This window comes from Sebastes umbrosus, chromosome 2, assembly GCF_015220745.1.
Source record: "Sebastes umbrosus isolate fSebUmb1 chromosome 2, fSebUmb1.pri, whole genome shotgun sequence".
NCBI lineage: Eukaryota > Metazoa > Chordata > Actinopteri > Perciformes > Sebastidae > Sebastes > Sebastes umbrosus.
Window position 1 is genome coordinate 11,018,783 of NC_051270.1, and position 72,089 is coordinate 11,090,871.

The 72,089-nt window shown below is 40.9% G+C and overlaps 1 protein-coding gene across 1 annotated transcript; it reads right to left on the reverse strand.

The window, feature by feature from the left end:
• Nucleotides 1–11,271: 11,271 nt before the first annotated feature.
• On the reverse strand, nt 11,272–58,140 carry tox3 (TOX high mobility group box family member 3). The gene is made up of 7 exons (XM_037757457.1): nt 57,243–58,140; nt 31,749–31,814; nt 22,380–22,631; nt 15,035–15,298; nt 14,216–14,446; nt 13,977–14,057; nt 11,272–13,728 (listed from the first exon to the last, which is right to left on the reverse strand). Exons 1-7 carry the CDS (start codon nt 57,342–57,344, stop codon nt 12,853–12,855), a joined length of 1,872 nt encoding a protein of 623 aa, XP_037613385.1. The 5' UTR covers nt 57,345–58,140; the 3' UTR covers nt 11,272–12,852.
• Nucleotides 58,141–72,089: the final 13,949 nt, after the last annotated feature.

Consider the following 72,089-nt stretch of genomic DNA (forward strand, 5'->3'; position numbering starts at 1 on the left):
TTATTCAGGCTGGTGATAGTGGCAACATTTTGCTGCAAAATAATTTTATTTCATTGGAATCGCCACAATTAGTGATTTGAGGGGGCACAGTAAATTTTTAAAGTTCAACTCATCTTGACACCGCTGACAAGTGGAGGAAGCTAGTTTATTAGCTGTGATGAACCGTCCACTTTTATTTAAAGAGGACCCGTTATGTTCATTTTCAGGTGCAAACTCGTATTTTGGGTTTCTACTAAAACATGTTTACATGCTATAATGTTCAAAAAACGCTTTACTTTTCTCATACCGCGGTTGTGCTGCAGTACCTCTTTTCACGCTCTGTTTGAACCCCCACCCTCCAGCTCTTGAAAAGCCCAGTCTGCTCTGATTGATCAGCTGGCCCACTGTTATGATTGGTCAACCGAACCAAACTCTTCGGACTCTACTCCAGCTCCGCTCTAACTTGTTTGTTTGAGGCCAAACTGGCCACTAGGCAGGTATTATGTAAATGTGTTACTTGGTGACATCACCATGTCACGAAAGAAAAGGCGGAACTTCAAGCAAGACGTTTCAGGCGGTTCAGGAGCAGTGTTTCTGTGGGGGAGAGTAACTCCCTTTGGCGTGGACTTTGTGGTTTATAACATTGCAGACCTTTTACATGCACACAAAAACTATATAACACACTAAAGGAAAAGCTAAAAGCACAAAAGCATAATAGGTCCTCTTTAACCCTCATCTATCGGAATATAAACTTCTCACAAAAGAGGAATGGTTTACAGACAGTTATGTGACAGAAGGCTTTTGAATAAACTGTGTGAACTTATTGTTCCATTAGCAGCCAAACTAACGTAGTCAAATGCTACGACAAAGTAGGGAGACCGGAGGAGTTTCAGAGTAATAAATAAGGTTATTTCTTACAACAAATAATGAAACAAACATGGAAATCAGTAATTAGTCATCTAAGTGTGTATCTGCAACAAAAACACAGCAGCTGCTTCAGCAAGGGAAGAGAGAAACTCTGTGGGAAGGCGGTCAACTTTATATCCTGAACCAAACCAGCCCAGGTGTGACTCATGAAGCTGACGACCCAGATCCTGCAAGACAAACCAAGAGCCAGCAGGCAGAGAACACAGAGACCCCTAGTGGAGCGGAGGGGTCGTCATAGCAGCAGTTTTCTAGGACTTTTTGTCTGGACCGCAGAGGGCCAGCCCTACAAACGCAAAAGTCTGTCACTAAGTGACTGAGTGACTGAGTGATGAAGTTACACGATTGATTGGCCGAGTGTTGGAGTTTCCTCTTTGGCCGTTGCTATTTGAAAATTAAAAGGCGTGGAATAGTTCTTTATGCAAATGAGCCCATCCAGCGGGACACGTCTGACTCATGAAACTTAGACCAAGCTGTCAAACTAGATGATCTAGTTCTAAAATGAAAAAAGATTCAGTAGTGGCATAGTCTATTTCTCGCTTAAATGTTTTCAGAAACAGCAAGCCGTTTGTGTCACAATTTAGTCACAAATTAACAGGCTGTGCATACACGGTCCAGCCATACAGTATACTTGGTTTTGACCGAGTCTTGTTTATGCAGTTTTCTCTCTTGTAAAACTCTTTATTGAATGAAATGATGTACAATCCAGGCAGCAATCTGGCAGGGGGAGTAATCAGTCAAGAGTAAATTAGATATAATAGAGTGGGAAATTTTACTGTTACAGCATTTAAGAGCAGATCAAAAATATACAATACTTATAAAATAATGAGCAAAAAGAGAGAGATCTACTGTGACCATTAACATTTCCCAGCTGGCTAGCGTGTTCGTTGTTAGCTCTGCAGCTACAGTGTTGTGAAGGCCTTTAGGTGATTGACCTGTGGTTCTGTTGTTGTTGTGAGTGAAATGAGCTACTTATCTTAATTCAGCTCGTCCCTGCACAGCTTTGGCCCGACCAGGCTAACAGGTGTTTTCCCTTATTTGCCTGATTCTCCTGACTGTGTGGGTGTGTACTGAACTGGTTTGATTGACGTCTCCCTCGCTGGTTTGTTAGTTTTGTTGCACCTGTTAGGGCGGGACAGCTTGCACCTTTATCTTTCTTATTTTTGCATGGCGTTTGGTGACCTGAAGTAATTCTCTGCATTACTCCACCCAACTGCAACCTGAGCCGAGCAGCACGGGTCTAATCAGCCAGAAGAATTGAAAACACCTGTGTGAGTGTATAACCAGCCTTTAAGGTCTAATTTAAAAAGTATTAGTCAGAGATTCTTTTTACAGATACAGTTTAGCCTGTGGGGGTGTTTTCCACTCATCAACATTTATTTTGTGCCGTTCTAAAGCTACATAGTGATGTGACTGTGTGTACCACTGCGTGTAGCAGCAGCTATTAACCTCCTCGAGTTAATGAGCCACAACTACTGAAGTTTGTCTTGACATGATGAACCTCAGTACTCAGTCTGATCTATTGTCGTCAGTGTTGCAGCAATAAACTTGGCCGAGACACACAGTGCCTCAAAGCAGAAACTGAAAGGTTTTATGAGAGCAGCTGATACTACTTCAGTGTGCAAAAAGAGGATAATTGGCACCCACATCACACACTAACACAGGCTCAGATAAGACTGGAAATAGGGAACTTTTAAATAGCTGACTGACTCGAGCCATTTGTGGCTTGTTTCTTTAATTAGCGATAAACTGTAGATGTGAATTGATTTGGAGATTCATAACTCTCATTACTGCTACTATTAATAATTGTATTTTTTCCTATGGTGGTGTATAAATGAAACCTTAATAGTGGGTTGGATCATGTGAGTGTGCTGATGGTTTTTGTACACCAACTTTGCCACTTCAGCCAAGCGTAAAAACTTTGCGATATTCCAAGAGAGTTTCCACTCAGGTGTTTTTACTCAGGTGTTTTTATGCACAAATTGAAAATGTGCATAAAAACAGGTGGATGGAAATGCACGTACTTTCAGGTTCATGGATTATGTATGTGGGAGGAAACGTGGGACCTCCACTGAGAAATGTGGAACTGTGAAAACGGTTTCTCCACTGAGCCGCCATGCCATCTCTCGGTGCTTCACAGCATATAGCATATGCATCAAACGGCCAATACCCGATGAGGTGAAAACTCCCAAAAGCTTGTAAACATCCCATCATCGCCGTTTCAATCAAAGCATTTCAGGCAGTTCAGGAGCAGTGTTCCTGTGGGAAAGAGTAACTCCTTTTGGCCTGGAATTTGCAGACCTTTTACATGCACAAAAAACTATATAACACACGAAAGGAAAGGGAAAAAGCACAAAAGCATAATAGGCCCTCTTTAACCCTCATCTGTTTGAGTATGAACTTCTCACAAAAGAGGAATGGTTTACAGACAGCTATGTGAGAATAAATACATCTTTTGAATAAACTTAACTTATTGTTCTGTTAGCAACCGAGCTAAGGAGTCACAGCCCGACTCAAATGCTGCGACAAAGTAGGGAGGCCGGACGAGTTTCAGAGTAATAAATAAGCATGAACAAACAAAACAAAACAGCCACATCAGCAGTGGAAAAGAAATGGTGCCTTCAAATGAAACTCGTGAGCTCGTGTTTACAGCATGGGAAGTCGTGTACACTGCTGCTAAGCAACGGCAATATTAACGTTACTGTCGGTGTCTAGAAGCCACAGAGGCTAACAATTTAGCAAGCTAGCAAGTTGGTAACATAATGCAGTAAAGGCAAAGGAATAATGATGGAGGAAAAGTTGGGAATATCAACATTTTCCTCAGACTTATAATAAAATTATGAAGAAAAACAATATACGACTAAAATTACAATATAATCACTTATTATGTACCAAAAAATGACAACACCAACAAACACGTCATAACTCCTGAACTCTGAGCCTTTCAATTTACGAGGTCGTGAATACAAGATGAGGGGGGCGTTCATATGGACTCATCTCGTAAACACGGTAAGCACGACCCCATTTGAAGGCACCAATGAAGCTGACAATCCTGCAAGATAAACCAAGACCCAGCAGGCAGAGAACACAGGAAAAAAACAATTTGTAAACATCCCATCATTTTTTATATGTAAAAATGCTGAGAAGTTATTTTATGCATCTCTGCAGATTAACCTTTTTTAATCTACTGTTTGGTTTTACAGTGCCGTTTATTAAAAGCTGCAAGGAGGCAAATTCCACACTTACAAACATGGCCGTAAAATATTGAATCTGTCTGATGCAGCAGGTACTAATATTCTTCACTCTGTGTTATTTTCCAGCTTTTTATATGAAACTTTTACATCAGCGAACCCAGTCTGCTTCTCAAAAACTTTTATATTCTTTGCCCTCACAATAAGAAAAACCTGCTCTTTTCTACCGGGCCTGCCTGGATTCACCGTATTTTAAATATTTCAGCTGCATATAGCAAACCCTGACCTGTAGTGTAAGTCTGAAGTGTTGTGTCTTCAGTATGTGTGAGTGTGCCAAAACACTGGTACACATAAATAAGAATTAGGTTGTGTGGCCTTTTAGGACTAAAAGGACTGTAGGTGAGAATGTGTTGAGGGTAAGTGCAGACCCCTGGCACCCAGCGAGACCCCGGCTCTGCTCCTTCCCTCCCCTTTAGCTGGCCCCCTTCTCCCTCTGCAGGCACCGAACAAAGAGAGGACCCAAACAATGGATCACTCTGAGAGCTGAATGGCTTTGCGGGTCAAGCACTAACCCCCCCCTCCCTCTTTGACAGAAACACAACCCACACTTGTTCTGCTGAAGAGAGGCTGACCCTCCCGGCAAAGAAATAATGAACGCTGCCTGGGCATTAAACTGATAAAAACTACCGGGACTGGGATCAGTTTGGCAGACAAATCACCTCTAATGGCGTGAGGCTGGAGCCTGTCTTCTGTCCTGTCTCCCCACTCTTCATTACTAGTCTACTGTACACTGTCCAGGCATCCACACAGCAGCCATGTTGAGCCGCTCGGCAGAGTTCATGGCTCAGGACGTGACCTCAAACAGCAGCTGTCCGCTCTCTCTCTCCGAGCATTTTGTTTTTATCATTTATTATATTCTTGTTTTGGTTTTCAAGTTTGCTGTAAATGGTGTCGCAAACAAAGAGGCCATCGTGTGCAGCCAACTGAAAGTTATTTGTTAGGCAAATTAACTGATCAACTGCCACAGGAGCTTCTGTTTATAAAAAAAAAAGCCCCGCCTATGAAATCTCTCAAGGTCCAACCCAGAGATTTGCATGTTTCATAGTCAAATTGTTTAAAAATACATTTACAAATCATCTTCAGCTCTTTATTATACCGCTCCTTCCTGGAGTCGCTCAGGTTATCAATCACATCCCAGAAACATGAAGAATGTATATTTCCTCTGCGACTGTCTGAAGCTTCTCCTGCAAATTCACTTGTTTTATGGCTCCAAAAACACGCCCAACCATCTGGTACTGTGAGGTTAAGGAATTATTTTAATGTTATGAATTATGCCAAAATGCAATTAGATCCAGGTCTGTTCATAGTCAGCATAAGGTACGATAAGATAAAACTTAATTATCCCCATGGGGACAATGGGTAAGATCATCATCACTCACTGGTCCCTCCCTCCTCTTCTTCTTCTTCCTCCACTTTAACTTTGTTCCTCCTCAAACCTTATTCCTTCCTTCCTGTCGGCTCTGGATGCCGTGACACTTCTATATGGGGCTCAAACGGTGGTTTTACGGTTCGCCGTCTGTATGGGCAGCTGAGGTCTAGAGGCATGCAAGCTGTTCGGTCTTTCACCTTCGCTCGCGGCCCCTCCCCCAGGTCAGCGGCCATACATTAGATCAAGCTAGGCCTCACGGGGTCGGGGAACCGGTGCCAATCACACCACAATGCAGCATAAAGCAGGGCTGGGCCTCACTGAAGCAATGTCACATATATTTCTATCCTTTATTTCAATCCATGTTTATTTCTAGTGGCTGTTGTCATTAAAATGTCCTGTTTTTGAATGATTATATCAGATTATCTGTACAATCTGCTTTATACACACTGAAAACCTGCTATTACTTTGTATTTTTGCTAGCATGTCATTGTGGACGTTATAAACTGTCAGCATACTGGAGCATTAAAAACAGTCTAGATGAATAATTAGTCAATAAAAAGATCATCTACTTGCATGTTGAAGTGTCCTTGAGCTGGATACTGAACCCCAAGTTGCTCTTTGGGCGCTTTACAGCAGCCCACTGCTTCTAATGCTCAACATGGGTTGAATGCAGATGTCCAATTATGATGTATGTAATGTATATGATGATAAAAATAAAAGTTTTTTAATATTTGCTGTCTTTCTTAGTTGACTAAAAGAGAAAACCAGAGGTGGAAAGTACAACTTTGAGCTACTTTTACTTGACATAAATGTTCTATATACGATATCCAGAGCATTAATATAGCAGCAAACAACTATTATCTATTAAAGATATAGAGGAGTAATGTCTACCTGAGCAGAGAATGAAGTCTCTCTCCCTCTGCTGTAATCAGAGCTTCTCTGTGCTTTGTTGACATCGCCGGGCCGGCTGCACATGCTTTTAGTGCATGTGAGCGTGCCCCACTGGCTAGCTCACTGCTCTCATAGAGCGGTTTCAGCTGATAACGCCTTCCTGACTGACGGTGCCGTTGCGGAAGTGTAGTGCCCACCCTCCGGTTCCCCCCCCAGGTAAAAACTGTAAACTTTGTCAGCAGTGTTGCCATAGTTTTCAATGTTAGCACCATTAGCTGCTCCCAATCTTGCAGTTAGCACCTTTAGATTTTATGTTTTTGTTTAAACTATTTCACAGCTACTCGTGACTTTACTGAACTGCATGTTGCTGTCTGTATTTTTTTCAGGAGTATTTTTTATTTATGGTATTACTACATAAAATATACAGTATATAAGCAAACGTACTGAATACTTCTTCTACCACCGTAGGAAGCAACTTAAGTCAAATTGGGCTTTAAGAAATTGTGATGGGCATCATATCACTATTTTCTGACATTTCAAAGATCAAACAATTAATCAAGATAATTAATCAGCAGATTAGATGATAATAAAATAATCGTTAGTTGCAGCCATAAAAGATATAGTAACCCTCTAATGCCAACAGGTGTGTACAGTATGAAGAACAGTACATATGGCCTGTACCTGCTTGTGCATGCCCTTCAGCCAGCAGCCGTACTCTGTGAGGAGACTCTATGGCTCATTTACCTCTGCTCCTGCACCCTGAGGACTGACTGTGTAAAAGAATCATCCTCAGCTTGAATATATTATCACCTGATCTTGTACTGTTTCAAGTCTGCCAGGCCCACAGATTGAACGCCTCACGTTTAACCATCTCCCCGCCGCTCTGCTGGATGGCGTCCCATTTCCCCGACTATTACCAAGAGTAAATGTTTTCCTTCGCCCTCTCCAATGAGTAATTTTTGGTGTCGAACTTGTCTCTAACCTTTTCCTACCCCCTTTTGTTTGGCTTTTGTTTGGCAACAGCTGTTATCATGGATTTCTTTTTTTTCCTTTTTTTCTTTTTTTTTTTTTTGGTCAGCTGTGATTGCTCCGGGCAAAACAGGAGCAGATGGTGTTTTGCTATGCATGAATGGAGCGTTAGAGGAGTTGGACTGAATAGGCCAAGTTTTGAATGGTGTCTACACAGCACCTGCCTCTTGTAGCAGCAGGGACATCCTAGTGGCATGATCTGTCTTGGCTTCGCTGCCGTCGTAAAAGGATGAAAGAAAAGAAACAGAGGGGGGAACCTTGTTGGGTACCGTCCATATTTATTGATTTTCCTGCAAGTCGTGGCATAATGTGGTGTACAGTCAGTTTGAGTTAATTGGATGTGACACAGCGTGCACGTGTAATCTATCACTCTGGTCTCCTGGTACACTTTATCAGTTTTGTTGCCATAGAAACATGTTGGCTCTGTAATAGCCTATATTAACAGGCTAAGTAAGTTGCAATAAAAGGCAATTTCAGAGCTGGGATCCTCTGCTGAACACAAAGCCTATAAAATACTGATGAAATAAATGGGTGGCAGTGGGGGGGTTAAAGGGGGGAGCGAGCTGGATTGTACATAAACCAAGCAAGTCCAAATAAAAAGAGACTGCTATATCGTTTCCATACAATGCAGGGACATCTGTCAACCTCTGGGGCATGATGATCTGTCACAATAAAGAAAGCTCTCTCAAATCACTGACAGCTTGCTGTGCATTTCTTTAGAGCGGACTGTATAAATGCTCCAGATGCATTTGGTCCGCAAAATACTGACAACGCACAATAACATTGTGAGTGAACCATAATACTATGAAACAAACCAGATCCTCATATGCTCACTGCTGTTATTGTTATGGTGACAACTGCTTCAAATAAACAGTTTTTCTTTGGGCTTTAGATGTTTATTCCACGACCTTTATGACGTTGACAGCGGGGGGATGGTGACGGTTAGCTTATCTGAACTCATTCATACACTCAAATATGTATGAAAGGCAATGTCATTAGCTTGAAAAATCCCATTATTTGAGTTTGTGTTTGCAATATCTAATGAGTCTTGAGGCATTTCAAAACAATCATAAGGCAGGTAGATTCATCTCAAGGACTTTCTTTGCTCACATCAAATCTATGCAAAATTCAGATGTGGCGCTTTAACAGCAGATCCATGTCAATCCTCTGATTACGATTACATATTGTTAATCATTTACAGGAAATAGGCTTATTTACATCCGAGCCACTGCCCCTGGCAATGTTAAACGTATGACTGCAGCATCAATATTCGCAGTATATATAGTTTTCTGCATATTAGAACGGTTGTATCAGAGAGTTGTGGTAGTATAGCGGCGCGCAGGGCTGACACAGGTCAAAAGACGGGCAGATCAGACTCACCATAACAGAACACTACAAAAGAGGGGGCTAAGCCTTAATGGCTGAATCACTGCGTCACCAAGGCAACGTCGCTGAGCAGAATTTCAAGGGTGGAAAACGTGTGCATGTGTGAGTTTGCATGTTGCATGTGCACACGTGGCTGTGAGAGATGAAAAAGATGGAGAGGGAACAAAAGAGCACATTTTATTTGTGCAATAGAACATTTGTATTTATTGTTGGTATTTTTTTCCACATAATTCATTAAAATGAGCACTTTTTTATTTAATTAGAATTAATGTGCTAGAGCAACTCACCAAATGAATGATGAATAGAATTAAATTCAAAGATTTTTTTCAGAAAGGTTGTGCGAGGGTATCATAATATTTATACTAGCCCCCCTCCCCCCACCACCCTGAATTTACCATTAACTTTGCTGGGAGGCATCGTCTACGGCGCTCCTTTAGTCTGGCAGGTCAAAAGTTCTCTAAACAAACGTTACCATTGGTCAAAGATGTCAACAGTCCAGCCAGCCAGCAGAGCAGCCGACAGCCCCCCAAACAAAGTTCACTATTCATCTCAGAGGTCAATAGTTCTCCTCACAAAGCTCATCATCGCAAGGTCAAGAATTCCTTAAACGGAGTCATCCATTTGACTGGAGGCCTCCCCGTAAACGTGGACTGGCATTGGACTTGTAAGGGTCATCTGCACTTCCCCGGACCAGGTCTCATCAGAAAAAAAAGGCCTGTTTAAGGAGACAAAGTTTAGCATCAGAGCAGAGTGGCAGGTCCTACATCTGCGACCAGACTGCGAGATTGGCTGCAGCGTGGGTCTGACGGTCAGATGGTCAGTGTCAGCAGGGCTTTTGTTGCGCTCACATTGTATCTGTGCGCTGAACGGGAAAACAACAAAAGGGCCAAATAAATCATTAAAATACAGAATCCCTCAGCTTCCACATCTGACTCCTTAGTCATCGTCGGCACAGTGCCGAGCGGCTGACCTCGGTGGGGAGGAGGAGGACAATTAGGTCACCTTGTGATTACGTTAACTCAAATGACAAATTAATGTCATAGTGCCCTTCATCAGTGTTAGTTAATGATGAGGACAGAAAGACAGAGGAGCATTCATGCTTCTATGATCATATCATATTGCACTCTGAAAAAAATGTACTTATCTTGCAGATACAACAGACAGCATTTATTTATTCACCTATTCAAATTACACCAATCCCCATTACAGGAGGAGCAGTGTATTATCCTTGTAAATTACGTGTGTGTGTGTATAGCAGTGTTTTGAAAATATCTGTAACCTTTTTATTGCCGAGTCCCATAACTCCAACCCTGGCTGTGAGATATTTGTACACACAGTGACCGCAGTACTGAGGGGTTATGGAATAACAAGGAGCTCCATGCATTATTAATGGGCTCGGCTGTGAATCTGTTCAGAATAATAACGGCGATTTCCCAGAGCCTCATTACTGTGTGTTTTTAAAGCATGTGTTTGGTATCCATGGACACCCCGCTCTCACATTCTCCTCTTCTTCCCCCCGCGTTGAGATTCAGGTCATGCGCGGCACTTGCTGTTTTTAATTTTCATTTCATCATAAGCACTTTAAGACTGTTGCCAGCGCTTATTTGCAGTTTTCCTGCAGACCTCTTCACTCGCGCTCCTGACAGGACAGATGCTGTAATTAATCACAGCAGAGAAATGGGCATCGTTTCCATACCGAGATGAAGAGCCAATCACCGCAGCAGCAGCAGCGGCGACGGCAGAGCCCAAATTACAAATGCTTTTCCTAAAACCAACTAATTGAAAACAAACCAAAAATTTGGAAAATTCTATCAAGCCGCTATCACAGAAGCACAGGAGCAGATTCTCTCTCTCTCTCCTAATTTGTAACTAACGTTAACCCACGTCTAAAATGTCTCAGCTGCCTTTTGGAATAAAAAGGCCCTTCTCTGGGCCAGTGGATTCACAGCCCATTGTGAAGATATGATAATTATTGTTTGCCTGCCTTCCCTCCCCCCCGCTCGCCATTTTATTCAAGGGAGCTCAGCAAACCCCCGGGGACGTCTTGGAAATGAAGCGATTTTGAAGGGAGTAAGAAAGAGGCAGAATCCAATGCACTGGTGTGTGAGAAGGGGACTGTTATTGAGACAAGTACCAGTTACATGCTGACCTTGTCCAGTATCAACACTGTTTTTTTACACACAGTTACAATGGACTTCCATTCAAATCACTGAGAAACAGCACACACTAAAATAACGCCAACATGAATGCTCGTATACCCTTTTGTCTCGTATAGAATTACTCCATAGAAAACATACAAATTTATTTATTTTTCTAATATCTCATAAAGAACCGAGTGCTGTGGATATTTATTTTCAATAGCTAACAAGGAGACGGGAAGAGATATCTCATAGAAATTATGGCTAATAAAGCTTTCGAAATAAACCGATTCCTCCAAATAAATATTTGTGATTGATAGTTTAATTTTGAACAGAGACACAAAGAAATATATAATACTTCATACAAAATTATGGCTACTATCATATTAGTGATGGAATGTCTCTGGTTTCGTCTTCATGGCCGAGCAAAAACTCAAAACATTAAATTACTTTTCCTATCGTGAGCTGGAAACAACCTTTCAAGAGCTCCATACCGATATGCATTTATTCTATGGACAGTTTTCAAAAGCAATTGGTTTGTAAGCAAAAATACAAACAAAATGAATCGCTGCTATTGGAACTCATAAAAAAGTATAAAAGAGCAGAAATGCACTATGTGATATAGCAATCCACAGGTCGTTTAACAATGTTTTAATTAAAGCCTCACATATTAAAACTTTACAACAGGTGATATGAAAAATGTACAACATTTTCAGTTTTTTTTTCCCCAGGGACTTCTGTACAGCTGGCAAAAATACCTCCGATGCCTTTTTCAGTTGGCTTTGGCAGTGCAAGAAACTGGCTCTGCTAGTTTTCTTTTTTTAAAAACGATGACGTATCAAGGAGCAGAGTAAAAATACATCAATCCCCAAAACATCTGCCTTGATGCGGACATTTGTATTTCCCATAAAATATCCCCTTTGTTACAGAAAATAAAAGCATAATTTAATTGTTAAACATCTGGAGTAAAAACAAATAGATTAAAGATGTTTTTTTTGTGGGGGGGGGGTGCCAGTTACACGCTTTTGGGCAAATCATGTGGAGGGTAGATTACTGGATACGGGAGGTCTCTCCCCACGCTACAAAACATGTACAGCAGATTACAGCTACAGTTGGGTGATGTGATGAAATAAATGATTTATGGCAGTTTCTGTCTCAGTCTGTTCAGGCGTTCATCCAGAGATCTGCATCCCTGAACTGTTTATTTTCAGCTCCCCTTATTCCTCAAGACATTGTCTGCATTTGTGACATGATTTAAATGTGTTCAAATATCACCCAGGCGTGTGATGATTTGATCAAGCCATTTTCCTCCACGCCATTGTTGAACAGTCACATCTGCAAGAGCGATGGGTGAAAGGTTGGAGTAAAGAAAGTCTCGCTATATACTGGCCAGTGTGGGAACAAAGACTGATGTGTGGGTTTACTGGTTTCCAGCAAGGATCCTGTGAGTCACTCAGTCCAGGTGAGATCTGATAGAAATCCTTTTTGCATTCAAAATGTCCTTCTGCTGCGCCGAAACTGACGACTCTGGCCTCATAAATAAAGCTTTATTGTTAAATAAAACAGCGAAAGACACACGTCTTTCAACGTATTGTGTGCCCAGTCAGTTTAAATTGACAACTGAAAAGACCTCACAAACAAACAAATAAACAATCGCTGGGCGCTCGCCCTAACAGGCTTCTGTCACAGCTCGGGCCTATTTTATAGACAAAAAACCCAATGTTTACCCCCCTGTACACGCGTGTGCATATCCGTCTATAACAATGGACAAGTTCTTTGTATAACATTCTAAATCTTACACACTTCTTAAGTGCAACTTAGAAAAGCAACGTGGAATGATGCTTTTATTCTATTCCTGTTCTTTGAGATAGGATTTCCATTTGGCTCAGTAAATGCTGACTTGGGACAGGACCTGGGCATGGGCCTGGATTTGGGAGGGGTGTGGTTGCTGCTGTGGGGCCGGCTGGGGGCTGCCGAGCGATGCAGAGCCTCCCACTGAATGGGGCGTACCAGGAGAGTGCTGGGGTGGGGAACACTGGGACTGGTGCTGCTGCTGCTGCTGTTGCTGGAGATGTTGAATCTGCTGCTGATGCAGCTGATGTTGCATCTGCATGTGTTGCAGCTGCATCTGCTGCTGTTGCTGCTGCTGCTGCTGTTGCTGCTGCTGCTGCTGTTGTTGGTGTTGCTGCTGTTGGTGTTGCTGCTGTTGGTGCTGCTGCTGTTGGTGTTGCTGCTGCTGCTGCTGCTGCATGTGGTGCTGCTGCAGCTGTTGCTGGAGGTGGTGCTGGAAATGCTGATGCTGCATCTGCTGCTGGATCTGCTGGTGATGCATCTGCTGCTGCTGCATCTGATGGTGCTGGAGGTGCTGCTGCATCTGCTGCTGCTGCATCTGCTGCTGCATCGCATGCTGCTGCGGCTGCATCGGCGGGCTCATCTGAGACACCGCTGTGGACTGGGCGCCCGCCACCATGCCCCCTCCGGCACCCATCTGGCCGAGCAGCTGCGGCGGCATCCCGGAGGACATGTTCTGGTGGGAGACTGTGACCGAGGTCACAATCTGATTGCCCCCTAGTCTCATCTGCAGGGGTTTTGGGGCAATGGCCCGTGGTATGCCTTGTTGTTGGAGGGCCATGGAAGCTGTTGACATAGAGGGGTGCTGGTTGAGGGGTGAAGGCATCACCAGGCCAGGGGACAGGCTGGTGGAGGCCAGGGTCTGCTGTACTGAGCGGATAGTCTGGGCCTCCGCTGATTCTGCTGCAGCCTGGATGGGGGAAAAATATCCAAACTTATCTACAAAGCCACAGTTTTCCCTTCTGAAGAACACCATTTCCTCTATCTATAGGTATACTAGGTATTGTTTCATCAAATTGCTTCAGTTGCTTTTCTCATTACCAAAGAGTTTTCTACTACTTCACAGTGCACAATGTAATACAAGGAATTTTGAGAGATTTAATTAACTTTTCTGTTAAAGTCACACATTGTTCAGGTGAAAGGAAGGAAGTTTCTCACCTTGGAAACCAGGCTGGCACGGTATGCTGCAAGGGCTTTTAAATATTCTTTCTTGGCAGCTTCTGTTTTGCTTTTGTAAACCTGCAATGACACAAAGGTACGTGTTAATCGACAAATAAAGTGTCTTATTATTAGAGATGATTACTATTACAATGTACTCTAGAGTACATTACACAGATCACATACTGTATATACATCGGTTTCTGTGATGATGTCTGAATAATTAAACTTTGTAGTACCTGCTTCTGCTCCTCTCCCAGACCGTCCCACATGGAGGCCACAATCTTGGACACCTCTCCAAAGGTGGCGTTGGGATTCTGACCCTTAATAGCGGCCTGGGTGTCTCTGAAGAACAGGGCATAAGCCGACACCGGCTTCTGAGGCTCATTGGGATCCTTCTTCTTCTTCTTCTTAGGAGTCTTGGGCTTCTTTGCGGGATCTATGGGGGCTGGTCGCTTCTCTCCAATGACCTGCAATGATTGAGATAAAGACAATTTAAAAAAAAAAACTCTTTTACATCAGCTGTTAATTCCCTACAATTGAGTTCTGCAGGAATGAGTCCTAAAACCCAGAAATGAGTTAGCATTTAGCACTTCTGGTTCCCTCATCTCGAAGTCAATTGATTTTTTGAATGGGTTTTTAGTTATATGCCTGAAATAAGATCTGTGGTTAACACAAGCTTACAAGATTTTAACGCTAATATTGTACAACACAAAATACATCAGTAGATATCCCACTTGTGAAAAAAACGGTTGCTGACAAGTGGCTAAAAGAGACCACTAAACATCATCATATCTAACACAAGTCTGCCTTTAGAAAGTGGTGCTCATCTGTGGAGATTATCTTGCTGAACAAAACGTGTAAGTATCATAAATGTGTGTTTGCCACGGAGCTTATTTTCTGCAATAATCCAAAACCCAATGGAAAGATCCCATTGGCTTTTTGTCGAGGGAATCAGTGCGATGCTACTTCCTGGTTGGCCTACAAAAAATCGTCATCCCTGGAGCACTCTATTACCATTTAATAGAGTAATCCAAATGATTTCTAGCTTTGCTCACCCTGTTGCTTTCGTCCTGGTCGTCTTCGTTGATGGAGCTGGAGGGAGACGGCGTGGCGGACTTGCTGGCGGGCGGTGACGGGGAAGTGTGGGCGATGTTGGGTCCCGCCATGTTTAGGCTCAGCTGCGCGTTGAGCTGGGATTGGTTGATGGTGGTCAGCTGATTCCGTGACAACATCCCATTGGGGCTGTTCATGCTGATGATGGACTTCATCACCATGGCCGGGTTGGGCTGGTACTGGCGAAGATGGCCTGGTCCAACGTTCTGTAAAGGAATTGATACAAAAGCAAAGGGGTTAAGACAATAATAACCAAATGTAATATTTGATTGATCCCTTTCCCTCTGCTTTCATACTGCTCTTGGTTGTTTTGGCTGCAAAGACTCATGTCTCCAGCCCAAAGATATCTCTGTATGACACTCTGCTGCCCAGTGCACAAAGCTCATGAAGCGGTATCTCCGTCCCAGAGAGGAAATCGGGTCACTGGATTCTGCGGATTGTTATGTGGCAGATCACATGTCACCATGTCCCGCGTCTTAAATGTCTCTATTACAGGCCATGATAAATTATCTCGACACCCGAGGAGCCAACTTTATAAGCCAGTAATAGATGGCTGCACAGCTCAGTTGATTCATTTAAAAACTCTATTGTATGGAAATCTGTGACACAGCTTTTGACTGCCCGGTCCCTGGAGGGGAACAGTGGACTCAGTTCCCCGGCTCTGTGGTACATAACTTCAAATGCCACAATAAAATCGAGTAGCAGTTTGTATGCATGCACCTACATGTCTTCAAAGTTTGGTTAGAGGCTGCCACGAGCCTATACGCTTAAGTGCAACGTTACTTTAAGGTTATAACTCTGTGAAAGAGGCACCTTTCATAGATCATTTTTGACTGCCAGAGTGGAAAAAAATACTTCTATATAATCAACTCCATAAATGAACTGGCTGAAGGTATGAAGCTTAAGGGTTTTGGACGGCTCCCCCTCCCTCCTACCATCCAGGGCACAATGTAATAACATTTTCAAAATCTCTTTCACATTTTTTTTTTTTAAATGTTCAGTTGTTGAAAAGAGTCTACGAGAAGGTGCATGCAACATGTTTGCATTGATTGTGGCGAAGATGAAATTACAAGGACTGCCAGCTTCCCCAGAGGGAAGACTGATCAGAGAGCCAGCGGAGCTGACATGGAACAGAGGAGGGGACGTGGAACACAACAGAAAAGGTGATTTGTTCTCCCTGGGTACATCCATCTGGTATTCAGCAGCGCAAACTCAATCTCTCCCAACATCAACACATCATAAACCCACACACCTGGCTTTATTGAAAGAACCTTATGAATGCCCCGTCTTCAAAAACAATATTGTAACACCATTTCAGACAGAAACATATTGGATCTACAATCCATTTCTTTCTCGTATACGCCGTGTCTACTGCTTATCATAAATACAATCTATGAAGTGAGAGCGGATTTATATTTACATGTGCGAGGACGATTTTGCAAAAGGTGAGGCGGAGAAATTGAAGACATATTGTTGTGATGCTTCAAATATGGAAGCTTTCAGTCTTCTCGCAAATAAAAGCTGCAATAAACAAGCCTGTGACCAAACGGCTGTGATTTACATATCTGCAACCCGCCATGTTCCGCGTGCTATTGTCATCTTCATTACTGAGAACACGATGGCTCGCAGTTTGCTCTCTGCTCGCTGCGAACATCAAAGACGCACACACTGAGCTCATTAGTCGTGGCCATCTGTATAATAACACTTTTGCCCCAATCCCAATGATGCAGTTTTGACTCTTCTGCCATTTATTTAGAATATGGTTTCTTCTCCTGAACGGCCTTTGGATGTTGTGCATTTTTTTTTTTTAAATATGCACTGATGACCATAGTTAAACACTAAATCATATCACATTCAGCCTGCTAAATGGCTTATTTTATCGCAGAGAATATTGTAGCAATAACTGGAGTAGCAGCAAATGGGCTTTTCACTCTATCCAGTCTGTTTTCATACAGCGTTCGTAGCTATACCTACGAAAAGTAATGCACTGTAATTCAATACAAACATACAAAATCAATTTGTATGTAATACACGTAATTGTGAACAAGGAAGTATAAAAGTGACAAACGCTGCATAGGGAAGTGGTCAGGGTGGATGGGTGGGTCAAAAAACACCGGACTTTCGCCCAGGAGACCGGTGTTTGTACCCCGTGTGAAACCAGAAGTCAACGTTGATTTATTAGTCACGTAACTTCTGTATTTAAATTACGCCACTTTCAGAGTTATTTTAACCCAAATCACGATCTTTTCCTAAACCTAACTAAGTAGTTTTGTTGCCTAAAGCTAACCAAGTAGTTTTATTTCATCCTTACTGATAATCCAGGATTCATAGAACCGTAGTTACATACGTAACTTTCGTTTTGTTGCCTAAACCTAACTAAGTAGTTTTGTTGCCTAAAGCTAACCAAGTAGTTTTGTTGCCTAAAGCTAACCAAGTAGTTTTGTTGCCTAAACCTATCCGAGTTGATCTTTTCTTAAACCTAACTTAGTTTTATTTTGAAAAGACTGGTACGGAGATTGACACATGCATCATATGTTGCTGGACATTCGTAGGAAAACGCATGAAAAATTAGGTACAACTTTTCGTAAGAAATCCTACTTGTATAAGAATAATTTGCACTTTTTTAAAAAAACAAAAAAAAATTTGATTAAAGACAATATCATATACAATAATGGCCATAAAAGAACATGAGAAAAAAACAAAATACAAGGTGTCCAATAAATTTGAATCCAATCATTGAGAAAACACAAAGGATACGTTGCTCTATGTAACAAAAGAACGATGACGGTTACGTCAGAGAAGCGCCAGCATCAGCAAGAAAAGATAACAGCTAATAACAGTGAAAGAAATCACTTTAAGTAACAGTTGCCTTGATTGTGAATATGAATCTGGTACTAGGATGGTTATTTATGTCCCTCTACTTCCTCATTTGCATTTTGATTGCAGTATTGTCAGCAGTCGCAGCAGACATCTAACTGGATATTTTGATAGTCATCGTAAATCTGCAAATAAGTCCTTATCTTGAGTACACAGTGGCCAGATGTGCCCTCCTTAGTCAGGTCTGTGTGTGTGTTTGTGTGTGTGTGTGTGTGTGTGTGTGTGTGTAGGTGTGTGTTTGCACGGTCAAACACTAACAAGCTGAAATCTACTCCCAAATCAATAAATGTAAATTCATTTTGTAATATTCCCCATTGTGTTAGCCGACAACAACATAATGCTGTCAACAATATGCTGCAAAAAAAGAAGAAAAATAGCTACATTATTGTTGGCCTCAGCCACACTTAACACAGCAAACACTCCACACAGAGCCACATGAAGCGTTCGGAAGACTAGCAGATGAGAAAAAACCCCACTATTGACAATGTGTGAAACCCTTTCCACAATAAACGCAGGCCAATAAACACACAGCAGCTGGACACAAAATGAAACATTAGGCATTCACCGAGTGATAAAAATCTCAACACTGATGTCAACGAAAGCAGGCTCCGCTCCAGTCTGCTCTGTAAGATATTAGAAATCAGAATTTGGGGCGAATTTATGAACAGTGGCACCATGTACTGAGCTGTAACAGGCTGAAAAGAATGTTAACAAGTTCAATTTCCATTCAATCAATGCCAGAGCTCTTGGAAATGTTCCATGGCAGGAGAGGGGTAAAATCATCTATATGGTAATTATAAGGATGAATCCCCCAGTAACTTTCGCCAGCATGAAAGGTCAGTCCTATTAAAGATAGTTTATCAGTGCTCTGCACATATTCCTTTACTCGCCTTCTAAACGGGTACACCATTTTATTTTTTTCCTTCCATTTTCAGCAACCTGCTGAAAGTCTGTGCTTAAGCCAAATGAGAAAAATGGAATTTTGAATGCCGGTAAAGGCTATAATAGCATGAAGATAAATTGTTTTTCTTTCCCCTGCCCTGTCTCAGTCAAACACACTTCTCTCTCTTTCTCTCTCTCTCTCTGTGGTGTGCAAACTCAGTCCATCTATCTCCCCAACCTCTAACCCCCACTTAAAAACAAATCTCTCTCCGTCTCCCCCCGCCCCGTCAGACTGCGAGGCCACTAGGCTCCCTCCCCTCGGTCCGGAACAGCCACTGACCCGTACCCCCTTTCCGCCATTCCTCCTGATGCATTATGGGTATTTAAAACTTGTCCAACACTGACATCATTTCACTTTGAGAGCTGCCTGAGAAAAGTAAATTACAGAATCAATCATGCAGAAGGTCAAGCTGAGACTTCATTACAAGTATTGCATGCCTGCATGAATATCTTTCATTTCTGACTGACCCAATATGTCACAATAGCTGTCTGTCGAGGGAGAAAAGAAAAAAGAAACGGAGCAAGAGAGAGAGAGAGAGAGAGAGGAAAAAAAAAATCCACTCTCTTAAATTGATGTACAACTCATGTCAGTGCTTCTTGGCTTGGAAGGGAGATAAGAGGGAAGTGTAGAAAAACATGCTTTCTGCAACAGTGCTCACATGTTCCATTTGATTCAGGATATAGTGGTTTTTGACCAGTCTAAACCCAGGGTATTATACTCGTTGGCAATCTACACAACATCAAGGCATATCAAATCATGTGAACAACAAATCTCTTTTTTTCAGCCTCGCTTTCATGCGGTCCAAACAGACATTAGCATATATTTGCTGCTGTAAAGCTAATGACGTGTGAACGAGCTAGTTGGTAATGAAACATACAGTCTATAATGCATCACCACATAGTGGGTAAATGTAATAAGACAGCAGGGCTCATATCTCCTAAATATTGATTTTCAACAACTAGTTACTGTAGGTTTTCGAATCCAATCGCAGAGGATATTTCAGTACATGCCTACATGTGTCGAAAAAAGTGTGGTGGAGGCACCAGGTGTTTTTTGAAATGGAACCCAGAGACCCTTGCTGTGCAGCGGGGAGAAAAATCGAGAAGAAATTGTGAATAAAGCAACACTGGCAGCTCTAACTCCAGTACTATTTGGCACTATTGAGATTCAATCACAAATCAGGAGGACACATGCTGGGAGACAAAAATGAGAGTCAGAAGCTTGTTAGGAGAGCAGATTAAATAAATAATGACTTCAGATTCATGGCTTGCCAGGCACATTGCAGCTGAGAAAATGTATTTCTCTTTGTAGAAGCCCCGGCATCTGTGGCCAATTTGGAAAGACATACGCCAAACATTATGGGGATGGAATTAGCAGCAACACTTGGCAATGCAATGACATGGAAGAAGCCTTTTTGAAAATAGCCCAGGTATATTCACTGGTTGGGTTTCTCATTAAGTTCTGATAAGAGACAGGCGTCCGCACACGCTAAATATTCTCCACCGGTATAGAGGAAGAAAACCAAAGACAAGTGTTTAGGAAATATGAGCGGTGGTGGCTTGATGAAAAATGTAATTGCAATAGTGCACGGTTTATTTGTTTGCCCCCGCAGCCATAACAAATACCACAGAATGTAATCATGTATATAAGGTTGTCATTCCTTTATCAGTGCGCTGACAAAATGACAAAACACCCCTCTTAGGGCCTTCGTAAATCATTGTCTCTGTATATAGAAAGCACTGCGAACAGTGTTGTTACTTATCTCATTTAAAAAGTTGCGTTCTCTTTTCGAGGCGAAGATAACGCCACAGATGAATAGAATTTCTAAAGGCATTGTCACGAGACTTTTGGGGATCAATCCCATTTACGGGGAAAAATGAAGGGCCACCACGAGCCTTCCCGCGGTACAATGTGCGATGACTGATAACAAAGTGAGTAGTGTTGCCGACGACAAAGCCACGAGGCAAAGGAGCAGAAACCCACATTCTCCTCCCTGGTTTTTTAATAGAGTCTCGGCACAATCAGAGACATGAGCCATGCAAATGGTGTTAAAGAGGAATAATGTTTGAGAATCAAATCTAATCCTCCAGCAAGTCGTGAGAACAGTCAGGAATGTAATTGTGTCAAGGTTCCGTTTCTTCCAGATGTAGAAAGCTTAACTGACCATGAAATGAAAATTCTTTAGGCAAAAGCCTTCTGGGGCTCACTTACTGTATGCGGCGGAGATATTTTAAAAGCCGCAATTATTTTACATGCCAGAAGCATGGAAGCAGGGAAAAGAGCTGTAAAAATGTTATAGCCTCTTCCCATATGGAATGTAAATAAATATCTCTAATATCAGCGTGATTCAACAAATGTGTTGGAGAGAAAGGAGGTGGGGTTGGCAGGAGGGGGGGTCTAAAACACATTTCATTTATTCACACAGTTATAATGATCATGGCACCTCTTCTCAATGTGTTTTGTGCTTCACAAAGCAAATTCAGCATCAACATCATCATCTCTCCGCTCATGCCTTTGTCCTTTTCATTTCTGTTTCTCCTATAAATGAATCTTCCATTTTTATAATAGGTCCGTAAGACAACTAGTCAGCCAGTGACATTTCCATTTTTCCTCCTCAATGCTTCTATGATTGTGGCATTTTGAAAATGCCTTTCCACCCCGAGACAACAATCTCACAATCTATATAGCACATAGCAACATAAAGAGAGTGATTATTTCATCTGCTGCTCCATGTTTGACTGTCCGTATCAGAGGATTAAGCTAAAAGTAGGTTCATAAAGTCCTTTCTTTGAGGTTAATTCTCTACAACGCAAACACAAAGCTGACCTTAAACTCCAAACAAAAGCGATGTGTCTTTTCTGAAGACCTCGTGCGACATTGGACAGAAGCATGCATCAGCATTTACAACAGGAAAAAAAAGGGGCTTCTCGAGGCAACATGAATTAAATATGAGCATGTGAAACTGTGGCACTTTTGGGTCCCATTTTCACTGTCCTCCTGGGACCGACTACGCTTTGTACTTTAACACCTGTGATCTATTCACATCTGCTCACCTTACAGAGGTGGATCACCCACAAAAAAAAAAAAATCCTCACAGTAAGTAACATAATATCATGACATTTACTCAATGTGATCATATACCTCCTGTGTTGTAAACAAGGCCAGATGCTGCGCCAGATGCACTGACAACAGGAGGCGTACAAAAAATTGTGAAGGTGACATTACGGTTCAGTAAAAAGGGCTCATTTAAGGACTGTATGCTTCTGATATCAGGAGTGTCCACTTATAAATCATGTCTTTTAGTTTGGATGCACCATCAAAAAGCACATCTGGAGCTGCAGCTACCAGTAGGACACATACTGGAGCAGTCGCTACTGCAGGATTTCTGTGTTGACAGATGAGGATAACATTTCTCTAGTCTCCGAAAATAAATAGACTTCTTGGTGTATATGCATAGCGGCGCTCACCACAGGTTGGCCGTTGTTGACAGACACCCCTTCCTGGTCCATCATGTTGCGTGAGATGGTAATAGAGGGCAGATCCAGGCTCTGAGGGGGGAACTGGGGAATTAAGAGACCCCTGTGAGGAACCGGGGGCTCCGGCATCGCTGGGAAAGGTGAGTCCACTTCCGATAGACCCAGACCGGACTCCGTCTCAGGTGGAGGCGTGATGGGAGGGATCTCAAACTCCTCGTCTCCCAAACTGGGTGTGTGAAAAGTCTGCGAGAGAAGAGGAAAAAAACAAAAATCATAAAATCCAACAACTCAAAACAGCCAGGAAGAGGTGGGCCTTATCTAACATGCCGGAAAGGAAACCTTCAGGGATTAAATCAGACAACTTTGTTTAAGAGAGGGAGTGTTTTGGTGGAGTGGTAATACACTTGTCTGTAAGTGCACTAAGATGTAACATTTCCTAAACCTATTAAAGTCCACTTTGAGGAAAAAAAGAAGGGAAAAGGACGAGCCGCGGAAGGAAGACGTCAAAAGCAAAGAAATATCAAGCGGCAATCACGGGAGAGAGAGAGAGAGAGAGAGAGAGAGAGAGAGGATACATGATAAAAGCCCTTAATCTTAAGGATGGAAGATGTTGGGTTGAAGTGCAGTGAAAATACACGTCACAGGGAGATGGGTTTAAAGAACATTTTCAAAGATTATTACGCTTGGCCAGAAGTGTTTCTTTTTGTTCCCCTCGCCTGCACCCTTAAATCTGCTCATCAAACAGCCTAATCCTTCTGCCTTTCGAATTAAAGCTTTTGGTCACACTTAATTTGCTTATGTGCCTTCTTGGAGATGGGACTGTTCACCTACTTGGGTCTTGTTTTCATCTGCGCATTGCATTAAAGCTACTCTCTGGAAAGCCAATATATTTCATATCCTCGCAATGACCACACTGCAGGTCCGCATATGCAGCTGAACATGGGGCCAAACGGCATGTTATCCATCTGCTGACATGATTTCAACTGCTAGCACTTTGCACACTGCTGCTCGCATCAAAAAGCTACGAGGGCACACAAAACTAAGTGCCTTGAGTTGATCTCAAACACTACTTTCTTGGCCTCTGCGGTACTGTTTAAGACCCGTCTCCAGCGTCCTCATCAAATATTTGAAATGTGTCGTACAATCCAGGCATGAAAAAAATTGGCTCAGAGGCCAAAAAACTGTGAGTAAATAGTGCATTTATACCAATTTCAACAGGCACCGTTGAGTCTACCGCATTCACCTTTCCACACACCTGCATTTAATTTTCGACGGGGATCGTGAGTCCTGGAGATGATCATGCCTCGCTTTCTCAGATAAACCCTGTTTTCTTTGAAAGGGGAGCTGGTTTGTCTCACTCTCTGTTGGCTCACTCTTAACAAAATGTGACAACATTACAGCATTTAGGGCACATGTAAAGCAGCATCGCATGGCTTGTCAGATAGGAATCAAACTCCTATTACAACAGAGGTGAAGTTCTACTAACCTCAAACCTATAAACCTGATATAAAGAGTTGCATGAGCTGCCAGCAGAGCTCACTACCGTCGAAGCTAACCAGGCATGTCTTCCCTGTCTTCCTCGGCTCTGTCTTTCTGTCTACGGTAGGGGATGGAATAACAGAAGGGAGACAACGGAGGGAATATGCCAACAAAGCCCTTGATTAGAGGAGTATTAATGTTCTCCTTGTTTGCTTTAGCACACAGACACTTGAAACTAATTCATTGCCTACTCAGGGCAGCTGTCTTGACAAGCACTGATGAATTCCAGTAGCGGAGGCAGCAAATAGAGTTCCTTCCTTTTCTTTCTCTCTTTCCTGCTCCCGACCACTGTTTCACTTTCCAGTGCTTGTTTCACGGCGAGAGAATCAGTTCTCCTTTCAAAAGGAGCTGAGGTCATATTCATCACAGCCCTGGCCTCTGGCTCGACAGAGCGCAGAATAAATCACGAGCACCTTCGGTAGGAACCATTTGCTCGGAGTCCTCTGCCGTCATATTATGCTTCAAAAAACCTCCAGAACTTAGATCACAATAATGCCTGTCCAGCAGCGTGTGAATCAAAATGCAGAGTGTTTATAAAACATATAAAACAAAAACTGTCACGAGTCACGGACAAAAAGTTCCAGTGGCACGTGGGAAGTCAGTGATCGTTCATCATCGCGGTCTTCATTCATCTTTTTCAAATGTCCCCGCAGAGTAGGGTCAACCTCCACACCAGCCTTGACATCTACGGTCCAAGTCTCATCTGTATCATATCATGTAGCAATCTGAAGACACTAGCACACTATTATAATCTCTCTGACAGCAGAAAAGTATCAGCCCTGTCCAGTTCAGTCAGATACACTGTACAGGCTCTGATACTTTGACCACATTTATCCACATAAGCCCTTGCAGAAATGCTTTTGAGGAAAGGAAACATATCACTTACATTTTTTTTTTGCTCTTGCTCTACTACGGATACTATTTGCTGATGTAAGTAGGTTTCCTGTGCTGTGACACCTTGTAAGGTAAATCGGGGAAGAACTATATAGGCCAGTGGATCCTATAGTAGGCTGGTGCATTGTGGCCTGAATTACAGAGCCAACCTAGAGATTTAAGATGTCAAAGACGAAGGTTGGCTGGATGAGCTCCACTTTTGTAGGAGAGCAGCACGGCATGACTGTGACCTTTAAGCAAAACATGTACTTGGGGGGGAGAGGAATGTTAGTGTTTAGTGTCTGCTAAACAGAATGGAAGTTAGAAGAGGATAGAAACAAAAACTGTGGGGAAGGTAAGATAGAGCAAGATCAGTACTAGAGACTGTGCTTGTGTGCATCGCCTTTGTTAATGATGATACAAATTAACATCTGCACCAGGGGCACTGATAATGGAGACATGGCGTTTGTGTCTCATTTGGGAGGGGGGGTATGGAAGATGTCAACTGTCTCCGAAGAAAAGGCCCTCTCCCCGGGGGAAGAGCAGCCAGATTTCACTGGAACCCACAGAGTGTTACAGTGTTGCACACTGTCTAGTGTCATTTCACATAAAGCCAGTCTAATTCTGCACCAGGAGCAGCTTAGGGGGGCTCTGATCGGAGATTAAGAGATGCACAATCCACTTTCTTCGCATCACCAGCCTGATTATCCATTTAAATTGTTCTGAAAGGCTCAGCGGAGCCAAGTGCCAGGCCAGATGCTGGCTTGGGATGTGCAGGCATGTACATGTTAAAGGGTGGGCAAGGGACAGCACAACAGAGAGAGAGACTGTAGTGTGTGTGTGTGTGTGTTTCCATTGGCAGCCACAGGGTCCAGTGGTATGAGGGCAGATCAGGGCTTGTAACAGAGAGGCCTGATGTACCCAGCATGACCATCCTGAGCAGGTGTGTGGGAAATCTCCAGTCTCCAGTGGTAAACCTGGACGACACTATACTGTAGGGTTGGGAGGAAAAAATCAATACAGCATAGTATCGCGATATTTTGCGTGGCAATATTGTATCTATACACGGACATCAATCTTTTATTATATAAACTATTACTTAACAATCTGACTGCTATACTGTCTTTCTGAGGTTGTAGTTGTAGGTTGCTCAGTCTAGAAGATACTGGTATCATATGAAACTAGAAAACCTGAGGAATCCATTGGTATCAACCATGTTATGTTAACTTGGTCATGTCAGATTGTCAGGAAGAACGCTAAATAATACTCCAAAGTCTTGCAAAACTTTGGTGAGGAAAAACTGGCATGGCCATTTTCAAAGGGGTCCCCTGGCCTCTCACCTGACGATATGTGAATGAAAACTCTGAAATGAACAGAGTGAAAACTGTATCTTATTAGATAAAATAGATGTTGACAAACTGCATAATTTGCAGTTGAAAAAAGAAAATCAATCGCAAATCATCAAAGCTTTAAGATTCATCCTGATGGGGTCACATGTCTGTAGAATCCATTCAATAGTTGAAGAGACATTTCACTTAAAAACACTCATGGTGGTGCCAGAGGAAATAAGTCGACGGATCACAAAAGTCGTAGACTATACATCGTCTGGGAACTCTGAATGTCAGAACAACACTTTCTGCCAATCCATCTGTCAGATGTTGACGTATTTCAAGAGATAAGTGAAAAAGTATCTGTAATATCGCCTGTGAAATATCCTGGAGGCTCTGGATGAAAAGTCAGTGAAATACACCAGAGTCTTCCTCTATAGGCAATCCATCCTTTCATTTTCAAGACATTGGCAATAAAAACCAAAAAGGTGAACCTTATTGTGGCGCTAGAGGAAAAGTCAGAGGATCATCAAAGTAGGTATAGGCTTCATCCTCTGGGGAATATTAATGTCTATACAAAATAAATAGTTGAGATATTTCAGTCTGGACCAAATTGGTGGACCTTCCAACTGACCAACATCGCCATCCCTTGAGCCAGGCCACTAGCATGGCTAAAAGAGACTTTAGTGCGAATGGTCTACAAACTCTTGATGCTGCTTTATATACAGTATACACATTTTTTACTGTAACTCTAAAAAATTAAACACTAAAACAATACAACAATAGAAACATACAGGGAGGTGACTAGGAGATGTGTTTCAGTGAATATTTTATCTCTGAGCTGCCATAGTGCTCTTTCAATATCAGGACAAAGAGCAAGAGAAAGCTTTTCGGGCAATATTCCCAGCCCTTCAATAAACGTAGTAATGCAATTCACAGATGCAATAACCAAGACTTGTTAAAGGCAGCAGCATGCAATTACTGCATATAATAGGCCTCAGAATCAATAGAGGCAGGATTGAGGATCCAGTTTCAAATATCTAGACAGGCAGAGTGCAGCTACTCAAATGACAACATCAACCATGGCACCCCTTATCAACATTACTTCAAATTTGGATCATTTGTAGTCCATTTCTACATATTTATAGTTCATTACACGTCTTTAATTTGATTGGGAAAGTAAAGTGATACATCTGAGTGGAACACAATCTCAGTGTACAGTATCCTTTTCCCTGAGGGAAGCAGTCAAGCTTTCCCTGCTAGGATGTATGCTTTACCAGGCACACCAAGGTCATCTTATCTCATCCTCTAAGTGCATAAGGTAAATGATACACCAGCCATCTAAGCAGCAAATACAGGTCGGCTGTTCTGATGTAGGAGCGTTCTGCCTCGAGCATGGTACATACTGTCATTTTAAATATACAGTATGTGTTGTGTAGACAAATAATTACTGGATGCTAACAGGTTTCTATTTAGCTTTAAGGCATATGTGGTAATGCTTATAGCACACAAAGTGAACAACTATTTTCTTTTTAAGAGTCAAAGCCCTGACAGCAACACGATTCTTACCAAAGACAGTGAACCATAATGCTATACATAAAGTATATTAAAGTGAAACTTCTTATGAAGAAAGAAATAACACATTCTTCCTCCATTCTTATAAATTAAAAGTTAAATTCATAAGCATTAAAACACATGGAGTTTTGCTGCTACAGTCTCACTTGCTTGGTACTGGTATGACCAGAAGCTTAGTCTGGCTAATGTTACGTAATGTGAGCAAAATTTGGATAGGTATTGCTTAGAGGGTCAGTTCACTGACTTTATATCCCCTTTTCCACTGGACCAAAAAACCTACTAAAGCCCACTAACATCTGGCTTTTGTCTTTAGTGGGAAAGGTTACAATCAGCATTCATTCCCAGGACCTCTACAGTAGTTACGGGTATTTATCGGCTCCAGCTCCGATCAGCAGTGATGGAAACATGACACACGGGTGGACGCGCTAATTTTCGCCCCTTTTCCGGTGCGAAGCCATGTGTCACGTATTGAAGTGAATATATCATTAATAAAATCAACAGGGATTTGGACTATTATTATAATGTATTAATGTACAAAACATACTATTAATATACTCTCCTCAAAGACACCAGACTCCAGTCAGACAACAATAATTTTACCTCGCTGATCATCGAAATACGCTTCATTCAAACTCAATAGAAACAAAATAAACTCATCAAAACCGTCTTTGTTAGTCTTTACACTGTTCCAACAATCACCAACTCTGGTTTGATGAGAGTTCGAAGAAAGACTGAATAAGTAACATATAAAACAAGAAGTAACCATCGTAACATTATCACTGCTTCCGGTGCAGGCCGGCGCGTCTGTGACGTTGAACGTTACACTCTAGGGAAAAAAAGTGAAATGCCAGTGCAACGGCACGGCATACTCGCAATGGGAAAGGCGTCTATCGCCTACTTTTAGTGGGTTTTCCCCACTAAATGTGGGAAAATGTTTAAATGTTTTAATGTTTAAAAAAACCTGCATATACACACAAATGTTGGTGGAAAAGGGTATAAAACTCTACTTAATGTTAATGTTACACTATGTTTTATGTTTTATCCTTAAATTGGCATTTGTGGCCACAGTAGCAGCTGTTAGCAAAAATTGTGCATTGCAATTTCTTCATGTAAAACAACAGGTGGTTGGAAAACAAAAGGGCTGCAAAGTTGTTGACTGTTGTTGTTCATGCAGTCAAATTTCACCAGATGGAAGCAAACGGTCCTAAGAACAAAATGGAAGATACAATAGCCTACTATAACCAGAAAAACCTGTTACAATAAGTGATGTGATTCTAAGAAAGATCAATTTTTAAGTTTAAAATAGAAAAAAAAAAGAGAATTTATGTGCGACTATAGAAATGCAAGTTAACGCTATAGCCTTGCTAACAACCAGGCAAAGTGAAGCCAATGTGGAAGTGCCTTAAACTTGCATTCTTTCTAATAGCCAGCGACTCTCGTTACAAAAAGAAGTCAGATTGTATAGAAGTCTATGAGAAAATGAGCCTACTTCTCACTTGCTTTATTACCTCAGTAAACATTGTAAACATGAGTTTATGGTCTTAATCTCAATCTTCAATACAGCGTGATGTTCATTTAGTAAATTATGGTCCTATTTAGAGTCAAATAGATGATAAAGAAAGGTATGCTTTCGCATGTGGCTACCTTGTGATTGACTGGTTGCTACCATGGTGTTCGGTCTGAGAGTTGTCTGTGTTTTCATCTTATCTTTAACCCTTTCACAGTGTGTTTTCAGTTCAAATAACTTAATTATAACCTCTTTAGTCACCTAAAAATGTCTTATTCAGCGTTCGGTTGTACTTTGATCCACCCTCTTGTGTCATTTCTGGTTCCAAAAAAACAAGATGGCGATGGCCAAAATGCCGAACTTGAGGCTTCAAAACCCACACAAGTCCACAAATGAAAGGGTGACGTCACGGTGACTAAGTCCACTTCTTATATACAGTCTATGCCAACAACCAAAACCCCAATCCAGACCTCATTTGAGAAGGAGTTGTAGCTACGCACAAAGTAGGAGTGAATCTTCATAAAATACAAAGAGGGTGCATCTTTTTACGCGATAGCCCTCTGGTTTGATTTGAAAACAATAGCTAACCAAATGTGGTGGCATAAATTTAGCCTGCTGTCAAAGTTAGCCGTTCATCATGGAGCCCTCATAATGCACACTTCCTGTCCCACTGTACCCTCAGCCCACGGCAGACACATTAAGCAGATTAATATAGCATTACAGTGGAGCTAGTGTGAAACCTCAAAGTGGAAGTCGCATTAATCTTACTTTAGCTCAGGTTGCAACAAACAATACTTTGGGCACTCCAAGAAAAGAAAACCTATGCTTAAGACTTCTTCTTCTCTCTCTCTCTCTCCTAAGCACAATACCATCTGTGCCCTAACACTGGAAACAGTTGTTCCTTTTGATGAAATGCAAATGAGCTAGGCTGTTTTTATCAAGGAGCACCCCCCCTCCAGCCCATCCCCCTGTTCCCTGACTGCCACAGTGGGCCCTCACAGCTGGGGGCTGAACGCTCTCCAAGCAGCTTGTGTCGGCGTGGTCCCCGCTGCAGTGGGCCTCAGCAGCAGCAGCCAGTGGATACAGAGGATGCGCCCACTCAGCGTAAACGTGGGGGGAAAATTAAACTTCTTCCATAACACTCTGTGGCTTTGTGAAGCGGCCACTTTATGAACATGAGGTCACACAATCAAAACGCTTCCGTCCGAGCTTGAATGTCACCGTTGCATCCCGACTGCCAAAAGTGACGTGAGTGAAAACAATAAGGTTAACGGTGACATCTATCTCACTATTTAGGGGCTGTGTAATGATGCGCTGCTGTGGGTTTTGAAGCCAGATCAATCTCCCCCTGCTAAACTGGATGAGATTGGCCCGTTTGAACCACAGAGGATGACGGGTATTTTTGGTGCACTTGTCTCTAATGACAGGGCAGCGGAGTGGGTGGAGGGGGAATAGAACGAGTAAATTTAGCACACTGTTAGGACTACTATGGCTCAGAGAGGCGCTTATATAGAAACAACTATTATCCTCTTTCATTTCAATGCAACAGTACAGTACACAGAGTTATTCCAGCAGCTCCACACACTCAGATTGTTGGTGACATTTCACTTTATTTAAGTGCCAGCAGATAGAGAGTGACAGAACTACAGAACCTCTTTGGGCTCCTTCAATATGTCTTTGAAAAGATGAAAAAAAACAGGTGTTTTATAACCTCAGCTTTCTTGGGATGTTGCTTTATCTTACCGAGACAGTCTGATCACATCAGCATCAGCTCTCAGAAGTTACAATACAGGGTGAGCCTCATCTTTCTGTAAGCTTATTGTCTTTTGGGGCTCTCGGGACAGGCAGCAACATTTCAGGCAATAAAACAACATTGCATATGACAAATATGGATAAATTCAAATAGGAATTTATCATTGTGGATGTTTTAGAGGGCTTTACAGTGTGAAATATAAGGCTTTTGCTTTAGATATTGGCTTTTACTGTTGCCAACTTTGCCGATCTACAGTTACTTAAATAGTGAACCACAGAGAAATATTAAAAAGAGAAGCATCATTTATATACATGACACCTATGTAGGGCTGCAACTAACAATTATTTTCATCGTCGATTATTTTCTCCATTAACTGATTAGTTGTTCGGTCTATAATATGTCAGAAAATGGTGAAAAATTATGATCAGTCTCTTGTTGTAATCTTGTTTTGTCCACAACTCAAAGATATTGAGTTTTCAGTCACAGAGGAATAAAAAAACAAAACAGAAAATATTCACATTTAAGAAGATGGAATCAAAGAATTTGAACTTTTTTATCTTAAAAAATTACTCAAACCGATTAATCGATTATCAAAACAGTTGGCTATTAATTTAATAGTTGACAACTAATCGATAAATCTATTACTCGTTGCAGCTCTATACCTATGAAAACTCTCCTCCTCTGTACTTCACTGCATTTGTATTGAGAGCATGTTTACATTGGTTTGTTTTCCCAATGTTCAAAAGAGAATTTTAATATGTACAAACATAGTAAAATATACTCACATCGCCAGCAGCGAGCAGGGCACCGTTCGCCTCCGCCATGTTCATGTAGTTGTTGTTATTCTGGAACTGCAAATGAAAAGACAAAAAACACAATGAGTCTACTAGTGTCCAGATAACATCCACAGTGCAACTCGAGCTCTCTCCTTTCATAATGGACACCTGTCACTCAAACAGATTGCAACACTTGGCTCCCAATGTTTACACACCGAGTTAACCCCCTTTTCTCTACGTGCACGAGCGCATTCTGCCACTCTGCCATTATTGCGACATGGCGAGAGGCATGTGAGAGGCCCAGGCCAATTCAGACCGGGGTAATGAGAATCTGGTCTGGCTATTCAGCTCATATGGGATGGCAATTAAGGATACGTTTGCATCACAAAGCCAAGTATCAAGATGCTGTGGCAGGTTATTAACTTCAAATAAACTATGGGAGAGGAGAGATACTGAGGGGAAATAAGGAGGTGGAGAGTGTTTTTAATATGGCTGGAGTACATTTTTGGTTAATTGAAGCTGGGGAATGGACATATATCCATTCTCGTCATCTGATCTAAACATAAATGTATTTTGGATCCATCCTGTTTTAGTGCAACAAATAAAAAAGTGTATTCTACTCAAGCATTTACCTGTTAATATGAGAGTAATGACAGAGTAACCAGTGGTGGCACACTGTAAAGATACATTAGTGTGTAAGACAGTTGATAAGCTATTAAAACCCTGCACTTTGGTAAGAAATAACATGTTTTCACAACACACCCCGCCCTCCCAACCCACACATAGCCTGCTGGCAAAATGGCAGCCACTTCCTTTCTTTGGAGACACAACCATGCTGACAGGTAGGAACAATGGGACATAGAATGAAGAATTATGGGCTAGCAGCTGGGCCCAGGAGCACAATGCACCTCTCTGTGAGTGAGGAGTGCAAAAAAGCCCAGCCTACACGACACGGAGGAGAGAGAGAGAGAGAGAGAGAGAGAGAGTCACAGCGCGTTTGCGTCTTCGCGAGGTTCCACTGAGAACACATTTCCAACAAAGCTCGGCAGTAATCTCTTTTGTGTGTTTATTACAAAGTCGCTCTCTTAAAACATTATGAGGGACGAAGAACTCCAATAGACGGAGAGAGAGAGAGAGAGAGAGAGAGAGAGAGAGAGAAATAAATGGCTTCTTATCCGAGCAGAAGCCAAACAATAGTGGAAACAAATTAAGATCAGAGCGAACTGAGAAGTGCATTAATATATTTTCTAGCCCTTTGTGTTTTTTTTTCCCCTTCTCCTTTTCTTCCAAGTGGTTAGTATGCGAATGTAATTACCGAAAGAACTGCTGCTAATCAACTGCGAATGGTATCCATTAATTAGTCTATGCCCTGGAGAGAGAGTGGGGGAATCAGCAGCAATGTTAACAGTGTTACGCACCAATGAGAAGCGGGAGCCACCAGCTCTGCTAGCAGTTGCTGAAGCAGGTGGTTTGTGCTGTCTAGGCCTCTGGTGCCGACTTACCTGGAGCTGCCCCACTAAACTATATCTGACTGGAGCACTGGGAGGGTTTGCATGTTTGCACAAATGCACACACAAATGTATACACGCACACACCTCGAGTGAGAAACATCTGTCAATAGCTAGCACTCCTTCACTTCCCAGCTGTGTGTAACTTTGAGACACGACATGGCTGGGTTACGTCAGCCACTCGGCTGGTAATTAACCTTACGCTGGGCTTATCTTGGAAGTGTTACTCCGTCCCTCTTCTTCTTTTAGATAACAAATTGAAGTCTCAGAGATATCCTTCTCTATTCAAGCACTAGGAACATTGTTCTGATTGTGGGGGGAGATAGGGCTTCGTGCAGTGCCGTCTCTGTTTCTTCTGTCCCTGTGTCTCTCTGGGTGTGAATGCCTTTTTTTAAGAGTGAGCAGCTTTTCTTTGTAAATAGTTCTCTTAGTTTTCAGGAAAACCCCAGAGGAAAACAGACAGATCTGATATCTTTATGCTACTTTTAATATAGATGCTTGTATATTTTCCTGCCTGTTGCGTGAAAGAAAACAAGCTTCTGTGAACGGAGTAGCTTTTAAAGGTTCCATGCAAACTTCTTGGTCAAATGTTTTCAACTCAATTACCTGCCGTGTTGCACATCGCTGGTTCGTGTCGACGACAACTTCAGGAGCATTCAAGTGTTTATGAATCTGGAAGTGATGTGTCATTAAAACAAACACCACGCTGTGAGGTATGGTGGAAATACATACTGTAAGCACGGACATTAAGCGAATCGCATTAGCTCCATTAGAGAAAACACAATCGAGTTAAACCCAAGCGCTAATTAGTGGTGTGAAACTCCCCTGGCTCTCTGTCTCCGTGAGTCATGTTTTATTGTGTTTCCAGGGCCCTTTAAGAGCAGTTCCATATCTCCTCTGAGAACTGTGACTAACATCCAGAGAAATGTCCCCAGCCACCGGTATCAATCTTCGCCATTAAAAGCTGCACCATGTTGCGGCGCAGCCCGGGCCGGAGGCCCCGGCGGACGACCAGAACAGGGAGTGGAGATTATTATTGTTATTCCCAATTCATTTTTTTGTGAAGGGGCGGGGGGGCAATTGCCGCTCATGTTCGCAGCAGTGACGATTGAGTCAAACGCCAGATGAAATTAAGTGTGATTGGAGGGACCACGCAGCTAAAATGGGTCAGCGCAGACAATGAAGGCTCTGTAATTAAAATGACGTGATGAGTTAGACGAGAGCTGCCATGTGAGGGGCCAAACAATCGCGAATGTGCACGGAAAAGCATTTTGGAATCAGAGAACATAAATGAAAACTTGGGGAATGGAATTACTTGACTTTTTTCAAAAATAACAGCTCCTGAAACACAAAAAAACTGGCCTTAAATGTCTAGTAAAGCACTATAGCAGCAGCTCAGACAGGCAGTGATGTTAGATGCATTCAAGAAACCAGCATCTTACTTCTTAACATTTCCAAAAAGCAGTCATGTACTACAGTACTAGAAGGGAACCCAAAGGGAAGCCATAGAAAAGAGTGCTTTAAAGTAGCTGTGGGGTAGAGGGCTTTTATTAACACAGTGAATTCACGGTTTAAAGGTGCTCTGTAATATGAGTCGCGCTCAGAGCCAGACGTGGCTACATGGCAGAGCAAACACTGGGCACTCAGTGTTTTTATTTCTCCTTCTGCACCAGCAGCACATTTCTTCAATAACTGTTTAACAGGAGAGAATTAAGAGCTTACACGGGCCCTGATCCTAACGTGAAAAGACTCCACTGTCTGCATGATCGCAGGCAGACAGAAAACCAAGCAACCTCGCAGTGAATGGGATGAATATGAATTTCTGTAAATGCACAGTTACCGCCTTTCTTTTTATTCTAAGTCAAGATAATGCGTCAAGGATGTTCTTTGAATCAGTGTGAACGCTTCAGTTATTCATTATCAGACGAAACCGTGACAATCAGATTCTAAACAACAAACATCAGCATGCTTGTTTTTGATTTTTCTGACTGAAGCGAGTGTAATTTTGAAGCTTGATCTCTCCCCCCCCCCTCCCTACATTTTAAATCCCAGTGCAGGAATATTTGTATGAAAGAATGTCCAGTGGGAAATAAGGTGTTTTACAGCTATTATAGCAAACAAAATTATTTCAACCTCAGGGTGAACACAATATTGCACCAACGTGACCCCGCCTCACCCTCAATATGATGGAGTAACCACGCAGATCCTATCAGTAAACATGAACTGGACAACCAAGACCCACAGAATACACGGCTGAAGAGCCTCTGATAGCACAGCTGCCATCTCTGCATGCATACAAATGGAAAATAAACATGCACTAGCCCGTGCCGCATCTGAGCATTGAATACTGCTTTGTCAACGGTGATTAAAAGATAAAGAAAGGCTGCGATGAGATGCAAGATGACTTAGCATTTTACCATAAAAAATAAATGAAAATCGAATCACCTTCAGAAGACGGTTCCTTGGTTTTAATGTACGATCGAAAAAGTCACAATGTCTGTCAGCAGGTAACCCAATTGGACACATTCTTCCTCCCCACTGAAAACCACCAAACTAATTCAATCAAGAGCCCAGGCTTTTCCAGAAACATATCAACTGCTGACAAGCGATTTTACAGTTCAGCTTGAGCTCAGTAATCACAGCCTAGCATGTGTTCTCTGGAACATGACACTTGTGCTAATATGTTCTCCAGTGGTCTCCATAAAACACAGCGAAAACACCACAGTTAAAACTCAACCTCCAATCCTGAGAAACCCGCTGTAATTTGCTATGTATTATTTCATGCAATTTCCTTTAAAGCTTGGCCCGCCACCAGGCCTCTCATTCGGTGAATCGGAGACTCAAAAGAGCAGCGCTGTTTCCTTTCCTGTGCAAACCTGGTCTGGCCCTGTGTTGTATAGCCTCTGGAAAAAAGTTATCTTCTGATTCCCGAGGTCCTCCTCACAAAATACATGCTCATTTACAACCCAATTCAGCATAAACACTCTGCAGCTGCTGCCTCTCTGGTGATCACAAGGCCTATTCACGCCCAGCAGGCCGTCGCGCATGCAGCGCAGTGCCGACATATATAGATATATTTCCTCCTATGTGTGCAGCAGTCAATTTGTAAAGCGACTCCGCAACACAGCATGTCCACGCAGTCGGCTCGCAACCTGTGTTCTGATCTGCACGCCGAATCGATCGGTAATTCAGTTTAAAGCTAAAATCATTACTCCCCTCAGCCCGGCACTGTCTTCCACCATTAGGACTGCCAGTCCTCAACTACCTAAGGTAGAATTGAGGGGAAGTTCATTGTAAGCATCTCACTCTTCCTCTGCCTCTCAGCGTGAGTACCACCACAGCAGTGCAGAGGATCCGGCGTGAGAAAAAGTCTGGGTCTTATCTGGGTTCTGAATCAAGCTGATGACAGTTTTGTTCAGGCTGTGTGCTGAGTATCTCCTCTCTCACACCACACTGACCGCTGTGGCCTGAACTAGTGTCATCACAGCTTGCTTTGCTTTACTAAACATAGATCTGGAGGAACAGTTTAAACCCTTGCGGAGATATCAAACCTGCCACAAAAGGCCATGTTTCCTACAAGAAGAATGATGGGGAATCAGCTCTAACAGTACGCTACCTTTTATTAGATCAGAGTGTGTCAAACATTTATGAAATTCAGGTTGGAATTTGGACCTTTAACTTTGGAAGATGTCATCACTAAAGTCTCAAAAATATGTCAGCAAGAAGTTATAGTTGGAGGTTGTCATGTGCAAACCAAAAAAGAAGCACAGCTTCTGTTCTTCAAATTACTCCTCATGGTACAGTCACAGAGCATGAAACTAAGTTTGCATATCCAACCAAAATGACAAGCTTAACTATCAAAATAAAGGAAAAACTTAAAGCGATTTCACAGCTCAGCAAATATGTATTATGCTTTTTTCGAGCTACCCAGTCATTATGGCAGTGTTGAAAGACAGTAAAAGGCAAACTATAGTTGGTGCGTTCAGCATATTCCTCGGGGCTAAATTTATATTCAGCACAGACGCAGTGTACAAGAGTGATAACATGGAGACTCAAACAGACCAGGGTGAAACAGCATTTCTAAGATCTTTGCATTTCTTTTTAAGTATTTTGAGAATGAGATTATTTGAGTTTACTGCGTCAATACATAAATTAGTTCAGGCAGAAAAAGCTGTCAATCATAGAAAAGTCTTCTGTCTGGCACACACTGTGCTGTCGGAATCCACTCGTATTTTATAACAATTTTAAACACATGCTGTACACTTTTTCAAACACTCTTTCACCCTTGTTTAACCACTTTGGCTATTGCATTGAATGAAAGAAAACACAATGGCAAAGTCTTTTTGGGATGTTCAGCTATAAGCTGTAATATAATAATGGGTCTCCCAATTTAGAAGCACAATTACAGCCATAGTAGCAGCTCTGTGAGGCTGTACTTGGGCACAACAGTGCTTTGAGCTGAATGCTGACGTGCTCACCATCGAAACACACGCTGACGTTTAGCAGGTCATGTTTGACCATGAATGCATGTAAGAAAAATACATGCAATCCATCCAATAGTTTTTGGGAATAGAGCTATTTCCATCTACAGTAGACCAAAGTAGTGGACCAACTGATAGACCGACACCCCCATCACTAGGGCCACACCGCTAATGTGGTTAAGAATAACAATAACACTCCCCTAGTTTTTTATCATTGATATTTTTTTAAATAACGCTAACATTTTAGGCTTCTCTGTCATCAAGTTTGATGTGTAAAAGTTGATTTTAAGAGTAAACAGTGACAGTACAGTAACACCATACATTTGTAGCATGGCCACATCCAACACCACGTTACACAATGGAGCTAAAATACACTGAGGTTCACCATAGCTATGTTTTCTCTAAGGCCTAGGACTTGCAAATGCTGCCAAAACAAAGCTGGTCTTAGCATTTGTCATAATGGATCCATAGCCTGAGCCCAGAAGTCTCAATTCTTTGCAGGTCAACATCCAACATCCCGTTTTTTTTTTTCCTAGCTGTTGAAGTCTGCTCTGTACTCTCAAGAGCAAATCCTAAAAGAAAGCGCGAGCTAAATGGGGTTCCATCTTTGATCTGGCGGGGCGCAAAGCCATTGGCCCACGGCCACAAAGGAGCTTAGGCAATGGAGAGGGCCTCAGAAACATGGTGTAGCATTCTCACAATGGCTGCTGTTGCGTGGACACACAGCTCTTGAGGAAGCAACATGAGAAAGGCTCGGCTTGGTGGTGTTGTCTTGCTTTTGCTGCTAAGCCATGTCTCAGGGCTGTTTACTCTCTGCAGCTTTGAAGCAACTCCAACTCAAGATGGTATCAGAGGTGTGGATTTTAACCAAAGCTCGCTCTGCTTGCCGTTCTTCACTACAGAGCAAGACGCTGCTGTGGGGTTAAGGAGGCTAATAACTTAAAATGACATGGTTAAATGTCATACAGGAGCAAAACAGCTTTCAGACAGTGGAAATGGGTTTGTTTCTGGTGCCACTAATGGTGATGGTTGTGCCTCTCTTGATTTGCCGGACAGCTATGAGCTGGTACTTGGATTCACATAAAGCTCCATTGAAAGCTGCTGGGATTTGAGTCCTCTCTTATTGCTCTAGCAGCACAGATGCATTTTCTATTCCCTGTACTGCCGTTACTGGCTAATACACTCATTATAACCGGCTTTGGGAATGTGCACAGTCAAGAGCTTTTAGTGATGGACTCAACACAATCCTCTATTTCTTATCTAGTAATGGCAGGAGAGGGAAACATATGGGCTAAATGGGTAAGATAACACGTATTTAAATCAAAGTATTGAAAGCAAAAACATCAAGATATTCAAATCAGTAAAGGCCTTAATGCATAGTATAGTAGGGATGTCACGATACCAGAAATTTAGTAGTCAATATCAATACCAGTGAAATTCAAAGATTCTCAATACCACGGTAAAAAACAAATGTAAAACAATAAATCCCTTCAACATCCACTCCTTTATTACCTTTTGTATACTGTGTTTTTGTCAGGAAGTTAAAGAGATCATAATTCCCTCTCAATTATCTATTTTATTTTGCTGTGAAAACATCTCCTTCATACAACTGTATTTACTCAAGTTTCTCGCCTAAGACTACATTTTACAAGATTGCATGTGAACACTTCATGATAACATTAGTATTTACTTTTGCCCAAAATAATTTTTCACTGAATAGAGCCTGAACGCATCATAATGTAATCAATGGCAGCTCCCTCGTTGAAGTCGGCAAGACGAGAGCTAGTTAACGTAAGCTGTTAGCAGCCGAGAAGCAGCACAGTCCTGCACCGAGCTAACAGCTAAAAGCAACGATTTCAAAACAGATTTGTTGTTCGCAATGTAGCATGATCAGGAAAAAATAGGGTGCGTCCATAGTGAGTTTACTGCGTCCCAAACACATTTTCTATCGTCCCTGGGACTACGAGGCGCCGTTGGTCTCGAGCCCTGATCCCCGGTCGACTGAAGTATCTGTTCTTGTGAGATCCCTATAGTATAGCATCCTTGTGGTCAACCTGGCCTATAGTGGCTAGCTTGGTTTTGTTTCACTCATTTTCAAGTTCAATGATATCAGAATTGAACTTCTCGGAAGTCCTTACAACAATACTTTACAATTACACAGTTACATGAATTCTGCCAGTTTGTTGTTTGATCCAAAGTTTTATATCCTCCAGTAACTTGCTGATCGGAATTCTTAAGTCCGGTCATAGGTTCGCACGGTCGCAATACCTTCCACGTTGGTGTGCGACCTGTGTCTTTTCTGTTATTCTTAACATAAGCCCACAGTAAGCACAAACTGAACAGTTGTTCAATCTCTATAAATCTGAAAAACACAAACTGCTGAGCGGTGACTCATATATCAGTCTATTATATACTACAGGGCTGACTGTATTAAACAAATGGCTAGGCCTGCAGCTGGAAAAGAGAGGCAATATAGAGAGAGCAGAGGTTATTGTCTAATTTAAATCTTGGCTGCTTTCCCAGAGCTGTACCACATTCCAATTTGTGGCTGTGTTGCTTGGCGCTACCGACAGAGGTCCGGCTGCAAATACTCTCGGGCTCGTCTCCAGAAATGTGTCTCAAAACTGACAATCAACAAGTTGGCAGAGATTGACGATTAATGAGGGGGGGGGGGGCATATTAGGTGAAATAATGAAGATGCACACATATAGATGTTGCGTTTTTGTGCCGTTTCTGCAGGTGCCTTTTCCCCCTCCCCCCGTGGTTGCAATAATGTATCTATAATCATTATGACTTGATGTGCTACAACAAAGGCTCATAAAGAAAGCCAGTGCATTGCGCCTGTAATGTCTTTGAGTTCCATAATGAAATAGCAGCTGGAAAAGACATCTGTGAACACATAGTAGTTACAGAATGGTTGAGCGGGCTCTTAGAAGCAATTAGCTATTTCAAGCATTTTCTTCTTGGCACACTATTGTCCGTTCATCTGGTGGATTGACAGCACACCAGGACATCATTAGCAAACCTGACGGCTGTTGAGTCGCAGACATTGTTTTTCTTGTGACAGCAACCATCAGGCTAAGTGCTTCACTAATGTTTTTAACAGTATTTAAACTCAAAATGTCACTTTAACATTTCCTACTTCAAAAGCAGCGCGAGATTAAGATACCGGCTTTGAATAATTACAAACACTAAGCTTCAACTCTGATTCCATATCATTGCGCTGACATTTAAAGAGATCCAGAACAAAGACACACTACACATCTTTTAGTCATAACGCAAAAAACTGATTCCTTTCCTCTGTGTGAAATGACAGGTTGGAGATCAAAGGCACACATGCTGTGTATTGAAGCGCTGCTTTTTTTAAGAGAACAAGGTAAGTTAGCAAAGTGTTCACACATGGGGAAACAAAGTAGGAAAAGCTTTATGCAAAAATCTTCTCTGTTGATGACACTTTGTCAGTGTGCGGCCACTCAAATGCAAACATCTTCTCCAGACTGAATTTCCGTACTGATGCTATCAGGCAAACTAGTGAAAATCCATTTGTCACACAAGTATTACACTTGCAAGTACATTTTATACACTGCAGTTGAAAAACAGATGACTGTAAATCGAAATAATGTACACAAACACATGGGTTATTCTTGTTGTCCTATATAAGTGTTCATTGACATAACTGCACATGAAAGTGTACAAGAAATTAACTCTGAATGTGTCCCTTTTTACAATTGAAAATAACCATATATGTTGTATTTGTACCCCCCTTTACAGCTGTATTGATTTCCTCCTTTTGCCACAGCTCCCTCTGAGCACTTTTATCCCATTTCTCCAGTGCAGGCGGCTAAAAAAAAAGGGGGTCACTGACATTTTCTGTATTTGAGCCTTGACCTCTATTTTAGAACCATGCTGTGAGTTTCTCCACCAAAATAAATGAGAGCAGCGCACAGTCTGCTCTGCGCTCACACCTTCCCCTGCACATGTTTTCCAATCACTCTTCATTTGTCTTCATTAGGGCCCATGTTTGACCCGCTTCTCCAATTCCCTACCACTATATATAGACTACAGAGAGCATCAGAACGTGTGATACTGTAGCCCAAATTGCCTGGTATCGTGATGTTTATATGCAGAAGTGGACATAGTCTCGGTGACGTTACCCATTGGTTTGTGGACTATAGTTTTGAAGCCTCGAGTTCGGCATTTTGGCCGTCGCCATCTTGGTCTTTGGCAACCATAAGTGACACGAGAGGGTGGAGTAAGGTACAACTGAATGCTAAGACATTTTTAGGCGAGCAAATTGGTTATAATTAACTTTCACAAACTGAAAACACACTGTGAAAGGGTTAAAGTTGTAACACGAAAACACAGACAACTCCCAGACTGGAAAACGCCGTGGTAATTGTGGTAAATGGGGACCATAATTTACTAAATGAACATCATGCTGTATTGAAGAAGACTTGAAACTAGCGATTAAGACCATAAACTCATGTTTATAATCTTTACTGAGGTAATAAATCAAGTGAGAAGTAGGATCATTTTCTCATAGACTTCTATACAATCAGACTTCTTTTTGTAACCAGAGGAGTCGCCCCCTGCTGGCTATTAGAAAGAATGCAAATTTAAGGCATTACCGCATTGGCTTCACTTTTCAGAACCGGAGGCTGCCGCCTTGTAAAAGATCCGTGATTGATCCAATTAATCAATACATAAAAAAGCTTGTAATGGCAATATGAGTGATTTCAACAGGTGGCGCCATGCCGGAAATACTGACTGCAGCTGTTCGTCGGAGTGAGGAACAGAATTCCCACCGTCAACTTGTCATCAGCTAATTCACCTGGAGCCAGAGGGGGAGATTCACTGGACACATAGGGAGAGTTAATCTATTCTATTCGTCTTTGCTAAAGAGATCGACCCAATTAGCTTGCCACATTGACCGACAGCCCTTGTGTTTGCTTTTCTCCCTCGACTTCCTTCCCCGTCTTAAATCAGGAGTTATGCAGTTTATGCTGGCTCCAGCTGAACGCCTCTAAAATTATTCGAGGGAACTGTACAACAGTGAAATAATCATGATGTCTTTATTCAAATCTGTCGAGTCTGAAATATCCACCACTGCAATTTGCTGTGACTGATTAGCCAATGGAAGGGTTGCTTGGGGATAGCTCTCCAGAGTTCTGTAATTGAGCGGATTTGACTTGGGAGAGGTTTTCTCTTTCTGCTGATAACTACACACATTCCTCTTTTTAATGTACTTTTCTTTTTTTAGCCTCTCCTAAGAACCAGTGCACATCAGAATTATGACGCTTGCAGAAACAGCAGTATGTAGGACAGTTCATATTTTCGATTGCTGGCCCTTGAAAATGTGATTCCACATCGTGTTTCGTTTGATGATTTACCAAAGTGTCTCTGGCTGTAGCCCAGAGACCAGTCAGTGTTAGTTGGCCTGGTCACTGCAGAACTGTCAGATCTAGAAACTCAAAGATCAGGGACAACAATAACCCAGAGGACTGCCACCGTGGCCTCTGACATACCACGATAGGCTAAACACAATGTTCATGCAAATGTCTGTGTACCACTACTCATTTTGTATTATAATATATGAAAGCTTAAAATGCTATAAATAATACCTGAATTTTATCATTTGGTGTCTTTTAGATCTCTTTGGAGGGAGGATTCTGTTTTTAAGAGTTATTTTACCAACCAAAGCAACCCATTATTATATAAACTTATTATGTACTAGCCATATGCAGTCTTTTATTGAAGTGAGAGTCCCTGTTACAAATCAAAGACTACAGAGCTACAACGATTAATCAATTAATTGTCATCTATTAAATCAAAATTCTGCGATTCCAGCTTCTTAAATGTGAATATTTTCTGGTTTATTTACTCCTCTATGACAGTAAACTGAATGTCTTTGAGTTGTGGTGAACAAAACAAGACATTTGAGGATGTAATCTTGGGCATATATAGATAGATAGTGAGAGAGAAAGAGAGAGAGAGTATAGTATAAGTATGGTTATATTCTGTAGCTGGCACATACATGAATTTGAGGGATTGCGAGGCTTAAAGAAGGGATGAAAGGCATCAAATAATGCTTAATAATGAGCTGTTTCATTATAATCCTGTATGGGTAATTACAAGATTAATATATCAATGCTGGTTTTGGCAGGTTCTGAAGCCAGAAAAGGCTATATTTACCACAGTCCTTGAGCCACAATGCACTGAAAACAGCTTTCTTTCAAATTAAATCTCATTTATATTGTACAGAAAAAAAAGAGAGATGCTGTTATTCTTTTCCAGAACGCACCACTAATGCTCCGGGGCATGATTTGTCATTGTTATTCAGTGCTCGCTCACCTACACTTAAAACATGATCCTTCTGGATTTTAATTAAGCACCGAGGTACCTCCCAGGGGGTTCTGGCTTGGCAAAGGAAACTACTTTGATTTATGTACTACTTTGTTGTTCCTGCTTGAAGCTTGCCTGTTATGAGAGACTGTGGTGATGAATGAAAGAAGCGGGCAATTATTCTTATTTGTTAATTAGTTCCTGTTAGGAATGTATTCTTCTGACAACATCAATAGTGAAGCTGAACATAGAGTTGTCTCTTTACACGTCATCTCTCATCACCTCACAACAATCAAACATAAACCAGTGACTATGTTGGGACTGGGTAAATTGGGAATCTTACTGGGAACATGTTGATACATGTTCAGCTAAATTTGGTGACAATTCACTACTAAATCAACAAAAGCTGGTAGGAATTTGCCTCAGTGTGTTCAGCATGCCAACAGGATGATACAGCTCTTTATGCATTTACATGCATCCCCCATACTCACCCCTCCATACAGCAGCAAATAGCACAAACCAACAAATTACTTGTAAATACAGTACTAATTTGCACAACTCTATAGGATGCCATTTTCATAGCAATTGCACTCAAACACCATTTACTGGCTGTTAGATCAGTAATTATCAGCAAACATTGTGGCAGTTTAACACAATTCCTAAAGCGTACATATTTGTAAATTATCAATATGCCTCTCAGTCATCAGAGTATGATATTTACACACACTTTTAGTACTCTATTTAGGAAGTAAATATGATTTTATGGTTAGACATAGGGCTGTGCAATTAATCGAATTTCATCTTCAATTACAATTTTGGCTTCCAACGGTTATGAAAACAAGATAATCGAGATAAAACGAATATTGTTCGGCGTTAAGTTTCGCAATGACACTCTTGTTTTGTCTTGTGTTATAAATCTAGTGCACCCCTTTCTTTTACAGCAGTGCGCTTTTGACCCTAGCTGCCCATCACTGGGCCCAATTCCTCCGTTGTGGTGCACCGCAGCCACTTCTTGGTCGGCTTGGAAAGACCCAGGGTCAAGATGGCACTTTACATCACCCCTCACTTAGACCTCGCCGCTTAGTGCTCGCTGCGCCATCTCTCCCTGCGAGGAGGGGTGGAGCTCCAAGCTCCTGGTGCGACTATTAACCGGGGCGGACTGTCCTTAGTGTGCCGATGTCGGACCCCGTCTCGTTGCTTTGTGGGTGTGACTTTTTTACCATGTCATCACCATTCATTTTTATACAACCAATGTATTTATGATTAAATTGTTTACAAGAGCACAAAATTCTTCATAGATCTAGCCTCTTAATTTTGCTCTCAAAGTGCACCACATTGATGCATCTAACTTTAATATGTACAAAATGATCTTTCTAAATGCATGATGTTTCCAAAGTCCATGAGTAATCGTGTTCTCAATATTGACCAAAATAATCGTGATTATGATTTGACATAATCGAGCAGCCCTAGTTAGACATATCAATGCACAAGGCAAAACAATGAACCCCATAAAAAAAAGAAAAAATACAGGTACTGTACAGTGATTCATAAGAACAAAAACATCCCTTTTTTATCCTGTTGTAATGAGAAGCCAAACACATTTCAGATAGATGAATATAGAACATATTCCAGGCAGTGTTCACGTGTATAACATCCCAAAAGTATTATACTTGTTAGCCAAAGCTAATATTGTTGTTTCTCTTTCTAGACAAGGTATTACTTATTCAGTAATCGTATAGCGTGGACAGCAGCCAGTTTTCAATATGAAACTTTAAGTACTGGCAGGAGTATAATCCAGACTACCCAGGTGTGCAATATGCAGCTGTTTGTAATAAAAGGCCACATGCGCTGCAATAACAGATGACAAATACTCATAAGTGATGTAATAATGTTCAGACGATTATCTTTTTCTATGCAATCTGGTTACAAAAGCACCATAGCTGTTGAGTGTGTAATGGTGTTCTTTCACTTTTTATTTTATTGAAGTTTCTCTGGATGAGTGTCAGCTGATTGACTTCAGTGTAAAACGTGGTGTAAAACTTCATCTGGGCCTGCTGTGCCATGTATCCGCATTGACAAATCAAAGCAGTAGCTGAAGATGAAAGCGAAGATGGTCAGCCACCTCAGTGACACAAGAATGGTTACAGAGACAGACCTTGTAAAAGGTCCGCTCTCCTAGATGCGTATCAGAAGGTAATGGAGTCTCGACACTACAGGGGTGCTGCAGGATCGCTACGATTAGCTGGTAGAACTGCTGAAGGTCAACACTGCTGAGCTGAGCAGCCACAAGCTCTCATAAAACCATGCAGCGTATCATTATTTTCAAAGTGTTTCATTATGGACGGTTAACCTTGGCTAACTCCGACCTCACACTTTAATCAGCTGCCTGTAATGCCTTTGAAACAGTGTAATCATTCAGCTTCTCTTCTTGTTTATCAGCGGGAGAGACACAACTGTTGTGAAGCCTATTTAAAAAAAAGGGAGAAATCCCTGTTCCCTTGGCTGTGCAGGTATTTGAAAAGTTACACCGTGAGTCAGAACCTCCAAAGATGAGGAACTAGATCAGCTTCCTTGGAAGGAATGTCATTTGAAAGAATCGTCAGTGGCCGTCCAGCGGGAGGGGAAATCCTGCCAAGGCTGAGGCCTCACAGACCTTAATCCTGTTTCTACTTCTGCCATCCCGCACTACGACCACATGTGAGAGTCCACGAGCCAGCAGCAACACACACACATATCACAATAAACAAGGACATGCTGTGAATGAGCCGCGACTTCAACTCCCCAAAAATATCTGAAGTCGGCTCAAGAATTTCATGGACCCCATTCATGATCCCAGGGACCGGACCTTTAATATAAGGCTGGAGGCCATGTCCATTGTTCCTTTTGATCATGCAACTGAATTAAAACCAGACTGATTTATGAATACTGCCTGATTTTCATCTAACTGGAAATCTGACATAAAGAATCCTCAAAGCGGTGATACTTCAGTAACATGTTGAGAGCTTTGCTCATTCAAATCAAGATAATTGTTGGGCAATTACAGCCAAAAGAATGATGTAAGAGTGATGTAATGAGTCGACAATGTTTTGTGCAGAACATCTCTGATTTGTCTTCCCTACAGGATCAGGTCCTGGCAACTAAAGCATGATTAACATCTTTGTGGTTATGTTTAGGCAACGCAAAGCTCGTGGTTGAGGGTTAGGAAAAGATTATGATCTTAGATTGATATTGGAAAAGATCAGTGCATCCTGTCTCATGATTTAAAGGTACAGTGTGTAACATTCAAGGGGATCTAATAGCAGAAATGGAATATAATATCCATAACTATGTTTTCATTAGTGTATAATCACCTTAAATTAAGAATCGTTGTGTTTTCGTTAGTTTAGAATGAGCCCTTCATATCTACATAGGGAGTAGGTTGTTTTTACGGAGTCCGAAAACAAGAAATATGTCAGGAGAGGTCAAGAAGCCACAGGCTTATACAAAGGACCTCCCCCCCAACCCCAGGAGAAAAAAAAAACAATAACAAAAAAGGAAGTAAGATCTAAACTAACAATTTTCAAAAAATACAACAAAAGTTAAACAACAACAAGAAGCACACAAAATGAGCAAAAAACTAACCAAACAGTGGAAAACAATCCAATAAAATACATTAAAAAACAGTACAGAGAAAAAGAAAGAATATCTAAACATATCAAAAGATAATTAGACATCATGAATTAAATGTGATGATAATTTCATTTTAAAAATGTTCTAAGGATAACGAGCTCTTGATAACATATATTTTGGCGTTTTGGTGGTCCGCCATGTTTCTACAGTAGCCTAGAACAAACAAACCAAACCCTGGCTCTAGAAAGAGCCTTTGGCGTTGTTACGTTACCTTAAGGCCACCGTAGTTCTTCGACACGCTCATAAAACTGCGGTAACGTGAGCCGCAGAGTGCAAAACTGTGGTACCGCCAGCCGTCTGACTTCCGTTGCTCCTAAAGTAGTGTTATTACGGTAAGGTACGGTATGGTTTTGCACTCTGCAGCTCACGTTACCGCAGTCTTGGAAATGGATGAGTGGAGGGGTACTCAGTTGGTTGCAATATGCAACACAAGATGCCGCCAAATCCTACACACTGTGCCTTTAAGTCACGTTTCCAGTCTGCATAAAGACAAGTTCTTTATAGTGAGAAAGTGTAAAAATGGTTGTAGAAATTGCAAAAACATGCGCTAAATTAGTGACTCAACAGGAGCGAAACAAAGACAGTAGATTAGAGGGTGGAAATACAAAGAAAAACATAAGGTAGTTGTTGTTTAATTGCTTGCAGAAGGGCCTCTTTACATGAACTTGCTCTCTACGATGGATAGAGAAGGATGGAAGAAATGTCTGCCAAAGTATAGGGAGGGAAGACATAAAGGGCAAACATATTCTTCTAAGAACAGCTGTCTTATTCTCCTGTGGGACTTTACGGTACAGCGAGACAATCCTCTATCAGAGCACTGTATACTGAGATCCTGATATCACCGTGAACATGAATTATGGCAAAAGACAAAACTATACATGCCAGAAAATATCTAATGCATGTATATGAAATATCCAATCAAACTGTGGCAGGGTGAGATGGCAGTTTTCCAATTCTAGGAGACTATTAAAGCTCATTTACGGTGGAGGAGGGGTGGGTTTATAGGCTGCGGTATTATTGCTATGGTAGAGTAACTGCTGAGATAGACATTAACATTATCCAACTGCCACAAACAGACGTTATGTTTGAGAAGGATTGCCAGCATTAACAGAATCAAGCAAAAAAGGGAACTAAACTAAAGCTACGTTTTTAAAGTGACGCTTTCATGTTTTGCTGTGTGATAAACAGGTCGTATTTAAAGTTAGTCTTTCTTGAACTCTGCGTCAATTGGCTCCGACGTGCCATCTAGTTGACCATTCAAATACAACTCTTATTTACCCCCATTATTTAAGCTCTTTGTTCAGCGGGTCTGAGGGATATTTGCACACCTGCTACTATTGTCAGTCCTTTTAGTGCAACCCGGTAACACGCTGCATTATGGGAATGTGTCACGTTAGGAGAGGGGGGCAGGTGAAAAAGGGTGGATTAATCACACTGCGTGATGTGTAATACTACACACACCTGCAGCCCCATACACCTCTAATGAGAAATATATTCACATTCAACCTGATACATGAACATTTGCTGGAGCAGTGACTAATATTTCTGTGAGTAGGCTGCTTTAGTCAGAGTGGTCACAGCTAAATTGGAGTATAGAGAGAAATCCTACACCCAGACAATAACTCTTGTTTGGTTGACAGGACTAATTTATGTGTTACGGGGAATAATATCTACATTTTGAAAATTGGATATTCTCCATTAACCTGATTGGAAGCTGATTTAAAAGTAAACAGCAGGAGAGAAGTCTAATACAGAGATGGCAGCAATGAATTCAACTAGTCCAGCCTAGAAAATATTACCCATTTGTCAGTGGCCTATGCTCCTTGAAAAAGAGCTGAAGTCAAGCAAGTGAAGTTAAAAAGTGAAACAGCTGAATGTTTTGATACAGTCTGTGAGCCCATTAAGAGAATTGGACATTAGATCTATGAAACATGGAATGGCTGCCTCTCTGGAAAGCTTTAAAAATGAATGTGTCTTAACAGCGAGGCTAACCACTAAAGGGACACAACGCTTATTGAATCAGCCATCCAGAAGTGATTGACTGGTCCTTTTGAAAACTATTTAATTCGCGGTAAAAGCAGTTTTCTGGGGGTGCGGGGAGTTTTTCCCCTTCCTTTTAATAAGTCAGCAAGGTTGAGGCTGTCAAAGATGTAGTGAGCCAAAACCAGATTAAATCAGTTTATCATGGCACAGTATTTACACAGATATCAGAAGACTCCTTCAAACTCGCACACAAACTTCAGAAGGTTCATTTGACCTTTGACCTTACAGGATAAACTAACCCAAACAGTAGATTTACTATTTTTCATGTCGATGACATATATACAACTTAGCAAAATAAGAGTAACTGAAGTGCTTTTGGTGCTCAAGTCAAGAGGTGTCTCCGTCTTATCTTAAGATCATACAACTCCCTCACTGACCGGTTCAGTCTCTGTGTGGAACTATTATTTATGGGTGTTTTTGGAGTAGGCTTAGCTTTTGTAAGTTTAAGTAAGTTTATGTTGTGTCACACAACTTTGCACTTGAACTTTCTCTTTTATACTATATATGGAGCTGCAATGACTAATCAATTACAATTGTCAACTATTAAATTAATCGCCAACTATTTTGATAATCGCTTAATCGGTTTGAGTATTTTTTTAAGAAAACAAAAGGCAAAATTCTCTGATTCCAGCTTCTTAAATGTGAATATTTTCTGGTTTCTTTACTCCTCTATAACAGTAAACTAAACATCTTTGAGTTGTGGACAAAACAAGACATTTGAGGACGTCATCTTGGGCTTTGGGAAACACTGATCGGCATTTTTTTTTACCATTTTCTGACATTTTACAGACCAAACAACTAATCGTTTAATCGAGAAAATATTAACAGATTAATCGACAATGAAAAGAATAATTAGTTGCAGCCCTAACATATAGTTTAATCACCATCAAATTAAATTCAACATTGGAATTATTACTGTCATGTTTTATTTGCACCATACTGATGCATCACATAATTACATATTTTGGGGAATAAGAAGGCAACGAGCAATTTTTATTTGAGTAACAGATTGTGCTGTACTGCCTCTAAACTCTCTACTGTGAATGTGATGATCAGAAATAAGGGAAAAAAAAACTTGTTATTGCGATCAGAAAGAGTGCTAATGTTTATGTAGAGTACAGACAACACTTTAAGCACTACAACAGAAGAAAAAACGACTCTTCTTTCATGATTTTGGATGTCAAAATAAACATTTTTTTTCCTCAGGCACTTACATGGTTTGATGGATGATGTAGTGATGTTGTACATGATCAAAATACAATAACAAATGTGCCTCTCCTGTGGATTCATCCTCTTTGTATTACTGAAATAGATGTTTCTGAAACAGCCATGCAGCTACAAATTATAGGGCAACTATCACTGCCAGTTTTAATCCTAAAGGGAAAAAAACATGAAACTATACACAGATGGTTGGCCTACTGCTTTAAGACACTCTTGCTCTGATTTGTCCCTGGTCATGAGATCACAACTTCTACGTCTACAAGCGATGTCTGGACGTAGGATGCCCGCTGGGTCCACAACCCAGCAGTTGAGAAACAACTTAAGAGCGCGAGGTCTGCCTAAATGAGGCGCGCTGAGTAATGTACACGGGGATGTAATGAAGTGGATTTATGAGCAGTGATGGCAGGATTACAGAAGGTCTTTACGAGTGCTGATCTGGGTAATGGTCTATGTCTGTCTAACATTTCAGAGCCTTTCTCATATCCACCTCATAAACAAAGCAGACAACCTGGTCTTATGTTTCCCACAGGTTCAGACTGTTGGTTCAGATCAGCAGATTATACTAGTAAAACAAGTTGAAATGAACAGAAACAAACTCGGTGTGTGTGTGTGTGCATATGTGCCATATGTCAACATCTCAACGTGATCGACAGAATAAAGAGAGTGACAGCTGCAGGAGGCTCAGTTTAATACAAGTCTGTGAGCTCTAGTTTGGGTCGCTTCTTCAGAAACAATCATTGTGCACCCTTAAAAAGTCAGTTTTCATAAACATTATATAGTTTCCAATAATATGTCATAGCGTCGGTGTGTGCTATCATCAGCTTCGTTCGGCGTTAAGACATCCTGCAGGAAGTGTAGAGCTGTGCATTAACAAAATGTTAACATCTGCCCTGTGGAGACACATGTGCGTGTAGTGCAGTTTGTCTGACAGAGCAGTTATTCTTGGAGGTAGGAACTACCAAGTACAGTGTGTCTTCGAGCAGGCGGACTAAAAATAACACCGTCTAATCTCAGCAGGGAAAATTAGGTGTTTAATAAATCTGTTGAACTACGTCTCCTGACAAGCTACAATTAAAAAGACTCAGCAAAACACATCGGCTATTCACTTCTTGGATGTTTTAAACATTTAACATGCACCTTGAAGTCATATCCATCAACTGCTGAGTTTGACAAAGCAGACAGCCTCTGAGGTTACACCCCCACCCCCCAATACACACACATAGTATCAGCGCGCACACACACACACACACATTTAAAGCTGTGTTTGGATATGTTTAGAATGTGTGTGATGAAATGGCACCAGCTGTGTACACTGGAGAGATGCACAAGGCCCCCCGGTTGAGCAGAGAGTTAACCCCTTCCCTCCCGCTGAAGCAGAGAGGACAGCAGAGACAAAAGAGGCCTGGTCCACTATGGTTTAAACACAATAAGAGGTTATAGCCCCGAGGTTTGTTGCTGTAGAAGTACACTAAGGTCTTTCTCTCAGTTCTTTAAGTCTTTTAGTTTCCCCCACATATGCGTGGGTCAGTAGGGCACACGTGTACCATGAGCAGGCTTCTGTTTCACCTACTTCACCACATTCTACAGGCTCAATAAAATGATAATTGCAGCTGCAGCCCTACATCATCAAGTTAGGTCTAACAGTCGGAACAACTTCCTAATTATTGTTTTTACAGCACAGTTAGTCTTTCATACCATACGTGAGCAGAAGATAAAATACAAAGTAAATGTTGAATGAATTCTCAGGAGTGTTTTCTATTTAAAAAAAGGAAAAAAGTAGACTATGTGCAGAAAGCAATAGAGGATTTGTCTTATTATAAAGTACTTAAAGTTGTGATCCTTCAAATTTAGACCCGGTTGATTTGGTGACAACCGTGGTTACCGTGGTAACGGCAAGCAGTTTAATACAACATCAAAAACACCATGAGCAGCTAGTTTCTTAAAGGAACAGTGTGTAACATTTCAGGGGATCTATTAGCAGAAATGGAATACAATATTCATAACTATGTTTTCATTAATGTATAATCACCTGAATTGTTGTGTTTTCGTTAGCTTAGAATGAGTCCAAACCAAACACTGGCTCTACAGAGAGACTTTCACGTTTTAACGTTACCTGAAGGCCACCGTAGTTTTCCGACACGCTTGTGAAACTGCAGTAACGTGAGCCGCAGAGTGCAAAACCGTGGTATCGCCAGCCGCCGTCAACTTCCGTTGATCCTAAAGTACTGTTTGTATGGTAAGGATGGCCTCTGAGCGAGGCGAACGGCATTACCACGGTTTTGCACTCGGCACTCGCCGTCTTGGAAAGGGAAGAGTGAGCAAAGGGGTCCTCAGTTGGTTGCAATCTTCAACCCCACCACTAAATGCCACCAAATCCTACACACTTTCCCTTTAAGCCGCAGATATACTTGCTTTTATCTATGCATTCGCGTGCGTATGATGGTTGCCTCACATATTCTGCATCCGTTTGGAGCGTTGGTTGTGTGCATCCTCAGAAATTAACGCAATGTGTTGCTTGACCTGAATGCATGGTTAAAAAACTGGTACATCTCCAGCTTTAGAAATACAACAGAAGAACAAACGGTTCATTTGTTTACAACGCAACCAACCACACTAATAAACGCTGATTTAATAAAGAAGTCAGTCAATAGTAATTACAACCACAATCTGATTTCATGCTGAACATGGCACTAGTAGTCTTCTTGGTGGTGTGCAGCCTGTTGCCAGCAGCTCACTGATGAAAAATAATGCTGAAAATTTCCTTTTTTTGTAGACACATTTATAATGTACGATTTTTGAATCTAGTGCAGGAATGGCAGACTCTGCCACTACCAATAAAAACGAATATATCGTTTGGTAATGAATGTCTGTTGCACGGAAACTGCCGACCAGAAATAATCACAAAAATAGGGTTTGATTCATGGAAATCTGAAGGATTATAACTTTAAGTCAAAAGAAGCTGTCAATTAGAAATTTGATGATAACTCGTCTTTGCTCAACATCAACAATAATATAGAAGGTCTCACAGGATGACTTTAGTTTGCACCTTTCCATCTACAATGTGCTATGAAGCTATTTGTCTATATGTTTGTCTGTATGCTTCTGCAATAGCACCATTAAAATACTCAGATGTTTGGTCAATTACCAAAGAATTATGACGTCTCAGTGGAGCTGGGATTCGTTTTTGCAAATAAGCCTCAAGTGTTAGCACCAGTGCAGGTGAAGAGTTTGTATTAACATCTGTTGGTAATTTCAGTCTCTGCGCCTGGAGGTAATGAAAGCCCGCACTAAATGGTTACTGTATCTGAAACATTATTAAACCTTAAAAGAAGAAAAAGAAATAGACCAGATGGCCATAAATATGGGAAAAAACACAGAGTCTATTTCATGAAACCATTAAAGTCAATCAAATTTGACTTTTACAAAATACCAAAAACAGGTTACAAATCCAAACAGCTCCTAGTCTTTGGTTGATACTGAGGAGTTTGCCCAGAAAAACTACAGAACTTTAACTGTCTCGCATCACCGGCATCACCAAAATAAGAAATTGGACAAATGTGTTCGTTTAACGTTGTCTAAACTTTAAAAGGAAGTTCTTATACATTTTTATTGACGAATACCAGGTGTTCTTAACATGAGCCAGTAAAGCTAAGAGTCATTATAACAGATATAAATTGAAAACAAACGCAACTTGAAGTATCAACCAATCAGTAAAAGTAGGAGTCTTGGCAGGTGTGCCCTTGAGCACAGCTGATAAGTGTTCAACCTTAAGTAAAGGTAGTTTACGAGAAGCGGACCCTGCTGTGACAGCCCTGTCCTCCACTTAAACCTTTGCATTTGCTGTAAGGAGAGTTTTGATAAAGGAACAGTGTACCAGATTACATCAAGTGATCTTTCCTGAATTTATCATTATGTGAGTATTATTCAGCCGTGTGAAGTTGTGGCATGTTTCTCCTCAGTACCGCTGTTCCTCCTTCATCTCGGTGCCAACAAACAGGCAGCTTCATTAGTCATGACTGCAGCACCTAATTAAGTTTGTGCCACTCGTTTGGATTTTTCTGTAAATTTAAAAGAATCTCTGATGTTTCAAAGTGCCTCTGGGCCCTTCTGTCTCTGTTGTCATTAAAACTGAACATTTCCTGTGCCAGCGTTTTGAGAGGGTGTTTTCAAATCAAAACTGTGAATCTAGTGAACGTTTTTTGCAAAAAGAAGGTGCTGTGACGGCCTATAAATAGATTAAAGAAGTAATGCCTCAGTTCTGTGGGACTTGTAAGCACGCCGCGTCTTTTGGATGACTAACCGCTCTGCATTGTGCCACCTTTCAGCGAGCTGATTCAAATAAATTGGGAGGCTTATTTGAAAGATGCATGCGAAAGAGCCTATTTGTTCGCCATGGAAAAGCATTGTAATTAGCATGAAATGCATGCTTTGTACTCTCCCTCTCCCTCTCTCTCTCTTTCTCCAACATAACTGGTGGAGATACTGGATAAGCACCTTCTCGCCGCCACCCTCCCTCTCGCTCTCTGCCTCCTTTTGCATTGTGGCCAATTACTGTTACAGATGGAAAATTTCACTTGACCTGGGGAATTTATGAGCGGGAGTAAAATCGCACTTCGCCTCTTACGCCGATTCAAAGCAATGCAGTTAAAATTTCTCAAGGCTGATGAAGACATGATGAAATTGGGCACATATGACAACTTGGCCACATGACAAAGAGCTGATGAAACAGTGAGACAAACCTGGTAACTGTTTAGAGCAGCATCAGATTGCAAGGGCAAACAGCACTATAGGGCTGAATAATTTGGAAGGGGGTGATGTGTGTGTGTGTGTGTGTGTGTGTGTGAGAGAGAGAGAGAGAGAAGGGGTGGGGGGATGTAGGGGCTACCATTGTTTAAACTTTGTAAAAACAGCACGCCACAGTTGTGTCATTAGTCTGTCAAAGTGATGTTCCCTCTCGCTGCTGGGGTACGAGGGAGTCAAGCTCCTGATGGATAACACGGGCCGCATAGTTCAAGTGTTACATCACTGAGAAAACATCACAAACTATCATCTGTGTTTTTACATAACCTCTGCCAAGAGAGTTAATAAACTTGTCATACCTCACACCATACAACTTGGAAACACGGCTGCTTGTATGCAGATGTAGGGAGGTGAATAAACCAACTTGTAAACAATGCAGAAAATAGGGTAGGGTGTTGTACATCATGTGGCTGCCTCTGTTAGTATCACAGTCTGATGTCATGTTTAAGATGGGTGCAATGCAATGCTGACAATGAATGCATTCATACTAGTTTTGTTACCTTGAATGAGTTTAAGGCTCTGGTGAAATCGCTGCAGTCCAGGTTGTCTGTGTGCAACTGTTTTTGTATGAGCAAGTTTTAATGTTGTTAATGTATGTGTTGTCTGTTACTTTCACTATAACTGTCTTGCTGCTATCTTGGCCAGGTCTCCCTTGTAAAAGAGATCTTTGATCTCAATGGGACTACGCTGGTTAAATAAAGGACAATAAAATAATACTAAACATAGAAAAGTGTGCTCTTTCTGTGTGTTTGTGTTTCTAAGAGGAGCAGTAAAGTTAATTTCCAACACTATCTCCAACAGCAACCCCGAAGCTAGTTAAATACTCTAAATAAAGTTGTAATGAGTGGGCATAGAGGAAGAACAGTATAACTCACTAACAAATCCACATGCCAAAGGGTAATAAGCAAGTTGTACAACATGGTATTTAACTGCATCATGTTGAGGGTCTTGCAAACAGGATCACAGTCCAGCAGCAGCAGAGTATCTGACACACTGTGTCTTATACTTTCATCACATTACAGTGCATGTTACTAGCCTGCTGTAATGTTTAGATTGCTGATGCAATGATCCATCAGTGATGTCTAGGAACATGTAACTGTATATAGTCAGACTGACTGTGGATCACATCACTCAGTCTGGTGAGAGTTCAGCAGTGCATCATCAGTGTGGAGCTGGATTAAAGTAACACTGTCTCACCACTACACTTGTCTTGTGCTCTCATTTCCATTATTAATAGCAAAGTTTGAAGCAGGAGAGGGAAGTGTTAATTATGCAACTTTCAGAAAGACATGATTAGTGGGTGAAGTCAGGGGTAAATAAGTGAATAAAATATCACTACTTTTTTAATTCAACTTGATTTTTAGATGGATTTAAGGCACTCATGGTTTCAGCACTCAGCATGCTCACACAACAACACAAAACAGAGGGGTTTTTCTCACCTTGTTGAAGTTGTAGTAGCCCAAACAGTGGGCAAAATCCAGGTTTGCTGGTTCTCCTGGAATAGCATTCCCACCAGCAGTCGGATAAAATCTTACATCCATGGTGTGTGTGTGTGTGAGAGTGTGTGTGTGTGAGCAGCTGTAGCACTCTGTGCCGTTTACAATCCCAGCGCACACAGACGCACAGAGAAAGAGAAACTGACCCAAGCTCTGTTGTTGTTGGGTTGAGGGGTGTGAATGAGACACTTGGCTCGGGGTAAAGTTTAGATATTCCTCTTCTACACCTGGTTCAGCCGCTTCATCTCCGAGGAAGCCCACGAGAAGGTTGGACCGAGCCGAAGAAGAAGAAGAAGAAGAAGCTGTCCGTCAAGCAGCAGCCGATAGACGCTGTGAGTGAGTCCACGATGCATTTACGCACAGCTGCTGCTGCTGCTGCTGCTGTATACAAAGAAGCCACGAGACCGGCGACTGAGCCTGAGCGTGGGTCCACCTCCTTTTCCTCCTCCTCCTCCTCCTCCTTCTTCTTCTTCTTCTTCTTCACACGCAGCGAAACACAAAACTGCAACAAAGTGGCAACCAACGAAAGGAAGTCCGCGCGTCAAAACGGTGCCAAAATGTGTCCGTGTATATATCCTCCTCCTCTCCTCTGCAGAAGTTTATTTCTCTCCAACTTAGGAAACTAGTTGTTGGAGCAGTTTGAGTAAGAAGAAGAAGTAGCTAGCTGCCCATCTGCTTAAATGCATTGGTTGTTTTGGGGGTTTGTAAAACAAGCGCAACACCACCTCTACACAGATGGTGCAATTAGTGGATGTGATGTATAGTACAGAGAGTGTGTTTCGAGTTCAGCCCTCGGCTCTGCCTGTCTGGGAGTGATGATGAACAAGGCGAAATGTGTGAACACGACAGCCACTCCCCATACACACTAAGCCACTCCCATGAAAACACTGCATTTATTTCAAGTCCCATGTCAAATGTTGTGCATGTGACAATTACTGGAGTCTTTTATTGTATGTTTATGTGCAGGCATTTTATTATCTTAAAGGTCCCATATTATAAAAAAGTGAGATTTTCATGTTTTTTTTATTATAAGGCAGGCTTAAGTCCTATATAAATACTGTGAAAGTATCAAAACACTCAATCCACAGGGAAATACACACAGCCCCGTATTCAGAAACTCTGCATTTGAAACAAGCCGTCAGGATTTCTGCCCATTCGTGAGGTCACAAATATACAATATTTAGAACATGACAGCCACTCCCCAAACACACTAAGCCACTCCCATGAAAACACTGCATTTATTTAAAGTCCATGTCAAATGTTGTGCATGTGATAATTTACAATTACTAGGAGTCTTTTATTTGCATGTTTATTTGCATGCATTTTATTATCTTAAAGGTCCCATTTATAAAAAAAGTGAGATTTTCATGTTTATTTTTTATTATAAAGCAGGCTTAAGTCCTATATAAATACTGTGAAAGTATCGAAACACTCAATCCACAGGGAAATACACACAGCCCCGTATTCAGAAACTCTGCATTTGAAACAAGCCGTCAGGATTTCTGCCCATTCGTGATGTCACGAATATACAATATTTAGACCCTTTACACAATTTTAAACGTAAAACATTCTAAATGTGTCCCAGTTTATTTCCTGGTTGCAGTGTATGTGAATGACATCAGCTGACAGGAAGTACACATGGACCCAAGCTGTTGCCCAGCAACGCAATTCTGTTTACAATTCTGTTGCAATTCCGTCGCAATTCCGTCAATATGCTCTAAAACGGAGCGTTTCAGACAGAGGGTAAATACATGCATATTCAGGCCGACACTATGAGGAAAATAAAGGGTTTTTTGACCATTACAGTATGTAAACATGTTCTAGTAGAAACACAAAATACAAGTATGAACCTGAAAATGAGCACGATATGGGACCTTTAACTTATTTATAGGTCTATTACTACATCATGCTTTTTGTTTTATCTGATTACCAAGATTAAAGTTATTCTATAGTCGGTGGGGAATGACAGCATGTTTTTTAAAAAAGTAGTATTATAATCAACTGTTTATATTTTATATCGTTTTGTCCTACTTTTTTTCTTCAGATAATGTAGCGTAATCATTCAGATACACTTTATTCATCTTCTCATTTGAAGTACAGGTTGCTCACAATTTAAAGTTATGGCCAGCCTGTGCTCTAGATCACAGGGACTTTAATGTAACATTCTGATGTCTGGTTTTTTGAGACATCAGTTGGAAGTCTGCCCATGCCGCCCTGTTTCATATAAAAATAATGATCAGATGCAATGACGATAGCAATAGGCTATTTAGAAAAAAATGAGGAGCAAAGGAAGAAAAATATGAGAGTATCACAGCTAATGGTGACGGTGGTGGCGGTGCTCAGAGGCCACTGAGAAAACAATTTGACACTATCTTTTCAACTTTCATGATATGAATATGCATGTGTTTTGAACAAGTCCTCATACTAAAATGTGAGTCAGATTGACTGTGTCAACAGTGTTTATAAAACAACCTATGACTTTTCCAAAATGGACTCCTGTGATTGTTTACTGATCCGACTGCCCTTTTACAGTATTATTAACGTATTATTAAGTTTGGGCAAACTAAAGTACTTGGTCATATGGGCAACATGTGGTGCCGAAATAAAGTTTACATCATTCACCTTTCATTTGGACTGTTTTGAAAGAGACATGATGTATTGTAATGGTGCTGGCTTAAAAAAACATCAAGTCATAGTTTAACCTTATCACACCTCGTCACATACTGACGCTTTGTCAGACTCCTCGGCATCACTTTTCGGTAGCAGTAAACACGTGCTTAATGTTGTGAATTAAACAAAAGCACTTGCTTAGGTTTAGGCAGGAAAACCACTTAGGTTTAGGAAAAAACAACATGGTTGGGCTTAAACGTTTGTACAGTGAAAATGTGACTTGACATTGTGAACGCCAGACACGAACGATCAGCTGATTATAAACTGAAAGTGAAATGTAACGTACGGGACACGAACAGCCGTCTCCTGGATGAAAGTCCAGCAGTCGCAAAAGGGTTTACATTATAATTAATGGAAAGCCCGGTGCTAAAGGGTGCCTTGTGCGGAGCTGATGGCTGCGACAAAGCGTCAGTGTTTGACAGCCTGGGAATGAGAACGGGCTGGTTTAACCTAACTGCCATCTACAGCTACAGAGTCAGTCCTAATAGGATTAAATGGGGGATGTCATCTTTCCAATGTTACCTTCTGACATGAACTAAATGTCAACAACTGATCACGATTACAGCAGATATAACATTACAGAGAAAAAAATATATATATAATTTTGTCAAACATAATTTTACCCTAAATTACCCGGTAATTTGTACCTTTGACTAATTTTTAAATATAACTTTATCATTGCAGTTCATAGTTGAAATGATGATGGAAATACCAACTGACACGTTTGTATCCCTGGCTACCTGACACAACCATGTGCTCTTCACCACTCTGTTGTTTACCGTGTAGTCTGTGTACAATTCTCCCAATACACTTCTCAGTTTTTTTCTCAGTTTCTCAGAAACAAGACAAGATTGCGCAAGTGTTACTTTAAGGCGGCTGCTGGAAACTGTTATTTCCAGACAAGCAGATCAGATATATTATTTCTGAGTAGAACACAGCACTAGTGAGAATAGGCGTGCACCAGGGATCCATATTGTAGAAGCCCACCTACTGTAATACTGTCTCATCAGGTTTATAGGAAGCTGTACTGTAGGTCTATGTGTGAGAAAAACAAGTAAAGATAGTTTATTGTTTACTGGTGAAACAGTTGAAAGGTTTGTGTAAAGAGAAAGTCATAAAGGAATAGAAAGCAAAGACCTGTAAGTAAAACTGGGTGCAGTAAAAATATTGACATAGTGTTGAAGGAAATATGTCACTGAGAACCAAGAAACAGGAAGTTGTTTTTATTGGAAATTGTAATACAAGTAAATAGTAGGTTACACCTGTTTGTCTTTGTAAAAAGATATTCACTATGTTGTGTGAATGTTGAAGATGAATAGTTCATGAGTGGAACTTTAAAATCTATATATAGTATAGCCCTTTTCACTGCAGGCATTTTGATTTGGCATATAGGAAAAGCACAGGTGCAATTAATAACATTAATGATGGCTGTGTTACATTAAAGTGTCCCAGTAAGCCATAACAGCATGCACAATACCAGTACCCTGGAATATGCACACCTGAATGGAACACAGCCATAATTAATGCTATTAATTACACCTGTGCTTTTCCTACTATATGTCAAAATTAAATGGAATAAAAAAGGCCAATGTACACTATGCATTTCTAACACAAACTGTCATATCAATTCAAAATTGCCAAAAAGAAATGGTGGATTTTATGCTCGCTATACTCCTGGTTGTGCGGTAAGCGCACAATAAGAGTCTTTTCATTCACCTGTCACATTCAGCTCTCCAGAGAGGAAAGAAGAGGTCGGAAGAAACATGAAAATCAATGCTATCGGCCATGAGAATACACACGCAAAGCTTTGCAATTGTGTCATGTTTGTCGGCAAATGTCAGGTTTTCTTTATTTACCATTAAATCTCTGTTTTGAAATACGTCAGTAAATTCTGTTTAAGTGAACATCCACTACTGTTTAATCATAACCTGCCATGTTACAGCTTCAGTGTCACCTCTTACTCATTGTCAGCAGGGAGTACCAGAGTGTATATAGTTTAAAATAACAAGTTTTTAATTGGATACAGTTGGCAGACTGCTTTTGATATTACTTTGCACCTCCTGCTCTGTAATGCATCACACTGTTTTTTGAAGGTTCAAATGTGCAGTAATAGAGCATCCAGAAATATTATGTCGATATCCACTTTGTTCCTGCGTGTTTTCTGTTTTAATGTGTGTACAAAAGTTAAAAAAAAGTCAATCAATAAATTGCTTGAAGACTTTTTGCATTTACTTTTTTACTTTTTGGGTTCACATGGACAGACATTTCAGTGCACCACTAGTCATTTTAGGTGTAAGTTTTAAAAGGACCTGTTTAATCCGGCTATCAATTTAACTTTTGTTTGTATTCTGTTATGCTTTTTTTTTTTTAAAAGTACAATACCTACGGCTGTGTTCAAATGGGAGTACTTTTTCCTTCATTAAATATTAGGGCTGTCAATCGATTAAAATACATGTATTTAAGCGTGATTAATCTCATGATTGTCCATAGTTAATCGCGGTTAATCGCAAATTAATTGCACATTTTTAATCTGTTCAAATTGTACCTTAAAGGGTGATTTGTCAGGTATTTAATACTCTTATCAACATGACAAACTCAAGTCCAACAAGCAACAACAGCTGTCAGTTTGTCAGTGTGCTGACTTGACTATGACTTGCCCCAAACTGCATGTGATTATCATAAATGTCTGTAAAGGGGAGACTCATGGGTACCCAGAAAACACATGTTCATTCACATATCTTGAGGTCAGCGGTCAAGGGACCACTTAAATAGCCATGCCAGTTTTTCCTCACCAAAATTTAGTGTAAGTTTGGAGCGTTAGTTCGCCTCCTTCCCGACAAGCTAGTATGACATGGTTGGTACCAATGGATTAGGTCACATGTGCTACACTGATGTTTTTAAACCTTTGAATTTTGTTAAGCTAGATAATTAGAAATTATACTTCTACTTCTTAAACTGACTAATTAATGGATGGCTATCATACTATATATAATAGCAATACATATATTCATTTTGTATGGAATAAATCATACTACTATTTCTTTACTTTTTCAGATAATATGCAAGTTTGTCTATGAGGCTGCTTTTAAGCACTTGCTTTGAGACAGAAGAAAACACTATGCAAGTGGGATGTGCATTGGCATGTAATATGTGCAAGCTTAATCAATGACATACAGTGCTAAACTGTGCTGTGCTGTGCTGGAGGAGATAATCCTCATTTGAACGCTCTCCAGCGCTTGCTTAAAGATGGTCAACAATCCATGATAGTCCCCAAGAAATCTACTTTGTAATTATGGACACATTGATGCATATGCAAACCATTTTTCGTCATGTTCCTGTTTGATAGTGGCTCTTGCATGCATAACGAAGCGATGCCTTCACATACTACACACACTGATACGCCCACCCAATCAAATCTCATTCACACTCGCATATACAGACACATAAAAAAACCCACACAGTCTCCCACACACCACATATCAGATAAGCATGCTCCTCTACATTCCCAATTCAGCCTGGTTATTGGATGTTTGGTTTTCAATATGACACGAGTGTGGTGTGTGTGTGTGTGTTTTGGTTGCTGTTGTTGTTATTTATTCCTGTTTTTAATGTTGTTTGGCTGTGCAGCCAGGGAGCGGAATTAATTTCTTTTCTGATGGTTGGGTATCAGTGTCTCAGCCAGATGAATTATGCTTTTCTACCATATGTCATTTCCTCTCAGCCTGGCAACACTGGAACCATTTGGTAACGTGAAAACAAATTATCTTCTGCTGGCTTATGCTCAGATTCAATTAAAGCAGTGCAGAGTAATTATATGGAGGTACAAAGGAGTAATAAATGCAAAATAATTAATTAACCTAATACTCTTTATTTACTGTACAATCCCCTTCGTGTTGAGTGTGTAATTCTGTCAATGTGCGACACCGTCACAAATAGCTGCAGTCGGATGTTTGTCGCTGGATTTTGTGTATTCAAATCATGTTTGATTTGATGCGCAGGTACTTGTCATGCTCAGAGCTATTAGGATTACTATCACCATCAGCCATGGAGAAAATATGCATGGCACAGCTGAAAGTGACATGCACACATCAAACAGAACTCAGTTATCAGTAGAAGTGCGATTTGACAGAAAACAAGAAGCGTATAGGAAGAGATTAGCACACAAACAGTGGGTTATTGTGGCATAATTTGTCTTCCATATAGTGAATGTATCACTAGGATAAAGCACAATTAAATGTAAGCTAAGAAACAATTTAAACTGCAGAATTATCTGTAGAAAAGAAGGGTGCTTGAGGCTTTTGAAATTGTGGAAATACAGAAAGAAGTTGAATTGGCAGTGGAAATAATTAGTGAAAGAAGATAAAATAGCAGTGAAAATGGAACGCTGAAAGAAGTTTAAGTGTAAGCGATGAATAAAGTTGAAGTATTCATTTCAGCGTAAACGTTGAGTGAGGTATATCAGGTGAAAGTGCTGAAGGGAATTGAAAATTCAGTTGAAGTTCCAGCTCTGACATGCAGGAGCTGAAATCGTGATAAATTGAGCTGTTAGTGTCAGCTGAAGTGTAATCACTGAAAGCAGATGAACTCTCAGTTAAACAGTTTGAGATATCAAAGCAGTGCACGTGTAACCACTGAAAGTAGCTGTATTGTTAGTTGAAGAGTAAAAGCCGTTTCTCACCAGTGCGATGCGGTGCGGAATGAATGAATGAATGTGGAAAATCTGCATTAACAACTATGCACACCGGGTCCGTTGCAAATTATCCGCGTTGTCGCAATGAGTTTCCTCCTGTCCACTCCACACAACAAAAATTCTATCCAGACAGAGAATGTCTAAGGGGCTAACGTTAACTACACATTACATTAACTAACAGGAGCCCAAATGTGATACTAACATTAACGTTAGCTGTTGTGGCTAGCTTCGTTCCGTGACCAACATATAACGTTAGCAAGTGCGTATGAGCTACATAACCATCTTCATCATATCTCAGGTGCTGGGCGATCTCAAATTATATATATATTTTTCATTTGGTTGTTGAGGTAGTAGTGTTTGTCGTACATTATTGGGTGTTGAGAAGGGGGCAGCCCATTGTTATTCCGAAACACCAATAATCCAAAAAATGTTACATTGGACCGAAACCATTTGTCCGACAGTCCATTACCCTAAAAACTAACGGCCATTGTTCCAAGGCCCCGAAAATACATACTCTCCGTGCAGCAAACGGAAGCACATGGTTAATTATTATGCAGAATGACAGCGATCAGTTGGAACAAAGGATTTCATTGGTCAAACATATATTTCTGCAGGCGGAAATCCACTGAAAGCGAGGTTGGTCTGAATATTTTTTTCCCTCGCACATGTTCTGCAGGGGTGTTCAAGCATTTCTAAGAATCAGTTTTTATAAATTTCTGGGCAAATTATACGGACGGAAATCCGTGTTTGGTGCACTGGCTTTAAGAGATGAAAGAAGTTCAAATGTCAGCTGAAGAGAAAGAAATGAAGGCAATTTAAATTTGAATTTATGTAAACATTTGTTTGTGAACTGAGGCTGAAGGCAGTTAAAATATTAGTGGAAGAGTAAGAGATGGAGGCAGTATAATTTCCAGTGGAAATGTACCAATGACAGCGGTTAAAATGTCTGTTAACGTGGAAGCAACAGTTAATAGAGATACTTGAAATGCTGACATCAAAGGCAGTTGAGGTTATGTTTGGTATGTAAGCAATGACAGCAGTCAATAATTAAAACTGTAAAACAATGAAAGCAAGTTCAAGACTGTGTTTCACCAAAAGCAAGCACCAACTAATGTTTAGTTTAGTTGTACCTGAATTAATTATTGTTTGGTGAAAGAGCTTTTAGGTGACATTTTGAATTCCTGCTAAATTTTGCACAACGCCTTATTTGAAAATAATAATGCATTTTAATGTGTTAATTAATAGTGTTGACAAATCCTCTGACCCCTGACCCAAGGCTACACATTTGCTTCTGTCACAACCATTTTTACTACTTTTACTTTACGTGTTCTGTTCTGTACATCAGAAATCTGGACAGCATGAGGTCATTTTACCTTGCCTTGCACATTCGCTTCTTATTGTTACTCAGTCAACCATGTATAAGGGTTAATTAACTCTACAACCACACGTTTTATTCCATAGAAAAATCCTTGCTCCTATGTATTCCTCATGATATCAGGGGTACTAATATATATATATTTTTTTATTAACAAGAAATGAACAGCTTTTCTTACAAGGAGCATGATACAACAACCAGGGCAGAGAAAAAATGTTATTGATTTCAGAGCATGAAGTGTTCTCTTCTCAGACAAACATCATACATGCCTTTAGAAGAGTAAAATGTGCACATAGTTGCAAGACTGCTTCTGTGGAGTGTTAATGAACAGCCACTCCACTGAGACTTAAAACACACACACATACACACGCACACACACACACACACACATCACTGACAAATGTAAGTCTGACACCCTCTCAGAGATAGACAGTGGCCTGCAGCTAGACACTGAAAACATGAGGGGATAACACACTCCAAACCTCACAGCGAGCCATTACACAACTCGCTCTCAACTTCCATCACTGTTCTGAATACGTGCCCCATATAAAATGTGATAATAATTATGCTCTTCAGTTATTATCCACGTTTTATTAAACATCTTTAAAGGCTGTGAAAGGGGAAAAAGCAATCCACTGTAATCAATGGTGTTTCAGCAGTGATAATCTGTTTAGCAGCTCAGAGAACGTGTCTCTCTGTAGAGAACGGGTTTAAGTCATTAAACATCAGCTCTATCCTTCTGTTGCTCTCTTGGATAGATTCCTTAAGTGAAGATAATAGCTACAACATGATCATGAAGAGGAGCTATTTATAAGAAGAGTTTTGATCCACGATAATGTCACAGTCTAATATACCATGTAGCTATGAGAATTGTTTTTTTTAAAGCTAAAGACCTTCACTTACAATTTACATTTTAGATGGCGGCAAGCTGAATGATATTCTTGAACAAAGGCTGACCAATCAAATTGTTCAGGCCGGTTCTGTGGGCCAAATCAGCTCAAGGGTATAGAGTATGCATATGACTGTATAAAACAGTGTTTAAAGCTGCGCTAATAAATGCCCCATATTAATAATATATAAAAGTGAAGTGAAAGATGTCGCTCATAGTGACGAACCCACAGAGATTTAGTGTAACTGACTCTGCTGCTCCCGTCAATTCAATGGAGCATTTTAGCATCAATTAGCTGATTGTTTTGGTTTCACCGACAGCAACTTTACTATTTTCCAACACATTCTCACTCCCAACTCGTCAAATACCGCCGCTTGGTCAGTGCCTCTCAGTATCAGAGACCAACACTCGGGGTACCCCACTTGCATTGTTTTTCGACGTGTCAATTTACGCTCGTTACATGCATGATGTCCTTTCAAAATAAACTTCTGTTTTCACAGGAAGTTAGGTTTGGGCAACACAACCACTTTAGGTTAGGGTTAGGTAACGGTCATGGTTGACGTTAACTTCACTGACTAACGACTCACATGACTGACGATACAGACGAGTCATGCAAACGTGACAGAAAAAGTTAACATACTTTTAGTTTCACAACATGATCACCGGTCTCCCGGTGAAAGTCTTAGGGTTTGTTGGACACATCCACCACCAGTCCTACCCACCGTTAGCAGACTCACACACTATTAATACTACATCACTTGCTCCAACTGTCAAATAACGCCGCAGGTGGGTTTACATTGGAGTTAGTTGAAAGCCCGGTTCCTCCGTGCGTCGGTTTCCGATGCCAAGGGGCGCTGCCCAATCGGCGGTATTTGACGAGTTGGAAGTGAGACCTGGTTGCTATTTTCATTGAAAAATCTCTGATAAACCCACTGTATAGGCTACCTACCCAAAAATCGAATGGCTTACAGACAAAGTTAGCTACTAGCTAGCAAACATAGTGGAGCATTTAGCAGCTAAGAACCATGTATTTGCCTTCAGGAGTTGGTGGAGAGTAAAACGGAGCTGAAAAAAGAAAGTGAATACTGGATCTACATGCATTTGGTGGCCAGAAACACAACTTGTCTGAACAATGTGAACACCATTGGGCTACTGTACGGTCCAGCCTCTGACTGATGTGCTGCCTCTGGAGGCCAAAACAACTTGCTGAAGCAGCTGTCATGCTGGTAGATAGCTATAGCAATAAAGCAATGGCTAACATTTCATAATATCTCATTCTGCAATGGTTTTAGCCCCTATACCTTTATTCCCTCCTTCTAACCACTGTGTTTGCATTTTATATCGAGCCCTTGGGGGCCGTTACCTATATTGCACTTCTCTGTAATGATGAGGGAGATTAGACATTAAAGGTAGACTAGATTAATTTTATTCTTACTGGATTTGCAGTAACATTTTCACTGTTGAATCACATCTATGCCTCTTATATTTTCACATGAACATGTGTAATACAATGAATGCCAGCTGCTGTTTGTTTTGAATTCATGGACATATTGTTGTATTCCGAGACTGCTGGTAGGTATACTGTACTAAATGTAATCTGCAAAACAGCAGTAGATTTGATGTTGATAATTGTAATGTCTCCTTTCCTGCTTAATATTCATATTGCGTGTTGAATTGAAACATGCTAATAAGCAGAGACAATTTGGTTAGTAAATAAATTATGGTTACCCTCCTCAAGAGTTGCACACAAAATTAAATGATTTGCTTGTGCACTAAGTAAAAAACAACCTTTTTGTAGCTGGACATACCGCTGGCTATTTCATTACAAGAGGCCTGTGTGGACCAATAAGGAACAAGGACTGCATACTGACAAATCTGCAGGACACTTCATTATATTATTCTCAATTAAAACCTGTCCTCAGCAGCATTAGTCATCTTAGCACTCGTCATTCATACTAATTAGCGCTTGCCTTCCGTGCCACATGCTGGAAGAGGATATTTCAATATCCCATTAAGCGATACCAAGATATGCCCTTGATTGACGTTCCCTTAAATCCGGGAGGTAATTACATTATATGCTTCAGTTTTCTTTTAATAATTTCAGATTTCCTCTGGTTTTTTTCTAGTTTTATGTTTAATTTGTGTTAAATTCATCCACACCGACACTGTGTAAGAGGAAAAAAAGAGTCAAACACTGGCAGACTGTGTCAATTCGTGAGTAAAGCTTTTAAACATACATTACATGTGTATACATTCTAATAGTAAGTAAGTAAGTGCATATATCTTAATCCCATATCATGCACTCTTCCATTACGCTACCTAACATGCAAAATATTACTTAGAAGACAGCCATGAACTAGAATGAATAGACAGTGACCACATTTACATGGAAAATCCAACTATTCACTACAGTAACTTACGCACCATGTGATTTAGGAATTTACCATCCATGTCTATATTTTGTGTGGCACATTTGCACAAGATAAAGTCTGTTCTTCACTCAATTATACTGACTTGCTGATTTCAAGCTGCATAAAGGCCTAAATGGCTCTCTGTGCTAAGCAGCTACAGCACATAGATGAGCTTCCTGAATTTGCATCTACCTCACTTGCATGATGTCCCTAAGGAACTATTTTCTTCTGAACGCAGAAGATAGGGATGCTGTTGAGTTTTCAAAATGTTGTTTTTAAATGTTATAAGTATCTCAAAGCAGGCTATTCTCATACATTATATATATCATACAGTAATGCACTGTAATTCGTTCATAGCCCACAAAATCAATTCACATTTTATCCACGTAATTGTGAACGAGTAAGTATAAAGAGTGACAAACGACACAAAGGGAGGAGGTCGGGGTGGATGGGTGGGTCAAAAAACACCAAAGTTGCGCCGCGAAGACCGGTGTTCGTACCCGTGTGAAACCAAAAGCCAACGTTGATTTATTTGTCACATAACTTCTGTACTTAAATTCCATCCATCTGCAATCCATCCACTTATTTTAACCCAAACTACAATCTTTTCCTAAACCTAACTTGTTTTGTTGCTTAAACCTTACCAAGTTTTTTCCTGTGAAGATGAAAGTACATTCGTACAAAAACGCACAAAAAAATTAGGAATAACTTTTCGTATCATAGATATAATACTGTTGTATAAGAATACGTTGCTCAGAGGCAGAGATTTCAAGACTTATTTTTTGTGATTTAGGTGAACTGACCTTTTTTAAATTTTCAGATAAATGTCCGTCATTATCATGTCAGTACATAGATTTAGATGTTATGATTATCACGCCATATTGTTGTGGGGTTTTAGTTGTTTTAAGTGGTAAAATAATCAGAACCATCATTTCATGGCTTAAATGAAAACACATGCAATCAAACCTCCACGCGTTGTTGCTGTCTTTTAAAATATTTACTTTCATACATAGAGTATATGCCACAAAAATATTAATTACTGTGTGTTTTGACAGAACATCTGTTACTCCAGAAAGGTTTGCTCATGAGAAAAATATAACAAATGTGTCCCATAGCCCTGCACATATTCTAAATGGTCCAGTGTAATGAGTTTTCATTGTAATGAACTTTCAATGCATGATGATTAATAGTTCTCGGCTCTTATTTGTAGAACGCAATCGGTTATTCTGTAATGTGTCAGCGCGAACCTCCTTTTGTTTGTCTCGTCTTAACAGAGAAGAAGCAGCTCTTTGTTTTGCTTCACATGTAAATTACTGTGTTCACAGGATAATTGTCACCTTATCATATACAAAGAAAAGGGAAACTGCCACCTGTCCCACGGGTTATAACCTATTCTCAGCACAGTGTGAGTGTCAAAACACCATGAAGGTTGGGAGTGGATAAAAAAAATCACAGGTGTGTTCATACATTCAGTGTGATTCAGTATGGTCTACATCATGTGAAATGACAAATGGGGTTCTTAAACTAGGGCTGTTTATTGGCAAGAACCTGGTGATACAATATGTATCATGTTACAAGGGTTATGATTCAGTATATAGCGATATATAGCGATACTGTGTAAGGTGATATATAGTGATCTTTTAAAATAAAATTTTAGGAAAACTGTCTTAGTATAAAGAACACACAACCTTATGCATAAAATCTAGTAAATGCATTCAGAACAGTCCCTTTAAGATCCAACATCATAGCATTACTTTGAGAGGGTACCTATCTTTGCAAATTAAATAAAGTATTGACTGAGTTAATCTTTGCATGTAAACCATCAAATTATCGATATTTTTGATTTTTTTACACCCCTATCTTTTTTTTTTTCTTCATCAAAATCAATCAAGGCACATCATTGTTTGTCATTTACATTTTATTAAAGGTAGGGTTGGTAATGCTTAGAAACTAGCAAGAGTAGGCATACATTAGATTTTAAAAATGATCCAACCAAGAAATTGAGCCCAGTGTTGCCAACTCTTTTCCAATGAAAGTACACTTGCTCCAAAAATCACTAAATCTAGTGAGAAAGCCGCCAAGTCGGCAACACTGACAGTCCGTCTCTTCAGGCCTCCCTGAAGGCCTCCATTATGAATGTAAACAACAGCTGTCAAGCTAGCAGCTTGTGGAAGACTCCAGTGACGCGCAATGACAATGAGTGCACGAGCGAAGTGCATGCAGGCAGGCAGGTAGGTAACCAGGCAGGTAACCTGTTCCATCATTTCATTCGGCCTGCTTATTACAGTCCTGCAACAGCCACAGATAGAGCATTTGATTTCAGGATGTAAAGAGAATAACAAACAATGTATTTGAGCCACACTACCAACCCTACCTCTAATCCTGGTTCCAATGACGAGTCTTCTTATTGATTACGTTCTAAGTGTTTTTATCTGCTTCTGATTCTTTTATTTATTTGAGTATGATTCAAACATAAATATAAATATTCTTCTTGAGCTGGACATGCTACCGTACCATTAGCTGATTCTAGGGTATTATGATTGAGACTGAGAACATCAAAAAACATCAAAGACATTTTTATACTGTGCTGCAGCAAAGTGCTTTGTAATGTTAGACAGGCTTCCTCTATTGCAGGAAGTTATTTTTGCGGAGTGAATAGAATTTTTTTTTGGCCAATTATTTTTTTGGCTTTTTTGGCTTTGATAGCTGACAGTAGAAAGGTGACAGGAAACAAGTGAGGAGAGACAGGAGGGAT

What these genes read in the sequence shown, in the direction of transcription:
- tox3 (XM_037757457.1), bottom strand. Translation starts at nt 57,344, where the DNA reads ATGGATGTAAGATTTTATCCGACTGCTGGTGGGAATGCTATTCCAGGA. An exon ending in CCCTGCTCGCTGCTGGCGAT is followed by an intron (nt 22,632 to 31,748) that starts GTGAGTATATTT and finishes CTTCTCTCGCAG; the next exon opens with ACTTTTCACACACCCAGTTT. An exon ending in TCAACAACGGCCAACCTGTG is followed by an intron (nt 15,299 to 22,379) that starts GTGAGCGCCGCT and finishes ATTCCTTTACAG; the next exon opens with AACGTTGGACCAGGCCATCT.